The sequence below is a fragment of the Xyrauchen texanus genome, chromosome 38, assembly GCF_025860055.1.
Source record: "Xyrauchen texanus isolate HMW12.3.18 chromosome 38, RBS_HiC_50CHRs, whole genome shotgun sequence".
Classification (NCBI taxonomy): domain Eukaryota; kingdom Metazoa; phylum Chordata; class Actinopteri; order Cypriniformes; family Catostomidae; genus Xyrauchen; species Xyrauchen texanus.
The window spans coordinates 24075571-24147659 of record NC_068313.1 but is presented as its reverse complement, the minus strand read 5'-3'; the positions used below and the strand labels follow the sequence as shown (position 1 = coordinate 24147659).

At 40.1% G+C, this 72089-nt stretch overlaps 1 pseudogene; it reads left to right on the top strand.

The window, feature by feature from the left end:
- The first annotated feature begins 13556 nt into the window (after positions 1 to 13556).
- LOC127631680 (Fanconi anemia group J protein homolog) lies at positions 13557 to 63935 on the top strand (annotated as a pseudogene).
- Positions 63936 to 72089: the final 8154 nt, after the last annotated feature.

The following is a 72089-nucleotide window of genomic DNA, read 5'->3' as shown; positions in this document are numbered from 1 at the left end:
AAAATGTAATAAAGTCATTCAAGAACACAGTTCACAGCTTGTTTAGGATGTGCAGCTGTCATAAAGAATATGGCATGCAGTTAAATTATATTCATAAAAATGTATAAAAATTACAATATTAAGAGAAATAATTGTCAATTTAGATTTTTGTCATAATCTTCCATCCCTAACTCAAGCAACAGCTACATAACTCAGGAGCAGCAACAGCTACATTTTGCAGTCCAGCGTTAAAGGAATATTCCAGGTTCAATACAAGTTAAGCTCAGTTGACAGCATGTGTAGCACAAAAAATAATTTAAACTTGCCCCTCCTTTTCTTTAAAAAAGAGAAAATCGAGGTTACAGTTAGGCACTTACAATGGAAATGGGGCCATTTTTTGGAGGGTTCAAAGGCAGAAATGTGAAGCTTATAATTTTATAAAAGCACTTACATTCATTGTTCTGTTAAAACTCATGTATTATTTGAGCTGTAAAGTTGATTGTCTTAATTTTTTGTCATTTTAGGATTTTAGTATTTGTTGAAATTACATCGTCATGGCAATGAAGTAGTTAAAATTAAAGGTGCAGTATGTAAGATTCAGAAACCTTTTTTATTATTGACACCTGTGGCTGTTAAGTGAACTGCTGCCAGCTGTTGCTCGCACTCCTGCATAGGGAGGCGAGCATCAACAAAAACAATGATGTAACATACAAAGAGACTGAATGTGATTGACATCATGCTGACAGATGAGATAGCATAATTAAAATTACAGTTATGATTGTTTTTCTACAAACTTTGAGACTGTATATTACATTTGATTCTCCAGTGCTGGAACAGGTCTAAAACAAAGTGTGGATATAGGTCTGACTATGCAAGACTGTAGTTTGAAGTAATCACTTTTGACTGCATTTATCTGATAGCCTATGTCGGCATTAGCTAGCTAGCCAGCTTTATCAATAGCTAAATTTGGTGGATGATGACAGTAACTGTTTATAAAATAGACTGTACATAATGTTGTGATTCCATCACAACTGACAAATTTGATATACAGATGCGCTATTGTTTTATAACAATAGAATGTATATATTTTCTGTACAACCAAGTTGCGTTACACTAATGAATGGGTCATTTGCATTATCTTGAACATTGTCTAGCATTCATTTCTTGTATTATTGTAGTATACCTTGCTGAATAATTACAGATTGACATTGATTATGACAGTTACTGTGCAGGAAAGATCAAGTTGCTAAAATTACACAGATCAATCCTTATGGCACTATATTTCACATGCTTTGCATTTATGTACGCTTACCTGTCCAATAAGAAGAATGCCAATTCAGGGTCGTTTTTGATCCCCAAAACCAAACGAATGTCCCTCCAGGAATCAAATGCTCTGCCGATGTTCACTCTAGTTTTCGCTCTGCCATGATCACATTACTGCTTAGCCAGACAGGATTCAGATAGATAAATGTTTAAATTTTTTTTTGGCTAACTCAGAGTTTGTGTAGGAGTCGGTGTTGTGCTGGAAGCCGGACGTTTGCTGCTCCATCTCTAAGATAACGTTACCTAGTTTGCAGACAGTTGTTGCTGTTGAATAGTGGAAGAGAAGCACTGAGGCAAGGCTCTCGGGAGCGTGCATAAACATCATAACCTTTGGATTTTCCCGGTAAAAGCAACCTTCTCCCTTTGCTTGAAAATCAGTCTCCAGGCTTTAATAGGCAATCTAGACTTCCTAGGTTGCCTATTAAAGCCTGGAGACTGATTTTGAGACTGAATGACTTCAGGCAGTTCAGCACCGACTGCGCATGCTCGCTCCTGAGGCGCGTTATCATAGATACTGAGTCTAACTCCATCCCGAGAAAAGAGATGCTCTGATGCGGATGAACCCAGAAGTCTGTTCCGGGCAGTAAAAGGTGCCCTCCAATCATTTTTGAGTTCTTCGTGCACCTCCCGGAAGAATAGGACCCGGGCAGGACGTGGCCGTGAGCGCCGCTCCGAACTCAGGAACCAATCATCAAGTCCGAGGGCTCAGGGCATTTTGGAGGGTTCCAATCCAGCCCGACACTCGCGGCAGCCCGGGCAAGCATGTCGGTCAGCTCCGCATCGGCCTCAGACTAGGTGGCCACACCCAAAGATGGTGGCCACACCCAGTCGAGTCCTCAGTGTCCAACTGTTCTAACCCGCTCTTCAATGCTGCGATCGAGAGCTCATCCTGCTCATGAGCTCCGAAAGAGACATTAAACTCACCCTCGAGCTGCCTGTCTCATCCCAGAAATCGACTGGGGCAAACAAGCATCCTGGGTAATGGGAGGTCCGTGGGGGATTGCCCGGCAGAACCACTCCCATTGGGATCCCCAAATAGCCCCCAGCATTAACCGACCTGACCTCATACTCATAAGTAGAAGGCCCAGGGCTGGGAGTGGCTGGAGGGGCTTTACCCTGGAAGAAGAAAACCATGACAACAACATTGCCATGGTCATGTTCTTGCAGTGAGAATACGAACCATCCACGAACACTGCCTCAAAGTGACTACAGCCCAGACACGTGAGGCAACACTCGTGGCCAGAGGTGGAGAGATAGCGACAGTATCCAGGAACTACACACAGACAGAAAGACATCTTTTAAAAATGCTGTCCTCATTATTTTAGAGGAAATATACTCTTTTCTGTAAGAATATATACTCTTCTAACTGTCGAAGCACCCAGGGGCATACACTGTATCAATCGCGCAGAGGGAGAGAAAGCCGCTGTAATGCGCCATATGTCCAACAGCATACGCTTCTCAATGAGATGAATGGAATGGTGGCGGAACTCGCTACTCAACACCACTCGAAACTTGAAAAAATCTGAATGAGTGGTTGCGAGCCAGCTCCTGTTATACCCGTATGTCCGGGGGAGTGGCATGCAAATTCCACTCACCAATTCCCATTGACATTTTCTCAAAGATCAGAGGTGTTTGGGGCTCCCAAGTGCGACACCTATAATCACTACATCGGCACAACATCGAGTGAGTGACAGATAGGGAACCCAGATTTTTTTTTGCTTTATTTAAAGAAAAGGAGGGGCAAGTCAAAATGTATTTTTGTGGTAATCAATGTTATGCCACAAATGCTGTTGATTGAGCTTAACTTGTACTGAGCATGGAATATTCCTTTAAGGCTAGGTTGTACTTTAAGGAATATTAGGGTATACTTTTTTTTCTCATTCCATCTCCCGCACGGTTGAGTGCTCAGCCTCTCAAAATGTAATCTTTTGACTGTGATCATATGGACACATTTGAAGCATGCACACTACGACTGCTCTGTGATAATGACTAGACTCTTTAGTGAAGTCAACGCTAGGCACATGAGCACAACATCCATAGACATGGGCTCTCCATGTGTCTAGAAATACTAGGCAGCACGCAGACATTCCACACGTACTGTGCCAATGACATAGTTTACCTAATAAACATTGTGCAAATGGAAAACTTTGTTTTTACGTGTGTGGTTACATCTCGTGCAGAGTCTTTCAAAGAACACTCTATTGATCGTGAGACCACACGGAAGCGATCAACGCATGCATACTACGACTCCTTTGGTATACTATTTTAGTACAGTCAGCACCAGGTGCATGCGCAGATGACAGAGAGAAGTGAACTGTCTATGTGTAAAACTGGGCTGCAAGCGGACAGTCCGGCGTACTGTGTTGATGACGAAATTTGCGTAGGACACAGTATTTAAAATTGGACCGCTAACCAGCTGGTAAGGGACCACACCACCATGACACATGGAAAGGGTGGGCTTTGGGATGTCTATCCAAGCACCAGACATATTTAGAGCTAGTGTCCTCACCTGGGGCAGAAATGAGATGGGGGTGTTTACTGGGAGTGAGTGCAGGGGGCGTGGGGAGCCGAGAGTTGGAAGGGGATGTGGGCAAGAAGGGGGTGAGTGTTACAAGGAGAAGGAATCACACCTTCATGACACCCCATAGTAATTACACACTTGAGTGGCTGGACTGTGGAGGAAATTGAAGGACTGAGCGGGAACCCAGCTGCCTCCTTCTCCCTCCCCATCAGTGTGGTCGTGATTGAGCCTGGCCGTTCGCCCCTCTCGTCCCCTCCCTTTTTCCCTACTTCACTCCCTCACTCAATCCTCAGAGGAAATGCCGCTTTGTGTCCTGGTAATGAGATTCTCACACACCCAACCTTATTTACCATCCCAGACAGAGGGAGAGTAGAGCAGATGAGAGGAGAGAGAAGAGGAGAGGAGTGGAAGCCAAACACAACCCAACTTATTTACCATCCCAGACAGAGGGAGATGAGAGCAAATGAGAGGTGTGGAAGCCAAACACAGTTGAACTTTCTCTCTCATTCACAGAAGTCCTCATCAAAACAGAAATAAGATTATGGCTACGGTGTTCTGGATTTGAAGATAACTACAGATAGACTATACACTGGCCCCTGTAAGGTATTTGGACACATTAAGATATAGCCCACCCAGAAATGAAAATTCTGTTATCATTTTCTTACCCTTCTTACTTTTTCTATACAACATGCAAGATGTTAGGTAGAATGTTAGCATTATGCACTATTTACTTTCATTGCAAGGGAAAATTATGCAATGAAAGTGAATAGTAACTGAGATATACATATAGTATAAATAAAACATATTTTTTGTTCTACACAAGAATGTTATACAGGTTTGGAACGACATGAGGGTGAGTCAATGATAACAGGTTTTTTTGTTTCAACTATCCCTTTTAAACTGTGAATTTCAGATCATAGATAAAGAAATATCAAAACAAGTGGCAGTTGTATGCTAATGATGCCACACCTTTTCTCCCCACTTCTTTTAGGCTATGTTTGTAATAACTTTCAACTGGTCAGGTGGTAATTTTCACTCACCTCCAAGTTCACACAGGTGTCCCCAGCAGAGTAACCACGAGTGTTGTAAATCACAATAAATATGGATATGTCCCATAGTTTTTTGTAGCATACCTATTGTTTAATCATGTGAAACATGACAAACTAAGAGTTTGATAAGTGTGCTTGTGCCATCTTCCTACCCCACGTAGATATTTTGTACTTAATGCAATAACATTCATTCAGTACATTAAGCATGGCTGCAGAGTTCAAATGCTTTGTGTGGTCACTGTAGCTACATGAAGCATATTTCTTTAGATCTTTAAAAAAATTGTTTTCTATAGAAATTAAAATATAACTGTTGCTCAGAAGTGACGCAAGCCATTTCTTAGGCCTGAACACAATTAGCGCTGTGACCGGTAGGTTCTTTTCTGACCACCGACTTGGGTGAGAGGATATAGTGGCACACCTTGGTGAGGCTGTCCTTCTTTTAGCACAACTTGAGCATGTACTTGTCATAGTGGACTGGGAACACACACAATTAAACACGTCAGCATGGGGTACCTGCCCTGGGCCAGCAGGGACACAGCACTCGCTGTCACCAAATGCAGCGCCACTGATACACATGCTACCACCAGACGGCTGTGAATGTGCGTGAGTGTGTGTGAGAGTGCACACATACATCTCAAATAAATGTATTTCCTTGTGTAATGCATTCATTTGTTGAACAATTTCATTATGATAAAATCAGTGCCGCAATTAGGCCTCAAAACTGCAGTTTGTCTGACAAACTCGCTGACAATCTTAATGTCTACTCAGCAACCATTTGCACAAGCACTGTTATTCTTGTTTGTGAAGGAGACAGAGACAGAGTTACCTCGATTATGAGCAAAAAGTCAATTAAATTAAATGTGAAAGACTATTTATTTTAACCCGAGGATGCATTTTTCTGTTCTTAGTAATTATAGAAAAAAAAAGCACAACGGAAGAGAACAAAGAACGAGGACGCTTTAGAACTAGTCCTTACATCATACTGCCATCCTGTGGTCAAAGAGTTGTATTGCTGTGCTGGTTTGAAGGGACAGTTCACCCAAAAATGAAAATTCTGTCATCTTTTACTCATCCTCATCCATGTCGTTTTATACAGGTATGACTTACTGTCTTTAATGGAACACAAAAGGAGATGTAAGCCAGAAAGTTTAGTCTCAGTCGATATTATGTTTAACATCTTCTTTTGTGTTCCTAACCTGAATGATGTTCTTTGAAACAACATGAGGGTGAGTAAATTATTAAACATTTTATTTTATGGAGAACAAATCCTTTAATAATGTGACTGCCACTATGTTTGGTTGTAAAGTCATAGGTGACAAAAAGTATAACCTAGAACAGTGGAAGCGGTCCTGTAAAGATCCAGCATTTAGGATCATGGGAGAACACGGACAGTATTTGTGCCATTTCTCATCATCCGAGTTTTGCCAGTCAGTTAATCTACTGTTCAGTTGCAAACAAAGTTGTATTATTCTAGGTTCCTAAATTTATGTATGTGATATATATATATATATATATATATATATATATATATATATATATATATATATATATATATATATATATATAATATCTTCACAGCAGATGCTTCAATCCAAAAGTGACTTTTTGCACTAGTTTATGAACAACTTTGTTTGAGGCTTAGCTGTAATCAATAAAGAGCATCAGAGACACATGCAGGCAGAAGTTGCCATTAAATTACACTATTTTGAAAATAAAGATTAAATAGAGTTGAGGTGACTGCACTTTTGTATTGTGCTCAGGCAGTGATCATGTTCATAAGAGTGGCTTGAATAATTTTTGTCACAGTAGACTACTGAAAAGCTCCAATTTACATCTGAATGTTAATTAAAAATCACAACATCTAAAAATGTTTTGAAGAAACACAGGATAACTGTTGAAATGTGCAAATATCAAGGAAGCTCTTGGACCTTTGTGACTGTTAAAAGACTTCTTGTTACAGAGTGTTATTAATCAGTGTTATTTTGTTGGCCTGACAAAATTATTAGTCTGAACTAAGTTATTTTGTTGGCCTACTAAAATATTAGTCTGAACTAAGTTTAAAATAAGACTGACATAATTTTGCTCTTATTCATAGACTTAAGAAAAACTGTATTTCATTCAAGTTAAAACATGTTAAGACTTGATCTCAGCTCCTAAATTATTTAAGAGCACTGGAGAGGTATCATAACCTAGTTAGAAGCAGCATGACCATAGCGTTGGATCTTATGATAGTGGAATTTAGGCAAATATAATTCTTAGTTGAGCAAACAAGCAGTTTTTTAATTGCAGCACATTTTTTTCATTTAATTAATACACTGAAACTCTGAAATTGTTGTGAATTAGGCATTTAAAAACATTTATGGGCTACATGTCTAAACATTCAGAAGGCTGCAACAACTAATCACTATAACCAAAATATCACAAAACATATTGATGAAAATAATCAAAAATTAATTTCTTTATGATAAGTTGGATGTCTTCACTTTAGCTTGTAAACCTCAATCAGTGACGGCACTTTACAGTATTAAGAAACAACATTTCATCTTTATAACTACAAATATACAGTAGGTTTACTTACGCATGTTGTGTGATATTACAACATCAACTCACCCCAACATAAAAAAGGGAGGAGCCCCTGGGTGGTGGTATCTATAGTCATACCTGCTGGCTGGGGAACCGGGAGAGAATGGAGGTGATGTTGCTGGGTTGTCACATCTTGGCCCTGTACGGGACAGCTTGCTATGTATGTAGGTCATGGGGTCCCACGGGTCCACAGTTGGGGTAATGTATTGTAACAGCTGAGTCCCACCAGCCTTTTCTCTCAATTACACACCTGCATATACAAACAGTTGTTATATAAATTATAATATTATATCCAGTATATTATATTATTATATAATGTAATATTTGAGGCACAATCAACATTTATATTTATGCATTTGACAGACGCTTTTTATCCAAAGCAACTAACAGTGGATTCAAGGTATACAGTTTTTTATCAGTTTGTGTGTTCCCTGGGAATCGAAACCTTGGGGTTGCTAGCATTTGAGAATGTAAACATTTGAGAATGTTCCAAAGAGCATCTTGTGATGTTACAGAGTTCTTGGCGTGTTCACTTTTTTAACAAATGATTTACCATGGCCAATATGCCACAAATAGCCTGTGAAATATGTTGTATTCATTTTATGTATCAGGTTTTATTTGTTTTAAATTTGTCAAAGTACTAAAACACTGGTCATTTCCAAGTTTAAACATAATTTTAAATCCCAGACTTTCAATGTGGTCTCACTATATCTTTAGTGAGGGTTATAGCAAGCATGGTGCTGTAGCCTGTTATGTTCCTATGTCTCAGATATTGTTTTAAAATATGATAGTAGGATCTCTTTTACATTATGTAGGGTAGACTGGGTACAGTTGAGACACTTTTTGCATTTTGATATTTCACACAAAAATAGATACTGAAAAGAAGTGAATTTCCACATGACATGCCACATGACATTTCATTAGCTTGTAGACTAAGATATTATCAATCAATATTACCCATAAGTAGTTTATATTTTCCACAATTAGCTCATAAAAATAAGGTGCTTTTTGTCTCAACTTTGTCTCAACTGTACCATATGTGGTACAGTTGAGACAGTACCATGGTACAGTTGAGACACCCATTTTTAATGAAGTAAAGGTAACTAACCGTTCATTGCAAATATAATAAATAAAGAAAATAACATTTGGGCAACATGTTTGTTTATTCATCCATTTAAATTAATTCATTTTATTTAAATTAGCACTGGTTAAAATGTATAAAACAGGAACAAGATATTTCATGAACAGATATTGCAACAGTCCAAATGGAAACATTCCAATAACAACACTAACAATAACAATGTCAAAAGTAACAGTAAACAACCAACAAAGGAAAAAATTGATTCAGGTGTCACTTTCACAATGATGGCATGTGTAGCTGTCTCCGCCAAGGGTACACTCTACGTGTGACCACATGTTACAGGACACCCATTTCTCTCCCGACCGTGAACTTGAGAACCATTCGTCACACACCAGGCATTTTGTGTCGTCTGTGCTTTTCTTTCTTCTTTTTCCTCCTTCCTTTTTCTCTGTCATGATCTTCCTCTTCACCTTCATGGAGGATCTCCTCTTCAAGTGTCTCCTTTACAGGGGTATCAGTGAGAATTTCAGTTGGCCTTTTCCTCCGAAGTTGACCATTGGCCTTTCTGGGGCCAGCTTTTGGATGAGGCCTGATTAGTTCAGGACTAAACTTTGGAACATGCTGGACCTGGTGAACAGACACACACACACACACACACACACACACACACACACACACACACACACACACACACACACACACAGGTATGAATATTTCATTTTCAGAATTGTATGTATAATACATTGCTTGAAATTAAATTAAGTTAGAACTGCCCTCATCAGCAAGCTCTCGCCTTTTCTTCACATATCGGGCCAGTGAAGCAACAGGAATCTGTAAATTCTCAGCTACCTTCCTAATTGATCTGCCCTCCTCTACCTCTTTTGAGGCCCTCTCTAATAGGTATCCTGGCACTCCCCTATTCGTTGTCCTAGCTCTGTTGTGGGGCATCCTGCAACAGGTGTAACATAAACATAAACAAAAAGTCCTCATACAGGCTATGTATACACAACATAAACAGCATAGCACACACACACACACACACACACACACACACACACACACACACACATGTTGTGTTTCCATGTTTTATGGGGACTTTCCATAGACATAATGGTTTTTATACTGTACAAACTTTATATTCTATCCCCTAAACCTAACCCTACCCCTAAACCTAAACCTCACAGAAAACTTTCTGCATTTTTACATTTTCAAAAAACATAATTTAGTATGATTTATAAGCTGTTTTCCTCATGGGGACCGACAAAATGTCCCCACAAGGTCAAAAATTTCGGGTTTTACTATCCTTATGGGGACATTTGGTCCCCACAAAGTGATAAATACACGCTCACACACACACACACACACACACACACACACACACACACACTCTCTCTCTCTCTCTCTCTCTCTCTCTCTCTCTCTCTTCACTTTAAATTAACTATGTGACTGCTGCACACATCTTAAAATTGGTGTATCAACTGTACCCGTTTTACCACCTTGCCTATTTGACAGCATGCTAGGTTATCCTTACAACAGAAAATATTTTCATTTATAATACACAGTTTAAATATCACAAATATACAATTTTATTTTCATTTGTGTCCTATGCTGGCTAATTATGACATTTAACCTGTTATCATAACACTGAACAACTAAACAGCGTGTGACGTAATAGAACTCTATCGAGGGTACAGTTGAGACAGTGTGTCTCAACTGTACCCTGATGCCACCTCGCGCATTTCTCTAGATTTTGCAATGACATGCATGACACAATACCATGAAATATGCCCGTTTTTAGGGCACAGAATAACGTTTGTGATTATACCAGTTACGTTTAACAGTCACATAAGGATAATAAGCTATTCATTGTGGAGTGTGCATGGTGAAGTGAACGTCTTACCTTAGAAAAAAAACTTTTGCCGATATCTTCGGATCGGAGATGCGTCCATTGTTCAAATTTCCCACGATCAAAGAGGACACTAATACGCATGTGCACAGCAAAAATCACAACGCAAGTTATTTAAGGGGTCTCAACTGTACCTATGTCTCAACTGTACCCAGTCTATACACTGGATTCATATGTGGCTGCATCTGTCATACTTATATTAGGCCTACACAAAATCTAGACAATGCTTTTCTCAAACATTATAAAAACAAAACAAACAAAAAACAAACCTGCTGAAATATCACATCTGAAATGCTGAGTGATATGGAAATGAGGTTTACTGCACTCTGAGCTTGTTAATAATGCTAATCCTGGGATTACGGGCATATTTTCAAGGTGCAATTACATCACCAAGCATTTTGGGATCACCATAATCAGAGATTCTGCATGACGCTTCAGCATAATCCTGTCTCATGCTTGTTGGTGCCAACCAGGCTTAACACCGTTTTAGAAGACTTTGTTTTATATCAAATGGATACAAAATATAACCCAGATCAGAGTGTGATTTGGTGTGATATCTCAAGCCTGACATTAAATGCTTGGAGAAGCCTGTGAGTCATGTTTGGCCATTGTTTTTTTGTTGCAGTTTGCTTGATTCACTGTTTGTTTGTTTGTTTCATTATTTATTAAGTGTGTGTGTGCGTGCGTGCGTTTATTTATTGGGCAGTATAACAGAAAATACATGCAGACGACATAACAAGTAATGCAATTTGAAAAGAGAACAAGAAAAAGTATTAAAGTATTACATATTAGGTTATATATCAGCACTTGCAACAAAATCATTCATAAAACAAGCATGTATTAAGAGATTTGGTCAAAGTCTTTGCTTTGGTCCCTTTTGAATTCAGAATTGTTGGGATGCATTGGTTACATTCGTAATCATAAACAATAAATAAAGGTTTTTGATTACTGAATTTGCTTCGGTGAATATGCTATGTGTCAAGAAACGATAAGATATTAATAATAAAACACCCATTCTGTTTTGTTTGACAAATGATACACTGCAAAAACCAATTAGCAAATGTTCATTAATACAATTTAGAATCTATCCATATAATTGTGAGCTCGACAGTTCCATAATTTATTAAATAATTTCGAGCATCAGAGAAAGTGAAATTTGTCTCTATATGTAGTTTAAACTTTATTTGGCTGGGTAAAACGTAGGCAATAATTAGAATGATATGTCCCTGTGACTTTTATTTTGACAGTTGACGTCTTGCACGCGTGTGTATTTTTTGCTGCTGGCGGGAGTTTCTTTTTTTTGTACCTCATTTTGTTTACACTGATCATAACGGTTAATAGTGAGGCTTTTCTTTATGAAGTAACCTGTCTGGTACACCTGTTCTTTACATTAAGCGTGAGGTACATTACATATCTTACGGGTGTAGTTTTCATTAAATAACATCGGTCGAAAATGCCAAAATAGCTCGTGCAGTCAATTTAAATGTATCTACATATCAAAACTTTAATGCACACGTTTATTCCTCTTGGCTCTTTGGTCAGTAAAATTATATCTTAGTGGATCTATCAATCGTTATGTCAAATGTCAGTTCAATTACTACTGTTTTTTTTTTCTCAGAATAAAGACCATATTGTTAGTCCAATTAACATACTTTAGATCAAATTAACTAGACTTGTATTACAGTCTTGTATTATATTATTCAGCTAAATAATATTGGCATGTGTACATTGGTTGTATTAAAATAGAGTAAAAATGACTTCTCTTGACAATTTGTCCTCAGACCTTATAGATAGTTAATTCAGTCACCATTCACATTCATTGTATGGATATAAGATGCAGGGCTCGACATTTAGCATATGATATGATTGTCCTTCGGACAAGTAAATTGGTCATTCACTTGTCTGAGCAATAAAAGGACATTTATCTTTTATGTATTGGTTACATTCTCAAGAGGAAACGTGTCAAATTTCTGTTGTTTGTTTTCTATCAATTCGACAGATGCCCAGCGTAATAGGATACATATGCAATCTACTGTGATTGAAATGTTTACTGCTGGTTAGGGGAGGTGGCTTGGTAGTTAGATTAAGTTATGCATGCTAGTCATAAAGAAAAGCCTCCATCGCCATAATTTACAGCAGCGGTGTCCACACTTCTATGGAATGAGATCTACTTTTTCATCATGTTATTACAGCAAGATCTACCATGCACAATAGACATTTTCACGCTAACAATATTTAAATAATTGGTAGTGAAATTTTATGATATTTGATACCAGCTTAAAGTTCACAACAAATAATAATACAAATTTGTTAATTATGTAAGAATTGCTGAAGTTCTCAAGTAATTATTCTATAGTAAACGGTCAGTAATACAATAACACTAAAAACAAAATAAAACAATAGATCAAAAAGTACAAATTAAGAAAACTGCTTTTTAAAGCTTTGAAGTTTTCAACAGCAGTCTATTAAGTATTCAAGCAAACATTCAGAATTAATTCAACATAAAACTACTACTGGACTTCACTGTGTGAGGGTGAGTAAACTGTCATAATTTAAGTTTATTTATGGGACACTTTTGTAATCCTTAATCATCATCAGTCATCATTAGACTTAAGTTTTGCTTTAAACTAAATATATACATAGAATTTTGATGTTTGGTAGCTAAGCATATTTTTCTTTTTCACGATCATTCGTGGACTTAGTGTTGCCCATGATTGTCTATTAGAGAGCGCTACCGGCAGTCGGAAGAGTCTTGCGTTGCTGTGTTCTCGACCCTTGCATGGCAACAGTTACGGTATGTCTAGAAATTTTGTATGCTCTGTTTGACGTCATGTTCTAAATAGGAGACAGAGTTATGTAATGTGGATTAAAAAAAGTATGGCATAATTTTATAAGTGTGATGATTCTAGGAACTTTATAGAACTTGGCACATCCTAGCTTTTGTGACATCAGTGTTAAGCAGAAAGAACTGAAAGCACAAATCTACTGCATTGTTTAGTTTTTTGTGGCTTTGTCTCAATATTAAGGTAAGGAACAGAGTGCATGCACCATCTCAGGTGACTGTAAAGATGCCAGAAGTGGCTACTCCATGTCATTGTGTGTGCCATAGCCAAGATGCACATGCCACTTCCAGCAGTATGTCATGCAAACCTCTGGTGGTTGATCTTACTGGTATAGGTGCTTCTGCTTAACCTACGACCCCTCTTTCAAAAGGAGGTGAGTTTTCTCTTAAACATTCCATATGATGATAGATTACCTAAGTGTAGGCTATGTGTCCTGTCTAGGCATTCTGATGTAGGACGCACCCTTGTTTCCGCAGACAGAAGCAACCAGCCTAAGAGGTCCACTTTGTCTTCCCGTCTGACTGAGAAACTTCAAGACTCCCTTAATAATTATGGAGAACAAGACAATAATTTCAAGACTTTTAGGAAGTGCATTCATACACATCCACAGACCAGAAGGTATCACTACAAATACTTTCTTTTCCTTTGACATTATTGATTGTCTTATTGTTGACTTATCATTACATTCTGTAGAAGCATCTGAAACATGCCACATACTTGCACACACACACTGCCATGAATTTTTTTTTGCTCCCTAGCCCCATGTCCTGTGCTCATAAAATCATTCAAAACAAAGGTAAACAAACTCACATTTACAGTATATAAACAAATAGATATTAAAGAATCCATTAATCCTATTAAATATATAATTACAATCCGTAATTCATTCAGCTTTTCGTATCATGCATTATCACTCTACAAAAGTCAACATTGCTCTAACTAACAGCCATAACTCATTGTCTTTTTTCCCTCTAAAAAGCAGTTAGCAGAGATGTATCGAGCGAGGAGTAATTTACGTTGATGATGATGAGGAAGATCTGGAGAAACCTGTGCCCGGGGCTCAGAGTTGGACCATGGAATTGAATTCTTGTGCCAGGGCGTACAGCTGCCAGTCACAGCCACAGCATTGTGTGAGTGAACCTTAGACACATTTTTTACTTGTATCTCCAATTTGGAGAATATGATGTAATAAAGTATCAAAAATAGGCATGGAAGCTCTGTTTGATGTTTCTCCAAATGTCATCATCCATTATCCATTAAGCACCAGATTATTGAAGTTTTGGAAAGGATTTAGATGGAATGTGTATTGAGGTTGTGTTATTTTTGGTCACTGGGTGGCAGCAGATGACCATTCGCAACACAGTGATTCCAAAGTTTCTTGTTTGTTTCACATTGCTGTCAAATACTTTGGATTGGCATGTAAGCATTCATTATCTCCTTTTAATTACCGTAATTTTATTAGTGCTGTGCTACAACAAGCCATATCATTGATGTTGCTTTTGTCATACATGCCATGATTTATGTAAGGTATTAATTCGGTTCTCTGTCTGACTGGATGCAAAATTGGTGCATTTATGTAAGGGTTAAAGGCACAGTAATTTTTTTTTTTATTATGTTGAAGTATGGATTACACCAACACCTAGTGACCTGGATTATGCATCATTCAAACACAGTAGTTTTCAGTTCCAATGCCATTGTAGAAACTCACTATGGACAGTATACCAGGATTAATTTAATTAATGAATGAAAGTGTTCAATAACAGGGCAGTTTACTGTGATTAATTGAGTAGTATTCAGCTGGTCATGTGATGCTAACATGGCTGCACCCATGAGGTGCCCCTGCTCCACGTAGAATAAAAAAAGCTTTTATAAGGTTGCTGATATGACTGAACTCTTCATCTCACATGAGTGGCCATGATTTTATACAGTATGTTTAAAATTACTATACATTTTTTTTAGAATTAAAACGCTTTTAATGAGGAAAAAATACGTGTCAGGGTCTGAAATTAACACCAAATCCAGGTAATTTCTGTTTGGCCAGTGAATTTCGCAATGTCACACGCCACTCTGGTGGGTGATTTTTTTTGCCTTCTTTCAGTTTATGTTTGCTTGTAAAATACATTTAAACAAGTTCTAGTATTGTCCTCAAGGGGGCTCTGTAGGCTTACAGTTCAAACATTAACATACAGGTGTTTACATAGAAGGGCTCATATATAGTCTCAAACACTGGGTGTCCACTGGTGTATGGTGAGCAAAAGTGGACTCAGTGCTTTTGATCTAGAATTAAAATGATGATTGCACACGTTCTTGTGACAATTAGCTGGATAGGCAATCATTAATAAATCAACACTGTTTGTAAACGTTGGGCATTTGAAAAGGAAGTTGGCATTTTTCCAACTGTAATCATGCATATATAAAATGATATCATTGCTCGTGTACTGAAAGCTAATAGTAGAAAATACCAGTGGTCTTTAGGGCTGTCAACGAATATTCTAAATTCGAATATATATTCGAATAGTTTTAAAAAACAGAAATTCGAAGGTGAAAATTAATATTCGAATGTGGAAAAAAAAAACGCGCCCGCGGTAGCAGATGTGCGGCTGTCTGCTTTGCGAGTGGGCGTGCTGCCTGAGGGGTCTTTGTTGTCACATTTCTCGGAATTGTGTGCCTCGTTTTATTTAACGTTAAACAGAAACATGACTAAAATGTAAGGCTACTGTACTGACTGAATAGATGTTGCATGAATAAGGTAGGTTAGATACAGCAGTTTCATGCACTGCAGGCTTCCACTGGTTTGATTATTTACCGTTTCATGTCAAGGAAAAGTTCCATGTTTACCACAGCACAGCTCGCTCGGAGCGTTCAATGTCGGTTCTATATACTGTAAAACTTCAATTAATGTTAATAATTTGTTTTAATCACTGAATGAAGCCTGCTATATTTGGGACAAGAGTCGCGACCTTATATTGCTTGCACAAAACTCTTGATCAGCACTCAACATTTGTTTATTGTTGTTGTTCTTTTAAACCGTTATGCGCAGAGAGCGTGAGGGCGAGAGAGAGAGAAAGAGTGCCTGCGCGTGCGAGCGAGAGTGAGGTCTTGGCCATTAGTTAATTTACTTGTTTTTGTGTAGGTAATACGTTGTCAAATATGTTTAAACTTAAATAAACTACCTATACAAATAGTTATGTCTCTTTGTATTAATTTGTCCTGTTATTGACGTAATGCGCGTCATTGACCAAATGCGCAACCAGATATTCGAATAGTTCGAATATATGTGTTTTTTTTAGAGGGAATATTCGAATGTCATTTTTGAGCAATTTTGACAGCCCTAGTGGTCTTGTACTGTTAGCCGTAAAACAACATCATGCATCGGGATAAATGGAAAATCACTCTTGGATTTACATTCGATACTACATATAATACTATTTATACTAAGATATATATATTTATGGCCAGTAAGAAATCTGACTGACTGGTAAATCTTTTCATCTACCAGCCACCGTGACTGGTGGGCTAAAAAGTTATTTCGGACCCTGCTAAATGCACCTTTAATGTACAGGCAGATGGTCATTATCACAAATATAGCCCGGCAGGGTATGACGACCACGATGTGGAGTGGCTGACCACATTATCCTGTTTATTATACCTCTACTTGCCAAATAAATAAATTGACATGAAATATGAATTTGTTTTGAAATGATGTTATTATGTGGGAAGAAAGAGACCACAGAGTCTTTAGAAACACTGAAGTCAACTAAATTCATATAACTTTGTGCCTGGATTTGTAAAAAAAAAATTAAGAAATATGTAACTGCAGCAATTGACCAATCAGAGCTGAGTATTCCAGAGGGCCAGGGTAAATTTGCACCAGCTCACTAATAACTTTGCCCTGATGATCTGAACCACAGAAACAAACTCAAAACAACTTTTTGGCCAGATTTCATTTTAAAAGCACACCCATTCGTTCTTTGATTTCATAGGAAGTGTGCAATTGTCTTGAGTCTGCAAAAGCATCTGCACGGCGCTTTCCAAAAGCCTCATAGAAAATCTGATGCCGTGTAACAAACACAGCAGCTATTCACATGGCCTGTGGTGAAACGAAGCAGTCAATGTGATCACACGTCACACCATTGGACATAATGCTTAAAACTGGTACAATCGAAAAGGGAGTGACTTGTGCAATGCATTCCTCAAGATTGGTTGACTGTTGATGGGCCGGCTGAGGGGTTTGTTGGGTTGGGGGAGTGTCAGAAGAAGAGAAAGCAAGGCTTTGGGTTTCACTTTCTCACCTGACACTGTTCGTGGCCCCTGCCAATGTTGACTGACATCTTCAATGGGCCCTTTGAAGTGAGCTCCAGTTTAATTAAGAGGTTTGCCTTGCTTGGCAGTGATCTGTGAAAGCCTGGGATAAATATTGAATGGGGTTCACCTGCTGGTTACGGCGCTCTAGGGATAAACAGGTGCTTTGTGAGATCGGGGATTTGCTGGGTGGGGGGTGCTCCAGGCCAGCTATCAGGAGGGCTGTAGGGAGTATAGACCTGACTGAAATGCTTAACTCGCTGTCTCTTTCTCTCACCCACTATCTCTTTCTCTCTCTGTCCATCTGTATGGTTAGGGTGCAGTGGCCCGGGCAGGCGGACAGTGTGAGATTTCAGACTCTCAGGTGTCGGACTCTCAGAGCCAGCCTGTTGAAATGCAGTCTCTATTGTGCACACTCACACTCGGTCCTGCATCTTGCACCACAGGGCCATTGTAGAGTGCAGACAATCTAGCCTCACCATCTCAAACACAGGAGCTGCTCTCTCCACACCTCACCTGGCAAACAGAAATGCCACTGTCTAACAGAACAAACCCACCTCTTGTGTTTTTCAGCAGTAACTGATAAGTACTTTGATATATCCTCCTCCTCTCCACATATCCATTACTCCTCAAATTTTGCCTCTCTCGCGGAGAATGTAGTGACCAGCAGCTTGCTTATTTTATGTATTTATAGTATGTGTGCTGGCCCTGAACTGTAACTAGCTGTTAGGTCCCATAGGAGCTGTAAAACGCTGTCACTGGACACCAATGCTGCTACAAATCCCTGAAGATACTTTCCTGAAATCGTTGCTTTTATTTTCTTGCCAGAACAATGCCCGCATTTTATTAGCAGAGCAGTGAGCTGCAAGATGCATCAGCAGGTGTCTGCCCCTGACTGGAACAGCATGCTTGGGTTAACGCTCCTGCACAATACCTCGCACTGTTTTATTGCAAACTGATGTCGAGGTCTGGAGTGGTCCGAGACATGGCTCTCTGCTCCACTGATATCAGGGCCTTGGAGGGAAAGAATGCACCACTCTGCCTGAATGTGTCTGTGACGACAGGACCGGCCAATGCAGGCTGTTATCTGCATTCCAGGGGTGTCTTATTTGCTGCGCGGTAGCAAGAGGGGCCGAAACTATAGCAGGCTACGTGTAATGGATACCCTTGTGTCAGCTGTTTCCTGCACGGCTGCTGACAAGGCCTCCCATTCACAATCAGCCCTCTTTCTCCCCCTTATGATGAATAAGTAATTATTCGGTATAGGAAGCAGGATACTTGGACTGGTCTATTGAATGTGGCAGCAGCAGGTAACGCGATCGCCAGGGCCGAGAGAACCAGAGCCCCAGCACGTAACTCTTCCTTCGAAGACGTAACTTTAGCTGCTGCCATCTCTCTTGTTTATTTAGCATGTCGGATCTGGTCTGTGTCCCACTGGGGGATGGTTTAAAACACTGGCTCACATTCGCTTCCATTCTATCACTTGCTGTAATTTTTAATGACAAACAAGATTTGAGAAGCAGCTTGTGTAACCAGAGCTGGACCTCTTCAGTGGAATGCAGGCTAAAGGACAGCTTTATCCCTGATGTGAAGGTGTAACACACGCCGTGACTTAGCATTTGTTTATGTGGGATAACCTTACTGTCACTCTTAAGAAAAGCAAAGAATTAATCTGGTGTCTATTGGAGACCACTTCTCTGTCTACATAAATATTACTGTACATAAAATGTATACAGTACCTATCAGCAGGCCCACATGGAGTCTGCATCTATAGAACTGCAGAAAGCTCCACACACTTGGCTAATTGCATAAGACACCATGTTTGATTTCTGGTTTACAGAGTGTTGGGATAACCACTTCCTGTTTTGCAGGGCGCCGGTCCAGACACCACTGAAAATGTTATTTTATATGAGTGTTAATGTGTTTATAGAAAAGAGATTTAAAATGTACAGTAGCTTCGCAATGAAGGCACAAGGCCTATCAGTGTGTTTATTTAAGGCTGTTGTCGGCGCCCATGCCATACACTCTGGAATTATTTAGAGAATCACACTTAAAACAATGGTGAAACCCCAGGGTTCCCATATGTCCTGGAAAACCGGGAAATTTGCAATGCAGTTTTCCAGTCAAATGGAAAAGTCATGGAAAATTAGAAAAATATCTAATTATCCTGGAAAATGATTATTTGTCTTGGGAAATATTTTAGGATAATAGAATTGTTTAAATGTGTTGCTATAAGATTTGTGTAACACGTACAAAAACATAGAAACGATCTGGACACGGAATAGGACTCAAATATACAAACCTGTATAGTTTTGTCACTGCCGGCGGCTGCGCATTGTGAAACAACATCAACAGGTAATCTGCTGTCATCTCTGCTTTGCTCCGATTAAATAATTTAAGTATTGTTATAGTACAAAACATGATTTATTCGTTGCAACATTGCTGTTGTGTTAACCACAAAACCATTTGATTTATAAACTTTAGACAAGGATGACAGTCACACCACTGATACCTTTTAAACAAATTCACATCCTGACTTTGTTGCATGACCTTCACACCTCGGAATGTGAATACATTTTTAATAAGTCTGCTTATACCGTGGTTACCACATGCAGAAAACACGGAATCATCCATGGGATTATCTAATCAGCTAATTGTGTGGCAGCAGTGCAATGCATAAAATCATGCAGATACTGTTCAGGAGCTTCATTTTGCAATGAAACACCCCGGCATTATATCTTTAAAGCATCCTATATTGAAGTTCAAATAATAAAGAAGCAGGTTATGAAAATAAACTACAAAACTCTATGGGTTGCGTGAAATGACGGGGAAGAGATTGAATCTTCTCCTGGCTGATGCACACTCTGGCGTGGGGACACTCGTCCCTTGCGTGCATTTGCTGCAGCTAGATTATAACGTGATGGCTCTCCACTTAGTGAATCATTATAAATGTGTCACATTCACTGTGTGTATCTTGTCATTAGGGCTGGGTGATAAAACTATATCAATATTTATCACAATAAAAAAATCCACAATATCGATGATAAGCTTTTGAGGAATTTTCGATTTTTACTGGTTGTTGCTAAAACACAAGCAGTTCGGCTTTCTCAGGCTGCGTTTCCACCGGGGCGGACGAAATCCACTGGATGAACTTGCTAATGCTAGCTGCCTTGCTAACAATTAGGTTACGTTGGACACCGGATTGATTTAATCTGCAACGCAAGACTTCATGACAATGGTTGCGCCCTCTCATCATCTCTAGTAAAGAGCGCGACAGAACAACAGAGATGTGGACAACAACTCTGATCTTTCTGCGCTGTAATCTTGAATATTGTTCTCTAGCACCAAACATGCATAATTTCTGCCCTGTCCTGCTCTGCATGCGTTGCCTCTTTTCCCTACATGTGTGTAGACATGAAGCGCCGCAAGATTTAACGTGGTTTCAAAGCACCTTTTAGACCAAAAGTTTTTTCCCTTCTAAATGTATCTTTATTAATCAGCATGTTACGAGCCTTTAATAGTAAACAAATCGATTTCTTTTCTAATTTTGTGAAAATTAATTAGATTTCTGGAATGGATAAGGAAAGACTAAAATTACTAGTTGGTAGCCTAGTCTCTTATTTTAATGAAAATATACAAATGTTTTTTTTTATTTTCTCTCGGGACACTCCTGAACCCACATTCAGCATCATTCCACGGTCACAAGGGCTTCTATGCCCCCATACTTGGGTATCTGAATCTAAAGAAATATAAAACATATTTAATGTTAATGTAAAAATATTCCAACAAATAATGGACTGCTGTCACTATGCTTCAGAACAAACTGATGATCTTTTAACATTCATTTTCAATTGATAAATGGTAAAAGATCCCGCAGATCCCACTGCTTTGGCCGTCTCTGGACACCCTGTGCAGTTTTGTAGAGACTATTTTGACTGTTTAGAATGTATTTTTTCTTCCGTCAACTTTGAAATAAAAAAAAGAAAGTGCAATTTGTAAATATATATCGTGATAACAATTTTGGCCAAATCTCCCAGCCCTACTTGTCATTAAGAAAATCTGTGACACTCAAATGTTAAGAAGAGGAAGGTTTTTTTAATTATTATTGTTTTATAAGAGTTAAAGATGGATCGAAGTGAACATAAAGGTGAGCCCATTATTCACTGGAACAAAATATGGTTTTGATTATTCTTTTTTGGCCTGTTTTCCAAAATAATATCTAAAACTCCTTTATAACAACTTACGTTTACTTTAGGGGCTATAATGCAGAAGAAGAAAAATTTAGCAGAGAATGTTGAATCAGGGCTCGACATTAACGCTTGTCTGGAACAAGTGAAATTTTGAAGAGGCAAGTGAAAGAGAATTTTACTTACCCAACCGGACAAGCAGACTGATTAAAACGTCAATAACAAAAAAATATCCACATATATTTGTGATAACATAGGACTGTCTCACTTATTACAAAGTTTGTGTTCTTTTTTTTCTTCTTTTTTTATTGAGCGCTCAATTCAGTATAAATACAAATGGAACAAAATAGAATTTACAATTATAAAATTCGACACTTGCATATGAAACCATTTTAAGGGAGTCAAATAAATCCTATGTAGTAATTTCTAATGGATCATCTGATGGTTTGGATTTTGAGGATAATGCAATTGTCTCCCAATAGCTCAATAGCTGCTTCTAAGACACTTGGAAAAGAGCAATGACAGTGCTAGGAGAGTGCACTCGGCGTCTGCACGATCTTGTGCATGCTCGCGACTGCCTTGGCACATCCAGTGTATTATGCATTTGCGCATCTTTCCGAGATACATATACTCGCTCGCTCCTCGGTTAGAAGACTTTGTTCGCTCTGTGTAATTTTTGTGCTCTCTCGCTTGTTGTTTGCTTGCACTAATGTTATAAATGCAGTACTGGCCCGATCACGCAAGTGACAGTTGTAGCAACTGGCCCAAATCTTTCTCACACTGGCCCCGGGCCATCGGGCAGTCCTTATTGTCAAGCCCTGGGTCAGGCAGTCAAATTTAGGAATTTCCGCACTTCCGCCACGTTTCCTGACAACCTTCAGCATGGCTGGGTATAGGAGAAAGTTCTGCATCCCTGCCTCTTTCATTTCTTTCCATATAAAAAGCAAAGGAGCTCAGTTTCTTTGCTGTCACTGGAGAGAAGTTGGGAAAGAAGCTCAGCGTTGCACCGTCACTTGCTTTTATTGGCTTGTGCTGTCTTGCTTCTTGTAGAATAATTTTTTATGTGGCCGTAGCGTAGGAGCTTGAAAAGAAACAATCGTGGTTCACTCTTGGTCCTCTGAAGTTCTGGAGAAGATTCGGTGTGCTCGCTCCACTTCTATCTCTTTGCCCGCTAGCGATGGAATCCAGATGGGAAATGATCTCTTTAGGAAGCCGTTTGGATCATCTTCCTCAACCCCTTTAGGTAGCTCTATCAGCCGAAGGTTGCTGCGCCTGCTGCGGTCTTGTAGATCTACCATCTGTTGTTTGAGCACATTTATACCTCTATTATGTTCGTTGATCACTTTTTTCTGCTCCCTCTGTTCCCTGGTAAGAAAGTCAATTTTGGAGCATATGGTTTAGATTGCGTTCATGTGCTAGGAAAATTCGCTGCGCATTGCTGATCTCAAACTGAGCAACGGTGATTGCCATGTTGTCATCCATGTCCGCTCGGTCTGATGCAGGACCTGTTTTAGTTTTGTTCTTTGTTAGAGAGGGTGATGGCTAAGAGTAATACATTTTTCGACTGTGGGCCATTTAGCCAACTGGCATCAACTGAAAAAACTTTCCCCAGATGTTAAAAAAAGGTTCAGAAAAACACTGAATTGTGGGCTAAGTGCACAGAGCTCTGCTAAATTGCATCCAGGCCCATGAAAGCATCATGCGATCTCCCAAGAAAGTTCTTATTCTGCTGTTTTATAATTGGTTAGAGATCTTTTAACAGCTGCGCACTGTGAGAGAAAACACTCACTGGTCTTGACTGGGTAACTTTAGTAGCTTTACAAAGTATGAATGTATTATAATCATTCAGTGAAGACCAGTAGTAGTTTATGTTGAATTTCATTCTGAACGTTTGCTTGAGAGCCTACTGCTGTTAAAAACTTTTAAAGCTGTTAAAAAAGCACTTTTAATTTTTGTATTTGTTTAATTTTTATTTCATGTTCAATGACCACCATGGTGGTAAAAAAATAAATAAATAATAATTCCACCGGAACAGCCCTATTTTAAGAGACATTTCACCTAAATTGAAAAATCTGTTATTATTTACTCACCTATATTTTGTTCCAAACCCAGACTGACTTTCTGTTGTGGAACAAAGAAAAAGTGTAAGGGAAAGTGTTAGCCTCAGTCTCATTTTACTTTTTCTGCTCAAGAAAGCAAGTCATGTTTGGAACAACAAAATGTTAAGTGAATGATGACAATTTAAATTTTGGGATAAAATGTCCCTTAAAATCCAGTTAGCAGATTTTGCCCAAAATCAGAAAGAAAAAAAGAAAAATCCGCTCTGGGCCTATCAATAATGGATAGAAACCTGTTTCATAATCTTATGATGGTAGATGAAGCCTTCCTATTCTCAAGGTGCAGAAATGTTTTCTTTTTCAGGATATTTCTTATAGAGGACATAAAAAAATAATGTGGATAAAGGCTCTTCAAACATTCATTTTTGTATGCAATATTTCCTTTTTCAGATAATACTGCTGTCTCCCACAGAATGAAACATTGACATTCTGTTTGACATCAGCTGTGTAGCACATGAGTTTTGTGTCAATCCTGTGAATGGAAGGGGAAAGTGGGACACTTAGTGCTCATATCATCCTCAAGATCAGTTTCACAACTAGAACTGGCTGCAGGCATCTTTGTGTGAAAGTTGCTATAAAAGGGACCCAATCAGGGTCCAGTAGCTTGAACAATGGCATAGTCTAAAATTACACTCTTGATTGGGGTCATTATGTTTTGACTTATAGCATTTCGCTGTTTTGTTAATGTTTATCTATATGGCCGCTAATGCAAAGCCTATTCATGGGCTTGGCAAACAAGGGCTGTGGCATTGCTTCGGTTGTTTCTCTTTGTAATGTTTGCGGTTGTCTAAATTTTCTTTCTTTCTGTCCGACAGACTCTCATGTCTTGTTCTCTCTGTCCTTACGCCAACCTCAAAGCAGAACAAAAAACAGTTGAAAAGGCCAAGGACAGTGAGAAAGACAAAGAGGGAAGTGGTAGGGAAAAGATCTCCAAAATCTTCTTTGGCACACGTACCCATAAGCAGATCAAGCAGATTGCACGAGAGCTTGCATCCATCCTGAATTGGTGTCTCATGCCAATCACAACGAGTGCTGCAAGGAGCTGCTGGAGGCCAAGAAAGTGAGTCGCCCCCTTCTCAAGTTACACCATATGACATCGCATTCACCTCTGAGCACAGGTTCTTTATTCATCTATAATAATTAGAGCCTCTCAGTGGGATAAAAAAGTTCACTAGACTTAGACAACCCATGGTTCACTGAGTTCAGGGTCTCTTATGAGATCTGAACACTGAACACAAAATTAGCAAGTATTGTGAGAGAAACATAAAGATTGTCTGTGAACCTTTTTTAGGAGGGCAGTAGATTTACGTGAAACACTTTTGTTTGTGTAGTAACAGATCTCTTCCACCCCTCTGTAGCTTTCTGCCTTATCCCTAATCTGCTTTAGCATTTGACATGTTTGTGGAACACAGTTCTGCCACTATTTTCACTGGAAACTAGTAAACACTGCGAGTTCAGCATTACACACATCTGGGGCTGGGCGAAAGGACGATGTAATCGGATATCGACGATATCTTAAAAAGATCCCGATGCCGATTGCGACACTCAATTGACAGATGATGATCGACAATATTGGGAAAAACATGGTCTGGGAATTCACCAAATATATTAAACAGTAGCCCAGAGTGTGTAACTTGCACCTGCCACCCACTTAATGCGACAAGGCTGAATCCAGTTTGTGAGCTTCTCGTTCGTATTTCATTCACAGGTAATTCATCTACCCGCAACAGGTGGGTGAAGGCCGCCCCAGCATGTAGTCGTCTCGGAGTGACACGTGACAAGAAATGACGTTAGTCACAAAGATGTGCTTGAAGAAACACACTATTATATTTTTAAGAACAGACCAAGCTCATGTCGGATTTGTGCAGCATGAGCCTGTTTTGTTCAACACGCATGTAGGCATGCGCCGTTATCACTATTTCTGTTACATATACCTTGTCTTGTTTTACCGTTGCCCCTTTGTTTACCTTTTTTGTCCCTTTTTTCATTCCATAGTCTCCTTGTCAGCGTTGGTGTTCTCTGTCATTGTTTTCACCTGTCCCTCGTTAACTTGCCCTTTGCCTCTGTTTATTCCCTCGTCATCTTGTTGGAGTTCTGTAAAGCTCTGGAGTCTCTGGGAGCAGAGCCGTAGGAGGCTCGGGAGGCGGAGCCGTAGGAGGCTCTGGAGGTGGAGCCGTGGAAGGCTCGAGAGGCTTGAATGAAAAAAGGGACAAAAAAGGTAAACAAAGGGGCAACGGTAAAACAAGACAAGGTATATGTAACAATTTCTTTCTGTTTCATTCATCTGAAAACTGTTTGCAAGAATAATGTTGTCTGTGAGAATGCTGCAAATTATCTCCGATCATCTCAGGAGGTGCTGTGAGTTTAGTTCGCTTTATTTCCACGTACCAGTTCGCGGTTAACATGCATTGTGAATGCAACTCTGCAGGTTCAGTAATATATATCTTTGTATTAAAGAAACAAAGACAAAAGTTATTAAATCATAAAATAATACAAGTTCACCTTGAACCTAAAATTGAGTTCTATTTAATTTTTTTTTGGAGACATTTACTGTATTACCAAAACGCAATATAAGAACACACATTCGCCAGCATTATTTTGGGAACACAAAGGAATTTATTTGGCTTTATTATTATTATTATTATTATTATTATTATTATTATCAACTTTACATTTCGAATTGTCTTTAGTTCTTAAGCTGTAGACCTTTAGTAATTTTCCACCTGTTGTCCTTAACTGATATTTGCGTGATTTCAAATTGAGCCGTTGGAGATGGTAAATGTTTGGATTTTGGGAGGTGGATATACACAATCGCTTTGTAAATTTGGTTGCTTTTTTCATTTAGTTTAAAGTGTAATTTGAATTTAGGCATGTCTTTTGTTCATGTTTTTCTTGTCTCAATAAATAAATATTTTTTTAAAGAAAATTCAATAAAGCTAAACTCTCAGCTGGAGGGATTGACGACATAATCGTATATCACAATATTTTTAAGGCGACTATCGTTATAAAATATTTTTTACATATAGCCCAGCCCTACACACTAAAAGAATTATCAAAAGCAATGGAGATATGTCCAGTCCTAGCTCCATTGATAAATCATTAGAATCTATGATGTTTACCCTTTTTAGCATTTTGTTTGCAAGCAGATTTATCAGTGCTTTTATTGCAGGACAAGCTGTTATTACTGTTATTGCAGAAAACATGTATATCTTGTGCCCCTCAAACCAGTTTGTCACAATCTAAAGTGAGACAGAGCGAGCATGTGCATGCTGACTGACCACCAACCAATTATTATAAATTTGAGACTTATATTTTCATTGCCGTCATTCGACATGAGATTAACCTCGGCACATATGCACAGCAAGTCATTGGGGCAAACAGGTTGATTTATATTTTTTTACAGGAATGTTTCACTCCTACTGACCACCCTAGTGTATGGGTCACGGCCTCTGCCCTGTCCATCTTTGATCGTTGGGATAACCTGGCTAAACTAGTGATCAACTCATCATTAATTTTTTTGTCATTGAAAGTCTTGAATTGGATCTTCTGAACGGAGATTGACCCAGTCTTTACTGTGAAAACAAATACCTTGTTTCCTGATCTTCATAGCGGCCTGCAGGCCAAAAAGCAAGTGTGGCACTTATTCTGTGAACCCTCTTCTCCTTTCACTGTGACACTGTCGTAAGAAAAGAAGGTGAGATGCCTTTGGATTACTGATCCTGAAATACCAACCCTCACTTTAAGAATTCACAAACTTAATCTCTGTCACCAAAGCTATTGAAAGTGGTTACAGGCGATAACATTCCCAATCAGTCATGGAGACCTTTTGTTTTTTTGTCTTTTTTTTTGTAGACTTGTCAAAGGCTTCAAACGTACTTTTTTTTCCAGAGGAATATTCTGTATTGTCCATGTTGCTCAGTCCCCTTACCATCGGGCAGACTGTGTAATGATACCTATTACACTGTCACCACAGGTGTCCACTCATGTCTCTACAGTGTCATGCCCCTGCACATGAAAGAGAGGGAGACCGTGCCGAAAATCGTGCTTGCAGAGAGGAGACTGATCTGTAGTTTTGCTCATCCTCCCGGGGGCCCAATTTCTTATGAACATCACTCTGTTATTCCACTGTCCTGGCCCCAATGAATGTCTGAAGAACATCGGCCTTTCAGACACTTGTCGTTAGGTCACACACCCTTCAGCAGTGCCATCATCAGAGGGGGGTAAAAACGGCACGTCCATGCTGACGTTTATCCCATACAGTCATTGAAGACTAATCTCTCTCCGAGTATGTATAGTGGAAGCTACCGTCACCCTTTCAGCAGCAGGCTTCAGGCTCCAGTGAATTGTGGGACAATGAACAGATGCTTACTTCTCTGCAGGGAGACACCTGCCTAAATTACATTATAAAGAGCACATTTGTCAAGAGGAAATTATTGCAAAACCACTAGATATGTCCAATGGAAAAAAGTAGGGGGATTGAGTCAATGGCATCAAAACATTTACTTTTTCATTGGTTAATCTAATTGCTTTACTTTTATGCATTTGCCAAATGCTTGTCAAATAAGACTTGACATGCATTCAAGCTACATTTATCAGTTGAGCTACAACACCTTCAACTTGTTACTGAAATATTTGCACTTGCGTCTCAAATGCTTAAACTTTAAATGGATGATTTAAAAAAAATAAAATAAAAATGTTGCTATCCTTTACTCACACTCATGTTGTTCCAAACCTGTTTGACTTTCTTAGTTTGAAATGAAACAGAAAAGGATATGTAAGACAGAATGTTAGGGACTGATAGCCTAGTGAAGTCACATTCACTTTAATTTTATAGAAAAGGGTGGTTGAGCTTGTCAGTCACTAACATTCTGCCAAGCATCTCCTTTTTTATTCCACTGATTCATATGGGTTTGGAACAACATGAGTGCGAGTAAATAATGACCGAATTTTAATTTCTGGGTGAACTATCTGTTTTAAGTGCAAATGTTTTTTTGCTGTCCTGTGCTTACTACACAGCTCGAGAACTCATACAGGAGGCCTGCATCCTATTCTGGCCTTATAACTGACTCTCATCCGTGAGAGTGTGAGCACCATATCATCTGAGCTTCAATATATATGCAGAATATAATGAACTGCATGTTTAAAGTGGTTTAATGGTATCAGTTTTCATAGGAGGTTGATGACACATTAGTTGGGGTGTTTTCTGATTTTCTGTGCTCATCTGGTGATAAATGTCACGTTTTGTTCCTCTGCCAGATGAAAATCAATCTGAAGGAGCAGATTGTGGTGCTGGACGAGGCTCATAACATAGAGGACTGTGCCTGCGAGAGTGCCAGTTTCACCCTAAACCATACTAAGCTGTTGCTGGCTCGAGATGACATTGATGGAATGGTGATAAAACATTCGGCATGATCAACACTGGTCTCTTCTGGCATTCTGCTGCAGCCTTGCCAAGTACTGTCACATTTATTTTCTCACGCTGTAGTCCCACATCATAGGAGGATGGACATTCATGTTCTGCTTCAACCAAAATGAAAAATGATCATTATTTACTTACCTTCTCTTCTTTACTTCTGCATACAATAAAAGTCAATGGGGACTGAGGCTAACATTCTGTCTAACATATTCTCTTGTGTTCCACGGAAGAAACACATAAGGCTTTGGAACAACTTGAGTCATGATGCCAGAAGTTTCATTTTTTTTAACTGTCCCTTTAATCATGGGATGTTATAGGTCAAAGAGCCGATTTCTGAAGATGCTTGAAAGTTTTCCTAGACCTAGATTATCTATAATCTTTTTTGACTTAAGGTTATATAACTGTAAAGGATCTTAGTTCGTGGGAAATGAAGGAGTCAGCTCTCAGTAGCCAACACAAAATAGAGCTCATGGAACTGTAAGATGCAGTCTTTGTCTATTGCTGCCAGTCCTTCAGACATTAGTTCCTTGCAACTCTCTCTCCCACTCTGATGCTCTGGCGTGCCTTATCAGGTCTCCCTCCGCCATCACTATAATGAGACATGTGCTAGAGTAATTACAGCCCAGGTGACGAGCCTTACCGCATTCCCTCCCCTCACTTCTGTCGCAGCGCTCTCAGGATAGCCCTCAGATGTTGCATATCATGTCATCTAGAGATGCAGTGGCATATACCGTATGTGGTCTTGTCCATGAGGAGCTGAAATGTGGCCAGGGCTCCGAACAAACCGAATGGAAGTGTCACGTTTTGGTGTAATTCGAACGGTGTTGAAAAAGCAGTTTTTCTCGGGATATTGGAGTTAAAGGGATCTGCCAATAACCCTTTAAGTCTAGTGTTGAATAAAATTGGGCCATGCCCAACCGATCGAGTAACTCATCAATTCGCGGCATTGGATAAGCATCAAATTTGGAACAATCTTTTTCTTGTTTTCAGGAAGACGATGGGGGTGGCTATGAACCACCACCCCAGGGGTGGTCTCAATATGGTGCTCTATAAGGCTTGTGTGACCGAAAGGGGTGAAAACACGTTCATGAATTCCGTTTGCAACCGGGCGATGTCTGTAAGCTGCGACAGTGAGAGGTGATGTCCACAAGGGACCAGGGTGAATGAATTTGTTTTGGGAGTCACCTCCAGTCTGAGCTCCGCCCTCTCCAGAACTACTGTCACCAAGGCTACAGGCACCGCCTCCCTCCATGATTTGAGGATGTTGAGGTGGTAGATTTGACGTGACCCCTCTTCTCTTATCCGTTCGCCTAAACTCATAATTGAGATCTCCAACTCGTTGTGTGACCTCAAAGGGTCTTTGCCACTTGCTGAGTAATTTGGAGCTCGAAGTGGGCAGCAATACAAGCACTTTATCTCCCTGTGCGAATTCACGTAGTCGAGTGCCCCTGTCGTGCAGTCTGCGTTGATGTGCTTGCGCTTGGAGCAAATTCTCCTGTGTTACCTGCCCCAAAGTGTGGAGTTTTGCTCTAAGGTCAAGAACATATTGAATTTTGTTTTTGCTATTCGAAGGTCCTTCCACCCAAGCTTCCCGTATGACATCGAGCACGCCACGTGGCCAACACTCATACAGTAGTTCAAATGGGGAAAACCCTGTGGAGGCTTGCGGGACCTCTCGTACTGCAAACAGCAGGGGTCCAAGGGTTCAAGCCCTTCAATAAGTCTTATTTCGTAAGGAAATAACTTCCATACGTGAAACCATTTCATGAGGTCTTTAAATGGTGTAGTCATTTAGTCTGTTTTTGAATTAAAGGAAAAAAATCTTACAGAAGATACTTTTCAAATTATTTTAATGGTTCATGCTTGTTTAATTTTGCTTCATATATTATTCTCTCAATTACTTGATTATTGATTACCGGTATTCTCTTTTTAAAATATTTTAAGTCTTCTGTTGCATGTTCTTCTAAGTCACTTAATGACTCCAGCTATTTCACATTAATTTGTTGGTTCTATTTAATGTCTCTGTTCACTGGTGTGTGCAGGATTGCAAATGATTACCATGTGGCTCTCCAGCAGAGCTATATGTGGACCACCCAGCTGGACCTACTTGATGCTCAGGGCTTTTTCGCACGACTCCAGCGTCGCCAGCAGAGCACCTGCACCTTTACCCTAGTAAACATGCTGAGCTTTTGGTGCCTTAACCCTGCTGTGGTGAGAGCAACTACTTTTGCTGAAATTCCTTTAAAATCTCATTTGGATGTTAAGATGCCAGTATAACTTAATTTGATTTTGTGAATTTGAAGCTGTAGTGGTTCTTGATGATGTGTGTCATGGCAGGCATTTTCGGATCTGAGTGAATCAGTGCAGAGTATTGTGGTGACCATAGGCACCCTCTCTCACATGGGCTCCTTCTCCTCCAAACTTGGCATCAAGTTCTCCATCCAGCTAGAGGCCAGTCACGTCATCATCAAGTCACAGGTCAGTATTTTCCTTTTTAAATAATTTCAACGTTTATGACTAACGTAAAGCGTTTTATAAAAAACTACATATAGCTATAGAGTGTGGGCAACCTATTAGATGATTTGATTTGTAGACCTTAAATATGGACTGAAATTAAAGTGGTAAAGTCAGAATCATTGAATGGGTGTGTTTGTAATTGATGCAGGTCTGGGTCAGCACAATTAGTGCGGGGCCCCAAGGTCATAAGCTTTGTGCCATATTTCAGCATGCAGAGATGTTTGCTTTCCTGGTCAATCTGGGGGCCTTGCTTTTGAAAGTGTGTCATAAAATCATATATTGCTATATTGCTCATACTTGGGGTTAGGTATTTAAACAAACTCAAAACCTACAGTACATTTTAAACTTTGGTGTGTCCCTGGGGCGTTTGTACTATAGAACATTTCAAGGACTGTCATTGGTGACATCAAGTGAACATTTCCTACTTGTCAAAGCATAGACCATTTACCATCGGTGATAAGGCTGTATTTTTTCGTTAACAAATGGATGCCGTTGGGTGTTCCAGTTTCTTCCATTCATTTTAATAGAGACGCACCACTTCTATTAAAATGAATGGAAGAAATTGGAATGCCCAACGGCATCCAATTGTTAACAAAAAACACAGCCTTATCACCGCTGCTTTTAAACACCAAGTGCACCTCTCCTCGGGAGACATTCTTTAAATGGGCTTTAGATGTGAATGAAGCCTTAAAAATCATGTGGCTTCTTGATTTATATTTTTCAGTGACCTGATTGTGATTTTTGCCTTTCTCTTTTTAGGTTTCTTTGTTGTTTTGATGTTGATTTGAAACTGTAGCTTTACAAATCTTCCACTTTGAGGCCTTAGAGACCACAGCTTTGCACTTCTGATGTTGACATGATGATGTTTTCTTCAGAGCCACCATAAAAATTATACTGTATCTGCATGCTGTGTAAAACTGTGGTTGCTGCCTGACATTCCGGTAGAGGAGCCACAAGACACTAGAAGTATCTACTTAGAATTTAATAGGAGCGGTCCAACGATGACCATATGTGCTAATAAGCACGTAATGTATTATGGATAATGAACAAAACTTTGAATGCTAGCTTTCATGTATCCTTTTTCAAGTAACAAGCTCAATTAGTGAAACCCATTGAAAAATACTTTGTTCCTCATTGTATTGTCATGTTTAGGCTATGAATAATTCACTCCTCTTCAAGCTGCCTGTCATGATGTACCCTCACAGGGGATGATTAACTTTCTCAAATGTCTTTGTGTGTGCAAGTATATGCCTTTGTCTTGATGATGGGCTCTTAGTTTACATTACCAATATATGGGTCAGGTCAGTTGAATAATTCAAATAATATGTTTGCAATAAGATTTAGCCTACTCATTTGATCAAAGATTGCTGCCCCAATTTTAACATAAAAAGCCGTTTTTATCGACCACAGAAATGCCCTATTGTAAATCATGTCCACGTATGAATGTTCAATGCGGATTAATGTTTAATCTGGAAATGTAACAGTTTAGGGAACCATTTTGAGACTTTGGAGGTCCTGGAGCCTGTGAGTCCCATCTGATGAGCACACTAGAGCATATATAGTCTCCAGGCACCTCTTAATGCTGCTTCCTGATCATTATCTCTCCACTTAGCTGTGGGCCACATGTGTGTACTGTATGTGTCTATTCTGGCTTTTTATCCCCTTGACACTAATTGTACTTTACGACACTCAGGCCCAACACTATCATACATAACTCACAAAGATAGACACACAGGCTCTTTATGGTTCTCGAGGTGTGGTTTGGGAGCTTCCCAGACTCATCAACTTGTCTCAATTGGACCCCGGTTAACCACAGTGGCCATATTGTCTGGCACAACCTCATGACGAGAAGGTCAAAAACAGCTGGGGAGGGCCAGCTTATTAAATGTGGGCTGGCAAAGGTGAAAGATCTTGTGGAAATGAAGGATGCTTTTAAAGCAGATTAAGATAAAGGTCATTAGATCTAACGTCGCCAAGCTGTCTGTGTGAAGAAGATGCACCTAAGCTGGTGCCTGGTGCTTGAGTTGGAAGTGGGGATGGAAAGAAGGGGGTGGCAGATATATCTGTACAGCTTGCATCCTCACAAATTCAAATGCACAGCAGGGGCGATGAGAAGAATTTATGAGACTCCAGGCCTCTCAGCATACTGTCTGCAGTCTCCGAGACATGGCCAAAATGCATTGTCATCATATACAGTAGAAATACTTTAGCCAGCCCTCTAGATTGCGAGTAAATCACTTGCATATGTGAGTAAATTTCCCGCAGAAAAAACACAGCTGAACCTGGGCGGATGCCTGGTGAACTGAATCACGTAGTAAAGTCGGACGGTCCGGGTCCGCTATCACGACGGGTTGGAGAGTGCAAACCACACGTCCAAGCTCTGGGCGAGGGGGACCAAGGGGACAATCTTGTCGGATGTACCGGTGGGTGGGGCCTCGTGGCGGGGCAAAGCCTGAGGCGCAACGTTGAAGGGGCTTAAGCCCTGTGGCCGTGCTGAGTCGAGGGACATCGCAGCACTTACCTGGCTCCTGATACCAACCAGAGGATCGGTCGGGGGGGGGGTAAGGTACATCGTCCCCGCAGTCCGTCGAAACCATACGGGTGTGGGCATGTTTGTGCCACAGCTAGTTGCGTGGGGGGGTCGCCGCTGGAGTGCCGGACCTGCCAAAATGGAATGGTGGACGGTGGCCGTAAAGACCCTTGTGCAGTTCTTTTAGCACCTTGGCTTGGTGGACTTGCAGGAGAGCCATGGCGTGGCCAGTCACATCTGGGATGGCATGAGGATGAGTAAATGATGAGACAATTTTCATTTTTGGGTGAACTATCCCTTTAAGCATACTGTTAGTCTCAGTCACTAATCATATTCATTGTATTAAAAAATTCAATTTAATTTTTTTTTGTGTGTTCCATGAAAGAAATAAGTAACACCGATTGAAATAACATGAGGGTTATTGATGACAGAATTTCCATGTTTAGGTGAACTGTTTAACACTGTAAATTTTTATGTTCTTCAATCTAAAAAAAAAAAATCCTATTTCATTTCCATTTTGTAGCTTGTTGCCAGCTTGCTGAAGACACAAATACATATATGAAATAAGGCAGAGAAAGATTTTGCTTCTGTTGCCAGTCTCCTCTTGAGCTTTAAATTAACCATAAACTGCAATACTGAGCCCCATTAGCAGCAAATGATCCTACAACTCACCTCTCATGTCTGTTTACTGCACCAAGTCATGCACAATTCACCAATGTTTACTTGGCAGTAGGAGGAAGTGAGATTGAGCCACTTGTTCTTTTCAAAACCTGAGCACTGCTCACTTGGTTTCAGATGTATATCAGAGTCATTGTTTTTGTTTTGCTGACATACCACTTCAAGTGGGTATCTCTTTTTGCTGTCCATTAGTGAGGAAACCCCTTATTCCAGTCAACTCTTAACTAGATAAAAACGGATCCATACTTCAACAGAACGTGTGCTTTATCTGTGGTGTTCAGCTCTCACTGTTGGCTTCACACTAATGGCCTGCCCTATAGCAGCGCTAAGAAGTGTTGGTTCTTGCAGGCAGGTGGCAGGGACGCCACTCTGCTCTGTCCTTGGCATGATCATCACTGTGACATTTGACGGCTGAATTATTTACAACTGCAACACGTCTTCCCTTGCTGCCACCAGGGCCCTATGTTTCATTTATGCCACCCTACAGCCAAGCTTGTCCATTATTTAGAGGCCTTTTGCAAAGAAAGAAAATTTGCAATGTGTTACCACAATGACAGAATTGCATCAAGGTTAGAGGAAAATAGCTAAAGAGAGCAGTGGAGGTGTGGTGGCAGAGGAAATGAGAGCTGGAGAGAGCCTGCACAGAGTTCTGTGCCATTTTGCCACTACGTCCCCTCGGAGAGCTGCATCCGCTCGACTTAATATAGCATGGTGGCACAAGCTGTGATGCATATATTTAGTCAGGTAAAGACAATTAATTATTCACCTTTGGTGTGCCTGTGCAAGTTCGCTAGATAGTCTTCACCCCACTTTGTTTTATCAACAGTTTCTTTGAACGTGTTAGGCCGTTTTAGTGTTTAGACAATAGCCCTGTTTACTGACAGAGAGGAGAGCAGCCACATATCATTTAAATGTCTTCTTTTTTTTCTTTTTTTTATCATCACTTTCGACTTAATTTTTTGTCTGGTAGCTACAGTATTAAATCACCACTTAGATGTAGTTGTCGCATCAACTTGGCTGCACACAGCAGCAGAATACTATTGTCAGCTCTGTTTGGAGTTCCAAATGCATTTCTGTTCATAAAAATGTGTGTGACTGACAACCTTATTCTATAACTGAAGTGACTACTTGAGAGCAGAGTTTGGATGAGTGTTAAGAAATACGGAATGATTTATAATACAAATTAAATCCTTAAAGACTGTAAAAATTAACAATTACTATAATTATTATATATAGTTTTGTTATGGTTACAGGCAATACTTGCAAGTTAGAGAAGGGGATTGACTTCTATATGTACATTATTCAATCTGCTCCTCTGTCCTGCTCTAAGCACAGGAGAATTTGAGATTCACACCTGTTACAAAACAAAGTTGTCAGTCCCAAGCTGTTATAATATGTAAACACTTCAGTGTGAATTTGTGTGTGAATTTAGCACTTGTGTTGGTGTGGTTTATTGTGGTTGATGCTAGTCTAACTGAGACATCTGAAGATGTTAAAATCTGGTTTGCTGAAATAGGGCCTTGAATAAGGCATGAGACTGGGTCACTGCTGTTGTGAGTTCCCAGCCCTCTGAAGTGGTGTGAGAGATGTGGTGTCAGGATTGGGTCTACCGCACATCTCCATACACTCTGGGGTTTTAGATGTAGTGTTTGCTATCAAACACTTCTAAAATTCATTGTAATATTACAGTTGGAAATTATTATTAGCCTTTTAAAACGTTTAACTAATAGGCAGATAAGGCGTTTTTTTGTCATTTTATAGAACATTTTAGATGTAGGCAACACATTGAAATTTGAATATAAGGTTAAATGCCTATTATAATTTTTCTGAGGCTGTTAGGGTAGTAGTGCGTCCATGTTGCATTTGAGCATGCCGTCTGTTTGATGGCACTGTCAGTAACCTCAGATAGGGATGGTGTAGGGTCAATTCTACCATGTTTGTGCACCTGAGCCCCAGCCAAGTGTGCAGATTGACATTTGCATTCTGCTGTGTCCTAGTCTAGGCCCTGTGGAAACAGCGCTACTCTTGTCAGATAATGTCCATGAATTAGGCACGAAGACCATGCGCTCATCCCATCACCACCACCCCCACAAACTCCAGTTCCTTGCCCAACCATCTTAAAACACAAGTGCACATGTGCCGTGCTTAATTTCGTTTGGCAGCATTGGATGATGTCCATTTCAATTATTGTTGATATTTTTTTAAAAGCAGATTCAATTCTTGGTCCTTTTTTTTATTATTATTAAAATAATTTACAAGTAACAAGTCTCAAATAACATTTGTGAGGTGATATCTGTTGTTCTGCATAAATGCTAGTTCACCCAATATAAAAACATCCATCCATTCATCTTTTACTCACCCTGATGTTGTTTTAGTCCAATATGACTTAAGTTTCTCGTTAGGCAGAATTTTTCGGTCACCATTCACTTTCATTGCGTTTTTTTCCCCAAACAATAAAAGTGAATGGTGACTGAGGCAACCATTCTGCCTAACATCTGCTTTTGTGCTCTTGTTGAATGAGTCTTCAGAATGGAAGAGCTAGTGACAGAGTCTTAATCTCTAAGAAGACATGAGTTTCTAACTCATTGTTGACTGGCTGGTCGCCTTGTTTCGAAAAGCATGCTAGTCTGTCAAGATGAAGGATGTGGAAAATGTGCCTGTAATGAAATGGCTGCAGAGAAGCAGACATCGAGTGATGTTTACTCACAGTGTCTGCGAGATAAAAGCATTAGGACCATTACCCTTTGAGCCAAGGGACTCCTAGAGTGGTACTGTATTGTATTTCTCCCACTTTTATGAGGCCTTACAAATTACAGCGCTCGGAAAATAAACAACAAGCCTTTACAAGGAGTCTTTGTGCTTGCATGTGTTCCTGTCTTCTACGGATCAGCGTTTTATTATCAGGTTACGCTCAGGTCATTATCGGGTTACACTTCAGACCAAGAAGAATTTATTAACATTGACCTTTATAGGAATCTACCAGGTTCAATACCAGTTAAGCTCAATTGACAGAATTTGTAGCATAGTGTTGATTACCACAAACATTTATTTTGACATGTCCCTCTTGTTCTTTAATAGAATAAGTAAAAAATCTGGGCCCATTTTCACAAAAAGTCTTAAGGCTAAAAAATAGCTCCTAACACAGAAATGTATGAGCAACTCTTAAAGTATAGGGGCGTAATATGTTTAATCGAAGAGTAATTCATAAAGCATTTCAATGCTAAAAGTAGCTCCTAAACCCATGACAGCTTAGAAGTCCTCCTTCCATCCATCCATATTATATGCTTATATATATATATACACACTGGCTGCCCAACGTTTGGAATAATGTACAGATTTTGCTCTTATGGAAAGAACTTGGTACTTTTATTCACCAAAGTGGCATTCAACTGATCACAATGTATAGTCAGGACATTAATAACGTGAAAAATTACTATTACAATTTGAAAGAAATTTTCAGAATTTCTTAAAATACTTCAAAGAGTTCTCATAAAAAACAAATCCTCCTCATGCAGCAATGACAGCTTTGCAGATCCTTGGCATTCTAGATGTCAGTTTGTCTAGATACTCCGGTGACATTTAACCCCACGCTTCCTGTAGCACTTGCCATAGACATGGATGTCTTTCGGGCACTTCTCATGCACCTTACGGTCTAGCTGATGCTCAATGGGGTTAAGATCCATAACACTCTTTTCCAATTATCTGTTGTCTAATGTCTGTTCCTTTGCCCACTCTAACCTTTTCATTTTGATTTCTGTTTCAAAAGTGGCTTTTTCTTTGCAATTCTTCCCAAAAGGCCTGCACCCCTGAGTCTTCTCTTTACTGTTGTACTTGAAACTGGGGTTGTTAGAATTTAATGAAGCTGTCAGCTGAGGACATGTGAGGCGTCTATTTCTCAAACTAGAGACTCTGATGTACTTTATCCTCTTGTTTAGTTGTACATCTGGGCCTTCCACATCTCTTTCTGTCCTTGTTAGAGCCAGTTGTCCTTTGTCTTTGAAGACTGTAGTGTACACCGTTGTATGAAATCTTCAGTTTTTTGGCAATTTCAAGCATTGTATAACCTTCATTGCTCAAAACAATTATTGATTGATGAGTTTCTAGAGAAAGCGGTTTCTTTTTTGCCATTTTTGACCTAATGACAGTTTATTGCATACTGTGGCAACTCAAAAACAAACACAAAGACAATTTTAAGCTTCATTTGACAAACCAAATAGCTTTCAACTGTGAAATATATTATTTGATATAATGGCAAGTGAATTTCTAGTACCAAATTAGCAATTTAGCATAGTTACTCAAGGATAAATTGTTGGAGTGATGGCTGCTGGAAATGGGGCCTGTCTTGATTTGATCAAAAAAAACTAAACAAATTATTAAAATAGTGATGGTGCTGTTTTTTAATTCAGTAATATTACAGCAGTGCTGATGTAGGGTCATATAGCATGATTGTGAGTGTGATATTGCTTATATACAACAGTTCAATTAACAAGTACATTTAAAAAAATTAGGAAAAACTGAATACGATCATAAAAACGCATTTGTATATGGAACTGCTTTATTACACGACAGATCAGTATCTGCCATTGCTGGTTCAAAACAAATGATGCGTCCAAGTCTCCATTATTAGTTCAAAATGTTCACTTTAGAAATAGTATCATGGCTTGTGCTGTTTCTAACAAGTCATTGGATAAACAAAGATAGACGGATGGATGGATGTATGTGTGTGTATGTGTATGTGTGCGTGTATGTGTGTGTGTGTGTGAGAGAGAGAGAGAGAGAGAGAGAGATGTAGTGTGTGCGATCACCTGTTGCTACACCCAATCAGAGATGCATACAGCTTTCTGAAGTTCAGTTTTCAGTTCTCAGTGGAATATAGACGTCCAAAAGGGGTGTTCCTCTATATTTCGGGGTAGCCAGTGCGCAAATTTCATTCATTATAGAAACAGCGATGTCCTCCGCCATTTTAAACAGTATGTATCCAATGTGGAAACTCTAGAGCGCTGTTCTATGTAATCAATGACTAACGGATTCACTTTATGTCACCAACTGGCTCATATTACACACAAAATGATCTTTTGCCACCACCTGCTGGCTAACATATGTAATAAAAAAAGCCAGTATCTCCTAACACTTTAGTTTAGAACAGCATGAACGCGGAGTGATACACACACAGTGAAGCGTCACACCATCATCGTTCCATCAGGGCTCATGGAGCGTTTCTCGTCCAATCAGATTCGAGGACTGGAACTAACTGTATATATATATATCCTGCTATCTGTGTATGAGGAATTTGCTGACAAATACCGCTTCCCCCTGTCTAACATTCACTTTGGGTGATTTAAATTAGTGCGCTCATAAATGTGACGTCATCCATGGCAACGAGATCAACTCCGCCTTACTCTTACATTAACATTTCCTTAGTAAAACTTGTTCTTAGCTGTTTTTTGAATAGCTTATAGGCTTAGCTAGGAAAGATAAAAATCTTTTGGAATATGGGCCCTGGGTTACAGTGCGGCACTACAATGGAAGTGAATAGGGCCAATCCATAAATGTTAAGATATTCAGTTTCAAAATTATAGCCACAAGATATAAACAATATATGTGTTCAAATTATTTTAATGTGATAAAATTGCTTGCTAACCTTTTCTGTGTAAAGTTATATCCAATTTTACATTTTCATTGCCATGATGACATATCAACTTAAAATGACTTTAAAAATTATAATTTAACTTAGCTCAAATAATACACACATTTATACAGAAGATGTATATATTATTTTCAGTGCATTTATAAAATTATAGGCCATTTTAAACCTTCCAAAATTGGCCCTATTCACTTCTATTGTCTTAATATAGCCTTGATTTTTTAAGAGGAGGGATAAGTCCAATTTGTTTTTGTTTTTTTGTGGTAATCAACATCATGCCACAAATGGGCATTGTATTGAACCCGGAATATTGCTTTAAGGTAAACTCAAGATGCCAAATATGGTAACCCAACCTAGTAGTTGTATCTATCGAAACAAGGGGCATGTTTTTGTCCCTGCTTTTTTCCCTTTCCTCTTATTGTCCTTTTGTCTCTCCATCAACTCTTCCTGAGAAATGTTTAATTTTTCCAGTGCAATGTGGGTTATAATGACTGTTTTGTTCCTCAGTCGGTCTTCTGAGAGAGCACATTAATAATTTATCTTTTGTTCATACTGGATTTGCAGCAACTGCAGGACAATTGCTTTGCTGTTAGCCCTTAAATCAGTGACATTTATGGGCTCAAGTTGATGTTGTAGCTTCAGCGGAAGTGTCATGTTTTATTGATAACAACTTGCTTGTTAGCTCCTATAAGCACAGACCTGATGAAATTGGCCCTTGCTTCACTTCACAGTAATAGGCAGTCACCTCAGTGTTTAAAGCTTGTTTTCATGGTGCAAAGTCTCAGCCACCTTAGATGGGATTTAATATTTAGTGGTTGTAGCGTCCATGTCAACATTAGTATGTCAGTATTGTCTGCTTTGGAAAAGTGTTGGTGTGCGTTAGCTTTCTGTTCTCTAAACTACAAACATGTGTGATGGTCCTAATACAGAGCCCCGAGGCTTTCCTTCACTCTTATGGAGTTTTCATCAGGATAAAGACACAAATTCCTACTGTGTCGTGAGAAGTTAGTAGAACTTTTTCTTGACCCTTATAACACATTTCCAATCCAGTGAAGATCCTCTTTGATTGTGAAGGCATGCCTATTCAAGAGGAAAATGTGCACATCAGAGACAAGAGTTGCTCTCTGCGAGGGAGAGGGCTTTTAGATCAGTGTTCTTCCCTTGAGACTCACTCTCTTTTTTGCCCAGCAATAGCATGATCACAGTGATTTTATTATGGATAGAGTTAAGGTTGCACTGATATGAACATTTTTGGTTGATACCAATTTTAATGATTTTAGTATCCACATCGGGGCATCCACAAAAATGTTTTTATATATAAAAACATTATTTAAAAAGGAAGTTCCATCATGTGATCATCAATTGTTTGATGACAGCTTGTTGCCATGTGGAATGAGGTAAACAATACAGTGACTAATTGTCATCTCTACAACAGTCAAGGAAATCGTTTAATCCAAAATACTTGCATATCCACAACAGGAGTGTATGTACTACTGCTATCCGTGTTTTTTTTTTTTTCCTGGCTTTAACTTGGTTATCCATGCTTTTGAGACGTTACAGTCAATACTGCTGATTTTCCTTAAAGCTGCTTTTGGAACAATATGTATTGGTTAATGCAAAAATAAAAAACTATACAAATAAAAATTATTTGACTTGATTTGACTTTTATGTAACAATGTTTTTTTTCTACTTTGGCAATACAATCTCAATGTTCTCTGTTTGCACTGTCATATGATCAAGTGATAGCCAGTGCTGAAGCATTTACCGATCAGAAATTAGCATAAATAATTTTGATTAGAAGTCATGGCCATCATCATCCAATCAATGCCATGTTAAAATAAAATTCTTAGGGCTGGGACATTTTATGCATTAATATATGCGATTAATATTTTTTGTTTAATGCCTTAAAAAAAATGTATGCAGTATCCTTTTTTTTTTCTTCCCTGAAACTTCACACGATAAGCGAAAGGTGTCCAGAGTTGTTCCTGGCTGGCTACTCGGCTTTACAGGCTCAGATTAGGGTCGGGGCAGGGTAAGGGCATCTTCTGCCTGTCAGGAATAAAGCCTGGCACTTTTGCACAATTGACATTGAAGTTTTTCCCCACTTTCTGTGTCTTATATAACATAGTCATATATAATTTTTCACGTGGTACTTGCTTGACTCAACTACAAAACCTAACACAGAAACGTATCGGTTACCTAACGTAACCTTGGTCCTCTCTAGATGAGGGAACGAGTATTGCGTAAGCTAGCTTACGCTACGGGAAAGATTCACCTTTTCTGAGATATTGAAGCCAAAAAATTATCCTTAATTTTTGTATCCATTGTCAACGCAGTGCGGCAGCTGCAGACCTTGAGCGGGCTAGCTAGCGAGCTCATAGGTTGCTCTGTGGCAACTGCTGCAGCCTATAGACGAGCTTGGGTGAGCTCGCGATCCAATGAGAGGCGTCCAGCGCTCACTGCATCAAAGCCCGCCAAAATGGGCGTGACTAGAGTGCATATAAGCGTAGTTCGTGAGGCTGGAACCCTGGTTTTCATTGACTGAAGCGAAAAGTCGCTCGTGGCGCTGAAAGCACGGCCGGCTACGCAATACTCGTTCCCTCATCTAGAGAGAACCGAGGTTACGTTAGGTAACCGATACGTTCTCTTACGAGAGGTTCTCTCGTATTGCGTAAGCTAGCTTACGCTACGGAACCCATTGTCAACGCCGCGCGCCAAGCATCCACTGTATGAGCCCCAGGGAATTAAGGGGGACCCGGGGAGCCCTTATGAGTGGGGAAATAATATTTGGCCGGCAAGAATGCGGGTCATTGATTGTGTAATACATAAGCACATAGTGGGAAGGGAACGACAGAGCGGCGGTGCCGGTCTGTGTGGAATGTGTCCCATCAGTACAGCTCACCAGGGGAGCTGTAGCGTATTAAACCGCTAGTAGTTTTGCCTGCAGAGCGGGCACTTCCATATTGTAAAATCTGACAAAGGTGGAGGGGAAGTCCATCCCGCTGCCACACATATGTCGTGAATGGAAATCCCGCTGGACCATGCCCACGAGGATGCCATGCCTCTAGTGGAGTGAGCCCTAATGCCCAACGGGCATGGCAGGTCTTTTGACGCCGTATGCAGCAGCAATAGCGTCCACTATCCATCTAGATAGTGTCTGTTTCGAGGCGGCGAGACCTTTGGTGCGCCCTCGAACGAAACGAAAAGCTGCTCAGAGCGCCTGAAAGCAGCGGAGCGCGCAGTATACAATCTCAGTGCTCTGACCGGGCAAAGGAGATTGGCGTCGCGTTCAGCTATCGGATGCTGGCAGCGCCGATAGGGAAATGACCTGTGCTCTGAAAGGAGTACCGATCACCTTGGGAACATAGCCGTGTCTAGGCTTTAAAATGACCTTGGAGTCACTTGGTCCAAACTCAAGACACGCAGCGCTGACAGACAGCGCGTGAAGGTCTCCCACACGTTTGACTGATGACAGGGCAGTCAGAAAAACGGTTTTGAGTGAAAGGTATTTCAAATCCACGGATTGAAGTGGTTCGAAAGGGGGCTTTCATAGTTTCGAGAACTATAGAAAGATCCCAGATAGGAACCGATGGGGGCGTGGGGGTTCATCCTTCTAGCTCCCCTGAGGAAGCGGATGACCAGCTCGCTTTTACCCCATGACTGGCCGTGCAGGGGTTCAGTGAATGCCGCAACGGCCGCCACATACACTTTGAGCGTGGATGGGGATCTGCCCTTATCCAGCAGCTCTTGTAGAAATACGAGCAGCTGACGTACACCCCACATGTCCGCGGGTCCAGGTCTCTGTCGGTGCACCATTTTGAGAACACAGACCATTTTGACGCATAGAGTCTTCTTGTGGAAGGGGCTCTAGCGTGTATGATGGTGTTTATTACTCCTTCTGGCAGAGCGACGGGTAGTCGCTGATCACCCACGCATGCAGCGCCCAGCTCTGGGTGGGGATGCCAGATTGTGCCGCGAGCTTGAGAGAGGAGATCTGCTCTCACTGGGATGGGCCACGGCGCTGTCAGTGACAGCTGCGTAAGCTCCGGTAACCATGTCTGATTCTCCCAACGCGGGCTATGAGGAGCACCGAGTGACGCCGCTTCCTGATCCTCTGCATTACCTGTGGCAATAGCGAGACGGGAGGGAAGGCGTAAAGCGGGCGCCTGGGCCAGTCCTGGGCCAGCTGGCCCTCGCTCGAGAAAAATATTGGGCAGTGAGAGTTCTCTTTGGACGCAAAGAGGTCTATCTCTGCTCTGCCAAATAGGTGCCATAACGCCTGGACTGTTTGAGCGTGCAGGGACCATTCCCCTGGGGGAATATTGTCTCTGGACAGTCTGTCCGGGCCGTCGTTCAGGTGGCCTGGCACGCGCGTCGCCCTCAGCGAGCGCAGGTGGCACTGGGACCAACTCAGTATGCGTTTCGTCAGATGGAAGAGGTTCCTGGATCTGACACCGCCCTGACGGTTTAGGTAGGATACCACAGATCTGTTGTCCGAACGGACCAGAACGTGGTGACCCTGAATGACCGGGAGAAAGCGCACGAGCGCGTACTCGACCGCTATCATTTCCAGACAATTTATGTGAAGGAGCTTTTCCTGAACTGACCATAGGCCGAAAACCGGAGAGCCCTCGCGAGACCGCGCTCCAACCCGTGTTGGACGCCGCCTGTCGAGATGACTTTTCGGCGAGATACAGCTCCCATTGTCACTCCCCGCTGATACCATTCGGCCACTGTCCAGGGCTGCAGAGCTGATATACAGGTCTGAGTCACCTTGATGGGCTGGCGGCCTGTGGCCCAAGCCCGGCGAGACGCCGGGTGTTTAGCCAATGCTGAAGCGGGCGATGTGCAGTAAACCCAGCTGAAGTACTGCTGCGGCTGAGGCCATGTAACCTAGCACTCTCTGGAATTTCTTCAGAGGCGTGAGGCTGTTCATCTGAAAAGATGCGGCTAGTCGCTGAACACGGCGTGCACGCTGTGTAGATAAGCGAGCCGTCATTGCCACGGAGTCTAGTTCTATTCCCAGGAAGGAAATGGTCTGACTGGGCTGTAGTGAGCTCTTGGTCCAATTGAATGCAAGACCCAAACTGTTCAGATGGCTGAGGAGAACTGCTCTGTGAGACAGAAGCTCCATATGTGACTGAGCCATAATCAGCCAGTCGTCCAAATAGTTCAGAATTCGCAAACCCTGACTCCGCAGGGGTGCAAGCGCCGCATCCATGCACTTCGTGAAAGTACGGGGTGCTAAGGACAGGCCGAACGGAAGGACGGTGTATTGATAAACCTGGCCGCCAGGCTGAATCTCAAGAATGGCCTGTGACGGGATTTATCTGAATCTGAAAGTATGCATCTTTCAGATCGAGAGAAATAAACCAGTCCCCTGGCGCATCATGCGCGAGGAGTTTCCTGATTGTAAGCATTTTGAACGGTCTTTTGCAAGCACCTTGTTCAAAACCCTGAGATCTAATATGGGTCTGAGGCCGCCGTCTTTCTTGGGAACAAGAAAATAACGGCTGTAAAGCCCCAACTCGCTCAGAGAGGGTGGCACTTTTTCTATGGCCCTTTGCACAGAAGGCTTGCTATTTCTGAACGAAGCATGCACGCTAAGCTTCCGTGTTCACAGTGGTTTCGAGTCAGCTCTGAAGCGAGGAGGGCGGCGATCGAACTGTAGCAAATAGCCCTGTTGTATTGTGCTTAACACCCACTTGGATATCCCTGGAATAGCTTCCCACGCTTTGAAGCGTAACGCTAGAGGGTGAATGGCCAATTCGCTCTGATTGCCGCACACAGAGCTGAACAAAATGTGTGAGCTGCGTTTAGTGTGTTTATGCATGATTGCTCGCAGACAGCATGAACAGGCTGTTTTGTGAGTGACTTCCGATTGGAATGAATGGGGAAAGAGTCACATCTGTTACGTGATGCTCAAGCATAGTCATGGGCACGGGACTTACACACAGAGGAATGGTTGCTGGCCGTGTAACAGAGCGGGCAGAGAATGGGCGCGCAGACGCATTTGTGGGCGCCTTCATTGACTCTGACGCTCGAGCCGTTCAGTAATCGCTTTATGTGAGCGTGCTCTGGTGGGGACACGAGACATGCAGTGCTTGTGTGCAGAAGTGAACACTGGATTTTGGGCACATTTTCTACACATAGGGCTGGTCGTGTGACAGAGCGGGCAGAGAATGGGCGCGCAGACGCGTTTGTGGGCGCTTTCATTGACTCTGACGCCGAGCGGTTCGTGAATCGCTTTATGAGAGCGTGCTCTGATAGGGGCACGGGATGTGTTATGCTTGTGTGTAGGAGCGAACACTGGGTTGTGGGCACTTTTTCTACACATAAGACATGTTTGCTCTTTACAAGATTTATTTGGGTCGCCGTGAAAACGGCGCTTGAGTGCAGGCAAGCGGGCAGTGTTACCGGCTTGTTGGCTGCTAAATTCACCACTGTAGTAGCCTGAGAGAAGGGGACTGACAGGGGCAAAGCTTTGACGGTGGTCCGCCGCGGCGGACTGAGCCGCCGCTTGTTCAACAAAGTTAGGAAGACTTCGGTTGCTCTGGTTTCAGCGCTACCTTAAATCGAGGCCCGCAGGGGCGGCGACCTGTGGCGGCTGTCTGAGCGCTGATCGAGGGCGGCCGCCCTGTCGACGCTGAGAAGTCTGAGTTTGTTGAACTGGGCGCTGTGAAGAGGCTCGTGCAGGAGGCTGATCACGTGAGCGGCCTGCAGAGGAGCTTAGCGACGCCGCAGGAAGAGGTTCATGGCTTGGGTGGCTTTCTGGACTTCTGAGAAGCGGTCAACAATGCCACTCACCGCGGAGCCGAAGAGACCGGTCGGAGAGAGCGGTGCGTTGAGGAACGTGGAGCGCTCTGCTTCTCCCATGTCGGCTAGTGTTAGCCATAAGTGTCTCTCGGTCACAGTCAGCGAGGCCATGCACTTCCCTAGAGCTTGGGCTGCAGCTTTGGTAGCGCTGAAGGGCGAGGTCTGTCGCGTTCAGTAGATCAGTAACAGCCTCTGGGTGCCTGCCTTTCTCATCCCACTCCCGAAGAAGGTCTGCTTGTAGGATCTGTAAAACGGCCATTGAGTGCAGAGCAGATGCGGCTTGGCCGGCGGCGGAATAGGCGCGGCCAACATAGGCGGAAGTCGCTCTGCAGGCCTTAGATGGGAGCACCAGGACAAAGGTGTGCTGCTACCGAGTCCTCGACCGGGGGGATGGAGGATTAGCCTCTCTCAGTGGCGCCGTCCACCGACGCGAGAGAGGTGGAGACGTGGGAACGGGTCCTGGCTGAAAAAGGAGCGTTCCACGACTTTGCAAGCTCCGTATGTAATTCCGGCAGGAAGGGAGCGGCCTGGGCCGCGGGTGTAGAGCGGCGATGGCTTTGAAGAAAGCAGCCGTCGAGTCTGTTGGGTGCCTGCTCAGGGGGCGGTGACCACTCGAGCCCGAGGCGGTCGACGGCCTGTGTGAGGAGGCATGTTAACTCCCCTTCGACTCCAGCGCGGGTCCTGCTGGATTCCTGGGCCGAGGAGGAGGCTTGGGAGCCTGACCACTCCTCGCTGTCCGAAGCCATGATGGAACAGCGGCCCTTATCCTCCGCCTCGTCATCCGAGATGGCAGCAGTGCGGCCGCCGGCGGCAACTGCGCGTCCCGGGGCGGGGAGGGTGAAAGCGATGCTCGAGGGAGAGGCTCCGGCGAGGCAGTCGCTTCAACCACAGTTTCCGGCAGCCTTTGTGAGCGGCGCTTCTTCCTGCGCGGCTGAAGGTAAGGCGGCGCGGCGGTTTCTGCTTTGAGCGCTCGAGTCGAGCCCGCAGGGTCGACATCAGTAGCTCCTCGCAGAAATCGCATCCGCCCTCAGTGAGGGCGAGCTCTGCGTGCCCCAGTCCCAGGCAGAGAGCGCAGATGATGTGGCGGTCTCCTGTGCTGAGAAGGGCGCGACATGAGGCGCAAGTGGAGCGAGGCATCTTGAAAAAGACGCTCAGTACTCTTTTGTGAATAGTTCGTGAGAACTAGCTTGCTGAATAAAAGGATACGTCGTCGGATGGCGTAGCTCGCAGGATGGCTGAAGGTGGCTGAGACGGCCGGCTTCTTCTAGCGCTGTCCATGCTTGCTTGATGCCCCTCGAACGGCGACGCGGCTTCCAGGTCAGCGATGCGAAGAGCTTCGCTGAAGAGATGAAAATCAGGGTTCCAGCCTACGAACTACGCTTATGTGCACTCTAGTCACGCCCATTTTGGCGGGCTTTGACGCAGTGAGCGCGCGGACGCCTCTCATTGGATGCGAGTTCGCCCAAGCTCGTCTATAGGCTGCAGCAGTTGCCACAGAGCAACCTATGAGCTCGCTAGCTAGCCCGCTCAAGGTTTGCAGCTGCCGCACTGTGTTGACAATGGATACAAAAATTAAGGATAATTTTTTTGGCTTCAATATCTCAGAAAAGATGAATCTTTCCCGTAGCGTAAGCTAGCTTACGCAATACGAGAGAACCTCTCGTAAGAGAACTGATTGTGTGAAGCAGTGCATCATTGCACGTGATGCATGTCCCATTCCTAAACACGGAATCGGATTTATAGTATGGAGAATGAAGACTTGACCCGCAAGCAGGTAACAGATATGGGCAAGCTGTTGTATATCTTCACATCTCAAAAAAAATCGTGAGATGTGAAGTTTCAAAAGCGAAACCGCCTGAGTGAAACCCAGCATGTGCATAGTGTCTGAAAGACCTGGCTGTTGAGTAAGCTGCAGACAGGTATAGTTACAGCCAAAGACAATAATAGTTTTGAGATTTTAAACTTCAGCAAATTAAACTACACAATTCAATATGTTTATCTGTATGTATAGTGTCAAATAATGCATTTGCAATGTACACTTAAAAACTTTTATAAAAAGTCTACTGGAAAACGGCAGAAGATTTTGACCAAAATGTCCACTAATTCTATGGCATGTATATATATACACTTAATGCCTTTAAAAATGTGTCCAATTAAATGTATCTAAAAAATAAAATAAAAAAAACTACATTTTAATAATTAGAATAAATGATTACTAACCAGTTCTTTGAAACAAAGTAAATACTTTATATGTATTATGATGGTTTTTCATGTTTGTTGTAATGTATCATGTACCATAATTTAATTGCAATTATTCACAGAAAAATGTGATTCATTTGTAAAACATTTTTAATACATTTAAAGTCTAAAAAGTTAAAAAATTATACATTATAAATTCTGAATCTATGTACTGATTACTATTGTCCCATGTCTGCCAAACATGTTGAGTGGTCCAAACATCATCTGCAGCCTGAAACTGAACTTTTGGTTGTATTTTAGGAGTGACTGTGCTTAGCTGCAAAGGAAATCTATGAATGACTTAACCTCAGAATGACTTAAGTCTCAGAACAGTTCAAAATGCATCTTGTTATCATTCTAACTCCACATAAAGCCTCTGAAAATGTTTTGTTTTTCTCAATGAACAGTAAATATAGGATTTCTAATGAAAAACTGGGGCTTCTGTTTACTATAGTGGTCATTGTGTTTAACAGATTTCGTAGGATATCTCTCAAATTTATAAAAAAAAATTAAAATGGCATATTGGATTAAACTCTAATCTTTTGACTCAAACAGGTTTCATTGTAAAAACTCAGGTTTCTTACCAGATATATTGTGGATTTGTTGGTGTTTCTCCCAAAGACAAATATGCTGACAGCCCAGAGTGTTCTGTACTGAGATCAGTCAGATTAAATCCATTTAAATTATGCATAACATAGAGCGAAGCCAAAATGCAATGTCTGCACAGAATGATGCAGGGTCGCACAAGGAAGTGACATCTTTGTTCCTTGAATATTTCCCACTATTTGTCAAACTCATTCAAAACAACAGCTGGAGGCGTTTCATTCAAAGTGACTAACACGATGAACGTTGCTAATGTTAAATTTAAAAAAAAAAATGTTGTTATTTAAATGTGGACCATGTTGTTCGTGGCTGGATGCGTGTAACTAACGGAAATTAAAGTACCGAAATAGCAACCACAAATGGATGCATGAACCGCTGCAGTGAAGCGTGCAATACTTACTTTGTAATACAAATCCTTACTTCGTCCACAGGTCACGCAGACCGCTGTATTGAATGGCTTCATTGATTATAATAGGAGCCAGTATTGTTCAATTCAGGCGATACAGTACCGTTCTAATTTCTTTGTTATTGTTTAAATCCTTGAAATGGTGTATATATTAAAACGTAGTCTTTTAAGGTTTAGTAATCGTACAAGGCCATTTGCAATTTCAATCTTAATTCAATCAGTGATGCAGCATTAATGGAAATCATACCGATGTTTCAGAAGTCCGCTGGTTTTAAGTGTTTTTGGATGGTTTCCCTCATCATGTAGCCTATAAGTACGTGCCACTTTTACAACTGTCATGTTCATTAATGGTGTTTTCTTACATGAACGTGGGAACAAGAGAGAATACAAATTAGGCTAAAAATTACATTACATGTACAACCCTTCTACATATTGTGGCTGTTATTATTTCTGGATTGTGCATTTGTATTAACAGGTTTGTACAAAGTGTGGTACTTATTAATTATAGATAAACCATTTATACCAGTTTTCATATTGGTATTTTCATGCTTATAACCAATATATACGGATGGTTAACTATCTATTAACTTACCATGGTTAACTAGACCATTTACCGTCTACGTTTGTGCTAGTTATGTGTATGCGTGACAACAGAGCACTGGTCATCTACTGAAGCACGCTACACGTGCAGCCTATGTATTTTTTTATTAAACGCAGCCTTTTGAGATTCAAAATGCTATCTTTTGTATTCAAGAATGTACAAGTCATATGGACTTCATTATGCATTTTTGGTTCTTTTATGCCATTTTTGGAGCTTGACTGTAACTACAATCACTAACACACAGTATCGGATTTGGATCGGGCTCACTGGTCCGATGCACGATCCAGTTAAAAACGTCAGTATCGGAGCCGAGACTGATCCAGGTATCGAATTGGTGTATCCCTAATAAATATTGTCGGCCAATACATTGGTTTCTCTGCTCAGTAAGGAGAGCTGGAGAGTTTCCTGCTGTGAGATTGCTGTGTAAGTAATTTGAGCTGCATATGTTCTTTAAAATATAAGATACAATCTGGTAACAATTTACAGTGCAAAGAAGTTGTATGTATTTATTTATCTGTGCATGGACAAACCAGGATTCAGACATTTCTTCACAGCTGAGTCTTGTTTTGATTTTAATAGAACCCACATTTATGACTTTTGCTTTCCCTCTGCACAATTTGGTTTTCATTCTGTTTGTTATTAAAAACATCCCGCTTTACCCTTTAGGAGTCTAGTGCACTCCTATTATTACTCTACTCTTAATATCTGATGTATTACCCAAGAACAGGAATAAATGAATAACCATGTACATGTTATCATACATATTGTTGTAGACTGAATATTAAATCTTGTTAAATGTTAAAGGCTAAACATATCTGGTGACTTGATGACACATGAATCAATTTCTGAAATCTTATTCTTGATTCATGTCCTGTCTGTGTTTATTTGAAAAGATGCTGGATAAACTGAGGGACCGCTGTATGAAGACAGGTATATGGGACAAGCTTGAAGAGCAGAAGACTGTGATCACCGAGCTACTTGGTGGTGGCAAAGGTGATTTTAATGAACTGCTACAGACCTACTATGAGGCCATCAGTGGAAAGGCAGCCAACTGTGGAAACAGAGGTTAGTGATGAGAAAAGGACTTGTTTCGAATGTCTGGTTTTAAATGTGTTTTCCTGTTTGCTAATGATTTGATTTCTCTGCTCTTTGCAGAGAAAAGGTGAGCGACTTTACAGATGACAATGCCAGAGCGGTGGTTATTATTGGTATCCTTTCCCCAATATCAAAGATTTGCAAGTACTTTAAGGGTTTGCAGAATCATAACAAATCTGCAATTACATGTATTTGACTTGTCTTGAAGATCCTCAGTTGTCCAGGTCCTTGTATAGTGTCTATTTTAAGATGGGTAGTTCTAGCTCTAAAACCCGTTTGGATGAGCCATGCTCAAAGCTTTTGTAAAACAGCAGATACATTGAAGTGCCAGGGTCTGACAACTGTAAACAATGATGGTAAACTACCTTTAGTTACTTAAACAGAAAACATTAATTTAAGCATGTGCCCTTAAAGGGATAGTTCGTCCAAAAATTATAATTTTATCATTTACCCTGATGTCATCTCAATGGTATCTGATTGCTAAGTACTCAATCCTGGTATCAATATACATCAATAAGATGTTGCATTTTCATGTCCAAGTTTTTAATCATCTTTTTGCAGACAACGGTACATTTTTAAAGTTTGAAAAAAAATATTCAACAAGTGAATATAATTTAAACTTCCACCTGCATTTTCAAAATAGCCAACCTGGGCCTGCCAATCACAAACCTGTCAGCAACCTGTTCCTTTAAAGCGTTCTGAGCATGCATCAAGATTTCTTGTGAATAAGGACTTTAATTTTGGTCTTTTTCTCTTACAGAGTGATCATACTGCTTCAAAAGACATGGATAAGACTATTCGAGGCATATGGATTGCCTTTGTCTTCTTTGGAGCTTAAAGATCTTGGACCATGTTAACTTGAATTGTATGGTCAAAAACACATCTTCATCCTTTAAATAATCTTCTTTTGTGTTCTGCAGAAGAAAAAGTCAAACTAGTTTAAAAGGGCATGAGGCTGAGTAAATGAGATGATAATTGCCTTTAAATTGTTTATTGGTTAAGTAGAGTTGTTCTGGTTAAATGGAAGGGTTTCAAAAATTGTGAACTGGCAGTAAATATTTCAGTAAAAGTTTTGTGCTTGTGTGCACGTCCCATCTGCTACTAAAGTATTTTAATATGTATATTTATATACATTTTTTATTTATTTTTATATATATATATATATATATATATATATATATTTATGAAACACTTTCCTTCATCCTCTGCTAAGGCCTGGAGTACACACTTTTACTGTATGAAGTATGAATGCTTATTTATGTATTTTCTTTTAAACAACTCTTTGACAAAACTTCTTAAAAAAAAGTTGCTTTGAAACCAGAAAAGATCAGCAGTACCCCCTTTCTGTGATCCGTAAATGAATTCCATAGCCATTGTGCTGTATCTTGCCGGTCCTTAGCAGATAGACATGACCTTTAATCCTCCCCCTCTTTTTACCTTGTTGTCAGAAGCTTTCCTAACTGGGTCTGTCACCATGGGGATATGTGCAGATGATTGACGCTTTCTAGACCTTCACCTTAGTGGAAGCTGTTGGTGTGGTTGTACCCTTACCTCTGGGGAAGGCTTTGATTTTTTTTCTTATTTTTTTTTTTCTGCTACAATGGAGGTCGATTGAGTTTGCCATTTTGGATGAGATTTGGAGGGTTCTGAGGTAGGTTTTAATAATGTTGCTTGTTCCAGGCTCTCTGAGTGTTCTGGGAAAGCGATGAGTTGATGTGCCAGAGGGGTGGGGAGGATGGAGGGGGGAGGATTCTAGTGCATCTGGTCAACCGTAATGATTCTCCTTGTTTCAAATGCCACATGAAGTGGTTGACAGCACTCAAACTTGTTTGTTTGCTGCCCACAAGTTCCCTTCAATACCTCACCCATGACACAGTTGAAGTTTTCCAGTGCCTTGTTTGCCTGTTGCAGGTTTAAAAGATGCAGGATGGTGATAGATTTTCAGTGTGCAACTTTTACTTATCCTGAAAAAAAAAGTTTTTGGGGGGGGGGGACTTATTTACTTACATTGTTGTAGGGACCAAGCCATTTCTAGGGACCTAAATATCATAGAGATTGGGGTAGGCCTTTTTGTCATTGACCAGTAAGGAACCACCTAGCCACCACCCAGTTCACCCTAGAATCTGCATATCAACACACTAAAAACATTGAGAACACCTTAGCAACCACAAACTTTCCAGACAGTATATACACATACTTAATGCATTGTGACTTTCTTCCTTTCCATTCGCAGTAGAGGTCTTGTTGTGTGGATGCCTGCACAATCTTCCCAGATAGACAGAAAAGCAATTAAACTGCCTCTAAAACAAGATTATCACTTTTATTAGTCTGTTATTGGGAGCAAGATCAAAGGTGAACTTTAAACTGTCTTGAGGATAGAACGCATTGTAAGCCAATTGTGCACACATAAAAATAACCTCTGGTGAACATAAAAACTTGAGGAACATGTTTTGTTTCACTAAGAAAAACAATCTCAGATTTAAAAGGCAGTAAAAGGGCTATTCCAGCTGATGCCATGTCTCGATGCCAGCTTGTGGGAGACGATGGATGCGTGTTAAATTATTAAGGTTTGCATGGAATGATGTATCTTTTTCTCTTTGAATTTCTTTTTAATGGAGCATTTGAGAAATGTAAGCTGAGGACTCATAGGAACCTATTATAAGAGAGGTTTGCCTTAAGTCAATAATTCCATGACGTTTTGATATTTTCGTGCTAGCATTCACTAAGTCTAGGCAAAATCATGCACGCAAAGCGCTAATGTGCTGGGTTAAGTGAAATTTCATTATGTTGTTTTTCTCGCGTTGTTGCACCATCTGCGTCCTACTGTATTTTCCATTCCATTGATATAAATGAAGATAGCCCATTAATAAGAATTTAGTAAAAAAGGGCTGCATGCAGTGCATCCTCTGCTCTGTGAATGTATTGTCAGCTGCACTGCTCCAGATCGTGATGTATGGGTTATATACTGTATGTTCTCTATTGGCATTTGTGGGACTGTTGTTCTGCTTGCACTTGTTGACCTGCTTGAAATATGCATTTCTTCTCTCCCATTGTTTATTATTTTGTAATGTATATTTATTATGTTTCTTTGTTTAATTTTTTTTATTATTATTATTTGTGTACAGCATCTTTGAGCTTTGGAAAGCGCTATACAAAATAAACATTATAGTTAATTAGGGCTGGGTATTGATACAGATTTCCCGAGTCGATTCGGATTCACAAGTTTTGATTCAATATTGATTCATATGGGTATATTTCAATTATAATGTCCCCTTTGCTTACATATAAAAATAAATTATCTCCCAGCTAATGTTGTTAATTATACAGGGGACCTTTTAACTAGGTACATTATGAAAATAATAATTTTACTAACTATATTTTATTAGTTTGGGCACATTTTTACTTTTTAAAAATGAACAAATATAAAATAAGATATTATATTTCATAAATGAATCTCTGTTACATGTTTATTGTTTAATTTTATAATTTGTTCTATTAACAAGTATTTACATTGATTGTTGAACACGTGCTAAGACCGGTACAATCTCTTTAACAAAACCAGCATTTCTGTAAAGAGCGTCTGTATTTGAGAGCATATTATCGAGAGAAACTCAAATGGCTTTCATCATCTCTGTTATGCTTGATTAGAATTAAATGTTTATTTTGTTCCTGTTTTTGATCAACAACTGACTGTAGAGAACAGAAAGGGTATTACAAGAGACAAATGGGTCGCATGGATTTCATCTTTGGACACGCAATACAAGGAACAATTTTGATCTCAACATGCAGTGAAAGGATCTCACTGATGAATACTTCATCACTATACTACACAATTACTGATGAGTGAAATATGAACATTTACCAGCCAGTTGCCAAATATATATAGATTTTAGTTGCATAGCGTGGAATTTGGTTGCAAATGTGAGTGATTTCCTTTCATTGTAGTGGAGAGCTGGGCATAGAGTTCAAAATCTCAGGTGTGGGAGTAAAGAGGCATGGACTCAAGTGCAGATTAAACGATGGGATAATATTAGATCCAAAAATAAACAAAAAAAACAACAGAAACCGTACCATAGAGGAAATTAACTTGGAACTTGGTGGCAGGGCTGGAGAAGGGGAGCCTTGAGGTTAGGGCTCAAAACAGGAATCTCCAGAAGCACAGACAGACAAATTGACAGAATACCTATACAGGGAAAACATCCACAGCATACTGGCATGGGACAGAAACACAGGCAGTTTAAATAGGGAAGGAAATGAGGAGGGTAACGAGGGAAGGCGAGTGAGACATTAAACTGAAAACAAGGTAACAAGGGGGGCGGGGTATCACTCACGAATGAACTGACGCAAGTGCACATGACAATGAGAAAACACAAAGCCAAGTGCACTCCTCAACTAATGACAAGACCCAAGAACACATGGCATAAAAATAAAAAAAGCCATGTGTTCACCTAACATGACAAATCGCCCTGGTTACTTTCGTTACTTCCGTTTCCTGATTGAGGGAACAAGATGTTGTGTCGATGTAGTGATGTGTCGATGTAGTGACACTAGGGGTCACTCTTGGGAGCCCGAGACACTCCTGATCTTTGATAAAAGGCCAATGGGAATTGGCGAGTGGTATTTGCATGCCACACCCCCGAACAAACGGGTATACAGGAGCTGACATGCAAACCGCTCATTTAGGTTTTGTGGTGAGGAGCCGAGAGAAGGTCCCGGCCATTTCAGCGGGTAGTCCGGTGTTGTGGCAGGAGGGACACAACGTCTCGTTCCCTCCATCAGAGAACGGAGGTTATGAAAGTAACCAGGACATTCCCTATCTGTCACTCACTCGACGTTGTGTCGATGCAGTGACACTAGTGGTCCCTATATGAAACGCCACAACTAGCTGAACTGTTACATGAACTGGCGGTGCGAGACAGGCTTATTACTGTGTGCCTTGTAGCCACAGTACATGTGTCTGTTATGAGCATCGAACGGCACTTCGGGGACAAGTCGACAAGCTAGTCCAGTCGTGCCTCTTTCCCTCTTTTATTCTCTCCCCAAAAAAGAGTGCAATTTGTCAACTGACTGGGACCACCAGAGTCTACATTGGGGGGGGGGGTTTGGAGGTCCCCAAATCACCCCCAGTGCTAGCCACGCTGGCCTCATACCCGTAGTTAGAAGGACCGAGGCGGGGAGCCGCTGGAGTGGCTTGCTTTCTTTTTAAGGCAAGCTGCGACCGCAACATTGCCATGTTCATGTTCTCGCAGTGAGAACATGACCCATCAACAAACGATGTCTCCGCATGGGCAGCGCCCAGACACGAAAGACAGCGATTGTGGCCATCAGAAGGCAAGAGATAACAACCGCAACCAGGAATGACAAACAAGCAGAAAGACATCTTTAAAAAGACGTTTCCGTGTGTGCCGCTCTTTTAGAATATTATACTCTTTTAGAAAATACACTTTTTAGGGTTCTGCCGATGCACCCAGGGGCGATCTCTGCAGTGCACCAGTGCAAAGGGGGGAGAAGCCACTGAAATGTGCCGTCAGAACCAGCAGAGGTGAATGGGAAGCCGTGGGAATTCAGTTCAGTGAACATCGACCGGTCGGCTCTGAAGAGAAAATCAGAATGAGCGGTTTGCACGCCAGCTCCTTTATACCCGTATGTTCGGGGGCGTTGCATTCAAATACCACTCGCCAATTCCCATTGGCCTTTGGGAGGTGTCTCGGGCTCCCTACAGTGACCTCTAGTGTCACTACATCAACACAATGTCGAGTGAGTGACAGATAGGGAACATGAGTGTTAGAATTCAGCCACAGAAAGATATAAACAAAATCAACAGAAGTGGCTGAACCCTGACAAAATTGAACTTGGGATTGATGAATCGATAACAAGATCGTTCAAATGAAAATAGCGAAGTATCAAAAAATCTATATTTTTACCCACCCGTATTATAATATTTTTGATCTACTAACACACATCATGACGTGTATTAAAAGTGATTGACAGCTCTTTGATATCATCTGCTGATGGATTCTCCAAACTGCAAATACAGGAACTGAGTATAGACCTTGCACCAAGATTAGGCGTGCTTTTCAGACGTCTTGGTGCTATTACCTATTTATTTGAAAAAATAGCAAAGTGCGTTTTGCGGCACCTCTTTAGCATACAATACACCCAGAGTTTGCGTACATAGACACCCACAGATAGCGCAAGCACTCCCACACATGCCCACTTACGCTTTGCGCTGGCACAAAAATTGCATTATAATTAGTCCTCTCAAGAAAATTGGATAAGACCGAGCAAATGATCGTTGCGTGTAGAGCGGCACCTAGCATGGTCACGAAAATTCAGCCCTTGGTGTGACCTGCTGTATGGCTGCACAATTATGACACAAATCATAAATGACAATTATTTCCCTTGATATTGTGATTTTACATTAAAATACTTCTTTTAAATGGGCATGCCATGTTCTTTATGTGGGCTACACACCCAAAACAATCTGAGAACTGTATTTCTGAATAACATCAATAAATAAACTTGACAGTGCCTAAATGTATAACTTCACATGACTGTTTTAACGGCGTGAAAACATATTTATTCAAATTATTCAAATTCTGAACAAATTATATCAGAAAGTCAGCAACGGACATGTGTGATTAATTACAATACCCAACCACTGCAGAAAAAAAACAAAAAACTCTAAATATCATAACAAAGTTTTATATATTATACACAATTATTATAATGACTAAGCAAGAGAGATTAAAATGTAACTAACAGATTCACTCTTTCTTCCAAAGGACGCTTTGGGCCTCTCTTGTGCAGTATTAATTGCAATCCAATTGCTATTTTGTAATGCATCACAATATATCAAATGTATGCAATATGTTTATCATGTATTATCATAATGAAAAATGTAATATTGAAATTTTTGTAATGAGAATTTTGATGCAACGAGCATAGACTTAAATTGAATACTATGCTGGACACTTTTTTAGCTTTCTTAATTGTGGCAGATGTAATTTTAATCTGAATTAATTATCAATTTATTGTGCACCCCTAACCCACTGTTTCCTAAGACGAATCTCAGTGACTAGCACAGTGACCGTTTTACGCTCTGCTACAGTACATGCCTCTTGGTCAAATGTATGTTTAAAGGATGAACAGGTAAAGAGGTTGAAGCTGATGTTAGAGTGGTCTATCTCTTGACATTTTACATAATCCCTTTCAGTTTGTGGTTTCTTGCACATTGAGGAGATTTGGCTAGCAGGGAGAATTGGCTTTTTCACATATGCAAGCTGTCATGTTGGATAGAGTGTTGACGTGGTTCTTGAAGGTGAAGGACTTTGATAGTGAAATAGACTCTGATTGGATCTAGATGACAATCTGCCTCAGGGTAGTGGCCTTTACTTGACGACAGGATCTCTATCCAGATGCATTTAATCCTTTCACTGGGTTAGAATATGAGATTGTGCATCATATATCAGATAGACACTGCAGGTGCAGTCATGCTTGAGTGTTTTCTTTTCAGCTCCATGTGTTTATAAATGGGTATGCTTCACTTGCCCTTGTGTTTCTAAATTTTCCTGATTATGGTGTGTGACAACATTGGGAACATGGCTGATGCATCCAGATTTTAGTTTGTGTGACGTGACTTAGCTGAGTTGTACTAGAATCAGGTCGTACCTGTGATTGGTCATGCCATCGTACAGGTTTGGCTCTAAGCGGGTGCGTCGGAACACACAGTGCCTGTCACAAATAGTTAAAGGCTGTCGTTGTCCTGTCCCATTCAACAGGAATTGAACTTTTCAGTTGTCAATTCAAAAAGTTTAGCGTTAAAATTCTGGGGAGAGCGGGTGAAAATTGATGGATGCCTTCCTGGCATTTTTATGGCAAAGCAGATGCCTGTTGTCTAGTGACCCTTTTCTTTCACCTCTTTTGAATGGATCAGTGGGTGTGGGCAGGTGAGTATGAAAGCACTTCAGGCTCAGAGTGTCATCTTTAGGGGAGCCTCGCCCTCTGCAGATCACCCCTCACCAATCCAACCTTCTGCCAGCAGTAATCTAATTAGTTCTGTACAGTTGGAACGATGGTGGTACAGCTGCCTCACTCCCAAGTGTGGTCTGTTCAGCCTTCTGATCAGTCAATATGTCTGTCAGTAGATCTGGACATTTTCTCCACTTTTCTTTTAAGTCAGACATTGTGTATACATGGTAAAAAAAAAATCTGTGCTTATAGCAAAAAATGTGCACACTTCCTGCACTTTCTTCTCTTGTGATTGAAACGTTTGCCATCTTGCAGTAAAACTCAAACAACTCCCAGTTTCTTTCAGCCTATGCTCCTACAACCCTTATTTTTTTAAGGCATGCATGTTGCATTTTTTCATAATGTTTCTACTCTACAAAAAATATAGTCTTTATTTATCAGCACACAAACATAAAATGTCAAAGTGAGTCTATTAAAGGGTCATGATTCCGCTCCATGCAAGGTTCAAATGTGCAACCATTTAGTTACAAAACCTGAACCTTTACCACTACACCACATCACCCACACAAAGGACATGATGGCATCAGGAGTTCTGGTGTGTACTGTCACCTTTCTGGCTGGCTGCCTAAAATTCTACATGTAAAGTAATTGTTTAAAGGGATGCTTTAGTCAAAGTGTTCATAATTTTTTTTTATATTGCAGGTTGATCTGAAGTTGAAATATAATGACCAGCGTGCCACATCACACTGGCTTCTGCCTGGTGGTCGCTGGTATGAGATTAAAGCATATCGGGCATTAAACTAGGCACTCGGAAGGTAAGAGCTGCCTGATTATAGATTACTAAATATCAAGACATTTTGAAAGAATGATCTGGTGTAAATAGCGCTTTGCTGTTCTATTTTCCATAGGTTTATACAGCATAAAAATGATTGGGGCACACTGATTCTGGTAGACAGCTGGTTCAGGGCAAACCTGAACAAATACATCACATGTAAAATAATTATGCAATAGCATATTTTGAAACTGTGGTTTTCAACTAGGAGGGCTTGGCACACTTCTAAGGGGCTTCAAGATTATTTAAAATTATTTAAAATTCAATATGTTATCTTAAAATTATCTAAATTAATTAAATGCTAAATCTGAAAAAAATCTAAATCTAGGCGTGTATCTAAACTTCTAGATGCACATTTTAATATGTCATTAATGAATCATTATCGTCACCCAACCTCTGAGGGCCGTCCTTCAGCATGGCTGGGCTGTGGGAGTGGGCAGGAGTGAGGAGAGATGCAATTTAATAAGCCTCATTTGGGCAGTAGATGATGAGGTGCACCTGATATGATATAGCCTTTTCACCGCTGCCATTCAAACGTAGAGCGATTTAAAATATATAGTCTGTGCTTAAAATGTATTTATTTATTTTTTGGTCTTATGGTCTGTTACTGCAATCCTGCATTTAATTTATTTTGTCCCTTTGAACAGTAACTAAATTTATTGTACAGTGTGCACAGTGTTATTCATTCTTTTTAGTATAATTAAAATAAAAACTTGTTGTCTCTAACAATTGGGGGGTTGTGGAGTCATAAAGGTTGAGAAACAGTCTTAAAATGATTATGGGCATTATATCACCCAGCTGTAGTTCCATATCTGTTTCACTAGATGGAGATAGTGACCTGCCACAAGGGTTTTGAAACACTAGATTATAAACTGTGGCCAGATAATGTGTACATAAGGGCTTTGCTCTTTTACAGGTAACAGCAATGTGTTGAAAACATTTGTTACTTGAAAATCTATACAGATGACAGTTATGTGGTAGAGTGTTATGAAAATAGTGGTCATGAGGAGCAGATTTATGTTTGACCAACACTGCTCTCCTCTTCTCTCAGGCCTGTCAAAGTGGGTCTGTCAGTTAGTGAGACACCACAACACCTTCACTGGGGCCATACTGTCCCTGGAGTCCTTATTTCAAGGACAGCAGTGGGCAGTAGAGACCTTTAAATAGCAGCATTCACAGGCTGCCCCTCCTTACCCAAGCCCCTCGAAGATCGTTTCCACCGCTATCTCACCCCCTCCAGAGATAATCGTCCCCCAGAAACCATATGTCCCACCGCCAGCATTGTTGAACCCACACACTGGGATTAAGGCTGCCAACTCTGAGAGCAGGTCTTCTGGATCAGGTATGGTTTGGGTTGAAATAAATCAAAACATTTAATGCTTAAAGGGTTAGTTCACCACAAAATGAAAATTTGGTCACCAGTATGTTGTTTTCCAAACCTTTATGGTTTTCTTTTGCCCATAGAATAACATTCTCATTTGTGTCCTCCGGGAATATCCTCATATTTAATGCCTATTTAAAATAAGACACTGTATTTGTTAATGAATAATAGTTGGGCCAACACCTTCCATTTTCTGCTTCACTCATTTATGTAGTCCATTATACAATTATTTTCTTTATTTTTTACATTATGAGGCCTTGTTTGATTGTTTACTCGACTGTTTACTTGAAAATCTTGTAAATGGTGATTCTGAGTTTGAACATGAATCGTGTGACATCTGTGCCACACAACTAAAGTTAATACCATTAATATATAGGGTATATCAAAACCATCTGCTAAGTGTGTCTGTGAGTGTGATATGTACATGTGTTTGTATACATACTCTTCACTCCTCAGTGCCCCTGTCAGACTCTATGGCCTCTGATTGACTGAACAGCATTGGGATGAGCATATATCTGACCTGTTGCTTTTAATGAAATCCATTGTGGAAGATTGAGCGTGTGTATTTGTGCACACTTGAGAACAAATCAGGGACTCCAATCCTCATTCAAACACACAACCCATAATGCAGACCCACAACCAAAGCCTGCACAATTATGATAGAGTCCCGGGGCTCCACCACTTAATCAAAGCTGGCCTTAGATTCTGTTTGTATTGAATTCTGTTGGACAATGTTGACTGTATTGTTTTACCAAGAGATTCTGGTTTCATAGGCACACATTTTACTCGCTATATGCACCCAAGGGTTTTGTGTTTTTTGTCACTTAGATGTCTTTTGTGTCACTGTTTGAACAGGTGACCAAAAGAATATACAGCATCCATCTGAACCAATCACAATACCAGATAGGGAACTTAATATCCAAAGAACAGCACAGCCTATAGGGCATCTCTTTGCCTCCACTCCAATCAGTAGCCAATTTAAGCTCCATATCTTTCAATCTGAACACTCTGAAAAGACTTTCTCAGGATGTAATTTCAGTGGACAGCAAGCAATGCCAGGAAGTTGTTTCAGTACTTACTGGGGGAACAAAACCAACAAACTAGTGGTATTCCTGTACTTCCTGTGGAATCAAATCATCAAACAATTGCCATTCCTGAACTTACTGTGGTATCAAAGCACCAAACAAGTGGTGCTTCACTTGACCCTCCACCTGAGTTCTCTCTGGAGACTGCTCCGTAGCTCTACCTCCAAGCAGAACACCAGTGGAACTGATCTTGAAGACACAGAAGAGGAAGAGGAACAGAGTATCTTCTGATGATCTGTTTAGCTCAGCGCAAGACAAGAGGACATTGTCAGAAGTCACTGTCCCAGACAATGCATTTTTACAGAGTAAATCAGAGCAGACAGGTTTAAACTGTAGCATAGACTTTGAAAATAGGCCTACCTGTGACAAGCTAATACTCCACTCAGTGACAAGTGAAGTCTCAACCATGTTGATTTTAATTCCACAAACTTGAACAATTAAGTTGTTATTTTGAAAGCTAAATGGACAATACCCGGCAGTATCGATTAGACAAGCATAAAAAAGAGCTCTCATCGTTCAGAATTTGTTCATTAAAAAGGTAATGTTGTTAAACTCAGAGCTTATATCACTGAGCATTTGTATATGTATGCACCAATATAACTATAAAAATATTGCTCTGAGACACATGTGAACATCTCTGAGTGATAACACAAAGGAATAGTTGAATCCTAGTTTTTTAATCGAGTTTCAAATTAATTTAAACAGACGGTTTGAACAGAATCAGAAAAATGGATCGAACTTACCAACAGGTAAAAGCAGGGAGGTTATTAAAACGTATTCTGGCTATGTTTGTAGTCATTTTGCTTTTAAAACAAGGGATATATGCACTAAAAGGGATTTAGGCACATACAGTGTTGCCTAAATTTATATCACCAGCTAAATTATTGTGAATATATCTTGAAATTTCAATATATCACCCAGTCCTATAGTGGAAGGCATTGTGTCAGAATGCTGGCTCTGTAATTTAGGATAGTTAGAAAAAGGTATCACATTTTAAACAAGTCATAAACACTCATATTCAGTGTCATTGTGTGGCAGAGGTTTGGGTTTATTTCATCCACATAAATACACTGCTGAGGAATAATGCATTTATAGATATTGTTTTTAAGAAAGGTGTTCTTACTGTCGATACAATCATAACACTCTCAATATTACCAGAATGAAAATGTGCTCTAAAATATGTAGTCCCTCAAATTAAATTTGGGAATTAACTGCCATTACCCTGACAAGATTTGTCTTGTTAGAAGAGCTTAAACCGCAACACTGATAATTTGGGGACAGCAAAGAGCAGGGAAGAAATGTTATTAAAGCTCATCCCTCTAATTTAAAAAAATATCACAAAGTGAATTTTTTTCTCATTAAGGCATAAAATGTAAACTGTTTTTTTTTTTTTTTTTCTTTTCTTTTTTTTTTTCTTTTTTTTTTTTGCTGACCACTAATCTATAAGATCCAAATAGCCTCAAACGTCAAATCTTACCTTGGGTTGTTAGCTTTAAAATGAATTAAAGAAATTACTTGTTTGTTAGCTTGCTTGGGTGAATGATCTATTGTTGTGTCAACATTTTTTAACTTTAGACATATATAATAACAAATATGAAAAATATTTCGTCAAATTTAGGGGATTATCTGTAAAATTAGCCAATGTTTATTAAATTAGTCCACTGTATGTGTGAACAGGGAGCTTTTAAATTTAAGTGAAAAATTTAATGTGGTAGCCCAAAAATCCTGCATTTTTAGAGGACATATTTAATGTGTCAAAATCACAGATTTAGATTCCCACATATTTCCTGATTTTTCTGTGGTGGAGCCTGGCTTTATAGACTTACAACAGCAAAATGTAAACGTCCATTTCACAGAGGTGTACAAAGTTTCCATAGAAAATGCACTAAATCATATGCAGTTATTTTGCACAAATTTTTTTTTTTTTTTTTTGTCAACAATGGTAAGGTTAATATATAATACAATACAATACAACATCTGATCAAAATATTACTTATGTATTTATGATCTGACTTAAATGGCATACAAGTTGACTTAATTTATTCTTTAAAGTAAACTCACTTTTTTCAACATTAGATATTTCAATCAACTTTTAAAATTGAGCTTATCTGACAAAATTAAAGTTGGATTTTTTTTACAGTGAGCGTGCAGTTTAATAATAATAACTCAGTGGATTGCTTTAACATGCTGGACATTTGTTTTTCTCTGTGAATGGATGAGCACTCTCCATCTCATGGACAGTTCTGAGTCACCTGACAAGACCACATCCCACTCTGGGTTGGTGCCAGTTGGTGTCCTATTAGGATGTGGTCTTTCCTGTTACACATGTAAAACATCACCACCCTACGTGACCTATGTAGGTCACTGAAGCTCTAGTCACCCGATGGACAAGCAGTTGAGCCCAAATTCTACATTTTGACACCTAAAGTTACTTGACAGGGTGAACACCATCTTTTAGCAATATTCAAATGCCTCACATGATTAATGAATTTTTCTTTCCAGAAAAAGGGTATGGGAGTTTGTACCATGTTTTGTGTTTGGAGTTTTTGCTTCCTTTTTGTGGTAGAATTATAGTAGATTTATTTGATCCTCTTTTTATGTTCCATTTAAATTCAGAGGTGTTAAGATCTTTATTAGTGTCACCAAAAGAAAAGCCTATATAAACATGCTCTCTATAGGATTAACATGTCTTTTGTCTTTTTGTGCTGATCTGTTGGCACCCAGTCAATAGTAATACAAGGGTGGCCAGCACTCAATGGTTGTGTGTGGTTATTTCAGGTGAGGAGGCACAAAGTATTCACACATAGTGCTTTTCTGTTTTTACATGTGTAATAGTGTACCCTGTTCACACATAAATATCCACCGTGTGTTTAACACCATATGGGACACATTTTTCGAACTGGGTGAAAATCCGTATTGATCGGAATTCCCCAACTTTAATTAAACCACAACCAGACAGGTACTTAGCCATGGTCCGAAACTTAAAAAAAACTAAATGAGGCTCTGCGTAACTGCAAAATTATACAATAGGTTAAAATCTAGGCAGCATAATGCAAGCTGTTATGAATTAAAAAATGCTGCAATACTATCTAGGGGTTGTTTAGTAGTGATTTTGTCCAATGATAGAGCAAATTGGTTTGTTTTGTGAAATATTGATCAAAAGCTTACAATAAGTACTCATTAGTCTATTGTGAGTAGCTGCAGCCCCCACACATGAACATAAGTTTATTGATCCATTGAGTCTAGCGGGTTAGTAGCAGCTCAATGCAACTTCTCATGGTGTGTCTGAACTCAGCTAACCCCATCTACTGAGGACAACATTTTATAGCCTAAAAACACTTTTCCTTCCACTGGACAATTGTTCTAATTAGAAGATAATTTAGTTCCTTTCTTAATTTTGAATGTGTAGTTTTAATATATATATATATATATATATATATATATATATATATATATATATATATATATATATATATATATAAATTATATTTTGAATTGTAGATTGCTGCGTTTAGAACTACAGTTAGAATGTTAAATGAGCTTGTGTAAATTGAAGTTGTTGAATGAGTGCAATATGTCCTGTAAGCCTGGTGCACCTGCTATAAATTGTGACTCTCGTCACCCTCATATTCTACACTCATCTTGTCAAATCTTCTACACCTTTGGCCTGACCTCCATCTGGGCGTGTAGCATGGGGCTGACATGCTCCCCAGAGGTGTCATCCCATCATCCGCACCGCCACCATCGCACCATGTTAATCACATCTCTCACTGGTGTGTAATGGACGTTTTATCTGCTGTCCAGCACCGTAATCCCTGCTGTTCTGGTTTGCTGCTGGCCCATTTTCCTCTGCCTATCCTTTTGTCTTTGCCTATGAGCAATCAGCTCTCAAAGGTGTTAGCCTTAGCCGTTATGTCTCAACACTGTTCAAACTTTAATTCATAACGGGCCAGGACATTGAGGGCACATAAACTAATTGGCCATTATTTGCAGTCTGTAAGGAGCTCTGTGCTCATAGCATGGTTTGATTTTTAATGTTGAGAAATAAGGTTGACAGACTCTGACCCCATAACAGAGGTTAGCATTATATTTTTAATTAAAATCAATAATTTTGTGTCATGAGAGGAAATTATCACGCTTCACAGAGTATAAAATGTGATCATTCAGAACAAATGTTTTCACCTCACTGCTTTTTGGATGAAACAAAAGAAAACAGTGATTCGTTTACTGTCCAAATTCTTAAGTCGTTTTGATATTGTACTTTATATTTTAATATGCTCTGTTTAAAATTGTGAATGACTTTCTGATGGGGATTTGGTAATTTGTGAAATAGTAGTGAACATTTAGTCCGTTTAATTAAATTGTATGTTTTGTTTGATTTGTACTGTAGTTGACACATTGTGTTTTAAATTTTTTTTGTAAAGTTACAGAATCCAAATTGATTTTAGATTAATTGTGCCATTTATTTGTTATAATTTATATATATATTATTTTTATTCTTTTACTATCATCTTTAATTTTCACCTTGATTCATTACACTGTATGAGCAATGGACATTAATATATAGTAAAATAGCAATGCACAGGGCATGAACTCTTATTTTTTATTTTACTCCTAATGAGGCCATGTGTCCCCAAGGTCTCACATCACACAGCAAAAGAAGCTGTCAGCCAGAAGCTGTGATAGCATTGTTTGGAACAGTGGGTGGGGTGTTGTTGTAACTGCTGTGTTTTGGGTGTTTTAACTAGGAGTGGCTTGTGGACAGGTGGTTGCCTAGTCACTGAATGTTTGTTTCTGCGGCAATAGTCTGCACCGGTCTTGATAAATCCTATATATATATATATATATATATATATATATATATATATATATATATATATATATATATATATATATATATATATATAGGGGTTGCAGTAAGGCAGGTGAGGAGTAATCTGAAATGTAATGGATAGCTAATCCCCATTTTGGTTAATCTGTCTGCCATGTTATGTTACCATATTGTCCTGGCTTGGATGCCAGTTTTTACAGCCCAGAATCAGAATAAAAACCCTTATGGGCTGAAGAGGCTCTGTTAGAGGTTTAGACCTATAATCTCTGGCAGTAATTGGCTCATTAGCTGACAAAGGTATTAAGGAACCAATGTCTAACATATCTCATGTCTTTGATCGTTGCGGTCAGGAAGTTTGAAATTATTTTAATGGTTGGTTTTATAAGAGTATGCCCATGAGCATAGTAATAATGCATTATTTCATGTACAGAAAAGAGTACAATTAAGGAGTTTTTTGGTTTATAATTTTTGTATTTGTTGTTTCCTACTGTTAATTTTAGAGTCTTTTGCTCTGAATGGGACTGTTGGACAGTTCTGATCATCTTAGTTCCTAAACAATCTGTCTGCAGGCACAGCTGTCAAATCTTGGCTTGGGCTATAGTTTTAGAGCCCCTTGAACAATAAACCGGGATTTCTTTCAGAGGTTTATTTAGAATTAGACATTTAATCTGATTTAACAATTTGATAAGTAGACTGATCTGGGTATAGACATTATTTGTTACGGTTCATCCTGTGTTTACTCAATGCCTTTAATACGTTTTGTCCATAATCTCTGTTAAATCATAGAGGCCACTTGTCAGTTAGGTGATGGTGTTTAACCTGGTGTGTTAGCCAGCATACTATCAAAATTGTAGTTCCCCTATATTTGTCTTCAACCTATGTCTTCTAGCAAGTGCTATATAACAAATGTGAAATATTTTGTAGTGTAAAGAGTGTGTTTTGTTCAGATTTGGACTGAGTATAATTTTATTGTTATATTTGAATCTTCATTGTATTGTGGTGTTGATGGAGTTTGTATTGCATATTTAAAGCAAAACATTTTTTACAATGTTTAAAAAATGTAAACCTTCAGCACTTTTTTTTTGTTCAATGTCAGTTAAAGAGTGGTTGCATAAGTGCATCTGAAGATTTACCCACTAATGGCCCTTTCATTTAGTTTAAAGACTGTAGTGACCATTAGTTTAATCAAAGACATAAGCCTGGATTGGTAACTCTCTATTATCATTTCCATTTGGTAGAAAATGGATTTCTTAATTATAGGGGAGAGTAATCATGTGTTGGTTGTTAATTAATACAGTTAAAAATGACTGTTGACACACAACAACATTTTATCAATAAAATTGACTTTTTTGTTAGAGAGGCTGATGGACCTTATATTGTGCCAAGCAGCTTTTATTTGTCTTTATCCTAACTATCTTACTACCATCTTGAATGCCAGCTATTCAGTGTTTTAGTAAGAGAGATATGTAAACCCTGGGCCATCAGTGGTACAAATGAGGCTCTTTACATTTTTTAGGCTTAGTTTTCTGCAGTTGTTCCATCTTTTAAAACCTTTTGGACCTAACTGGTTCCCAATAGTCTCACCTTTTTTAGACTCAACCGATACTTTGAATTCTTTTTGCATGATTCAGGTAAAATAACTGTTAGACAAAAATGTTTGGTGGTGAGCCACAGACAACAGCAAATCAGCAAAGCCAGACAATGGAGCCTCTAAATGTCCCGTTCTTCTCTGCTGTGGTATTGCTAGACTGCTCATATATTATCTCACATTCCCCTTGTTTTGTGATGTAGGTGCCTATAAAGTTGTCTGTTTCCACCATGTGTTTTTGATTTCACTTTAGAGTTTGTGAAGTTCACATCTCTCCTAGGTACTGACCGTAGCAGGGATTATCTTAGCTATGAGCTTGGCAGGCTTCATGCCATGCTATAAACCCCACTGCTGGCCTATTGGAGGAGAAAGCACTCCTTCCTGTCCAGAGTGCTAAATAACCATGTTTTTGAGGATCTGTCTCCTGCTCTCTAGCTATCAGAAGAATGTTGAGGGGCTGAATTTGATTTCCTTGCAGAGTTGAGGGGTAAATCATCAACACTGACAGTGATTTTGCTACTGTCTGAATGCTGCAGACAAGCTATTTTGTCTGATATTGATGCAGGTCGTAAATTTAATACTGGGCCAGTTCATTCCCTCATATTCTCTCTCTCTCTCTCTCTCTCTGTCTCTGTTTAATTTTTTTCTTCTTCTTCTTTTAGGGTTGTTTAAATCAGACTTCAAAGGATACTGGTCCTGATCTGTCTTGCTTGTATGGCAGTGCATTTATGCTGGCATTTTTAATAATTTTTTAAATAGTGAATGTATACTTTTTCATAAATTTCTGCCTTTAAACCCTCCAAAAAAAGGACACCATTGTCTTCCATTGTAGTGCCTCATTTTAATCTCTATTTGTTTAAAGTAGAAATAAACTTTCTTAGTAATTAGGGCCACAACTAATGATTGTTTTGATAATCGACTAATCTAACGATTATTAGAGCGATTATTCAACTATTCGGTTGATTATTAACCGACTATTCAGCTTGTGCCTAGACTTAAAAGGTTGTAATAAATGTGCTTACTAACAATAAAGAGGACAAAATCATCTTTATTCAGTATATAAGTCAGTAAAAATTTACTGCAAAAACCCTATTGTAATCAAGAGTTTTTGTCTTGTTTTCCACATATTAGTCTAAAGTATACACTCACCTAAAGGATTATTAGGAACACCATACTTATACTGTGTTTGACCCCCTTTCGCCTTCAGAACTGCCTTAGTTCTACGTGGCATTGATTCAACAAGGCGCTGAAAGCATTCTTTAGAAATGTTGGCCCATATTGATAGGATAGCATCTTGCAGTTGATGGAGATTTGTGGGATGCACATCCAGGGCACGAAGCACCCGTTTCACCACATCCCAAAGATGCTATATTGGGTTGAGATCTGGTGACTGTGGGGCCATTTTAGTACAGTGAACTCATTGTCATGTTCAAGAAACCAATTTGAAATTATTCAAGCTTTGTGACATGGTGCATTATCCTGCTGGAAGTAGCCATCAGAGGATGGGTACATGGTGGCCATAAAGGGATGGATATGGTCAGAAACAATGCTCAGGTAGGCCGTGGCATTTAAACGATGCCCAATTGGCACTAAGGGGCCTAAAGTGTGCCAAGAAAACATCCCCCACACCATTACACCTACACCACCACCACCAGCTTGCACAGTGGTAACAAGGCATGATGGATCCATGTTCTCATTCTGTTTACGCCAAATTCTGACTCTACCATCTGAATGTCTCAACAGAAATCGAGACTCATCAGACCAGGCAACATTTTTCCAGTCTTCAACTGTCCAATTTTTGTGAGCTCTTGCCAATTGTAGCCTCTTTTTCCTATTTTTAGTGGAGATGAGTGGTACCCGGTGGGGTCTTCTGCTGTTGTAGCCCATCCGCCTCAAGGTTGTGCGTGTTGTGGCTTCACAAATGCTTTGCTCCATACCTCGGTTGTAACGAGTGGTTATTTCAGGC